At 35.5% G+C, this 72,089-nt stretch overlaps 2 protein-coding genes and 1 pseudogene across 2 annotated transcripts; 2 read left to right on the top strand and 1 right to left on the bottom strand.

Annotated features, from left to right (window-relative positions):
* The first annotated feature begins 34,969 nt into the window (after positions 1-34,969).
* Positions 34,970-37,105, top strand: LOC126709953 (uncharacterized protein At4g22758-like). Its single transcript, XM_050410332.1, has 2 exons — positions 34,970-35,520; positions 36,829-37,105. Exons 1-2 carry the CDS (start codon positions 35,112-35,114, stop codon positions 36,984-36,986), a joined length of 567 nt encoding a protein of 188 aa, XP_050266289.1. The 5' UTR covers positions 34,970-35,111; the 3' UTR covers positions 36,987-37,105.
* A 16,872-nt stretch (positions 37,106-53,977) lies between these two features.
* LOC126709204 (protein cornichon homolog 4) lies at positions 53,978-58,133 on the top strand. The gene is made up of 4 exons (XM_050409331.1): positions 53,978-54,404; positions 56,914-57,095; positions 57,479-57,601; positions 57,710-58,133. The coding sequence occupies exons 1-4, from the start codon at positions 54,333-54,335 to the stop codon at positions 57,741-57,743; spliced, it is 411 nt and encodes a 136-aa protein (XP_050265288.1). The 5' UTR covers positions 53,978-54,332; the 3' UTR covers positions 57,744-58,133.
* A 212-nt stretch (positions 58,134-58,345) lies between these two features.
* Positions 58,346-65,287, bottom strand: LOC126709206 (cellulose synthase-like protein E6; annotated as a pseudogene).
* Between the last annotated feature and the right edge of the window lie 6,802 nt (positions 65,288-72,089).

Here is a 72,089-nt window from a genome sequence, read left to right as displayed (position 1 = left end):
AGTTTTTATTTGTTCCAAATATAATCCTTTTCCAAAAACCCAATTGCAGACTAACATGAGTAAAAGATTCTCTCAGAAAGACAAGGGCAAGGCACCAGCGGTGCAACCCAGAGGTTTCCGAAAGCCCTCAGTCAAAATTTCGGATATGCATGAAGGCGTCTCGATAGAGACAATATCCCTTCAGGATACGTTGCTAGCAGAGGCAATGTATTCATGTGGTAATAAAAGTGTAATCTTGCAAAAAGTGCTCGACAACAATCTTATGTTTCAAGACGGAGAATTTACAGACCTTCCTCTTCATATTAAACTACTTCTTGATAATTTACAGGCAGCATTCACCCTCAGACAGAAACCCTTATTCCAAATGACCCTTCAGGCTTTGGAATTACATCTTGTTAGCACCGGGGCATTTACTGAAGCACTCGGTTGTCAACTCCCTGGCAAGGAGGATGGAGATTCAACCTCCACAAAGACAGAACTACAGTCTCTAAAAGTTATCTTATGGGAACAAGCTTTTCAAAGCTCCACCCTAAGATTCAGCAAAAAACGAGACTTGCTATTAGAACCTTACCCCCTGAAATCCAACAGAATATATTAACTCATAAAGCTATAACAAGTTCTTATGACAGATGGATGTATCTTTTTAAATTATTAGTCTCTACAGCATTTATCAGAACAGAAGACATGACAGGTGATATATGGTTATCTCATAAGGCTAAATGGTATGACAGTTTTGGAAATTCAGACAGAGTTTATGAAAGAACATGAGACAGATTTGATCCCTACCCGGGATTACTTATCAACACAGAGATAGAAGATCCAGTAATCAGTGATCCCTTATGGTTATCTGAAATGCTAGAAGCAGGGTTTATCAGAAAATTAACCATTACTTCTGCAAATTAGATTAGTTTATTTCCCAGAGTCATCCAAGAAGCAGCAACACAGATTGGAGGACTTAATTATATGAAGATAGAAATCTGGAGTACTCTTCCAGTTTGGGACACTAGCTATTATATGGAAGCTCAGCCAGCACACATTCTAGTCCTTATCCATGATTGGTGTGGTATCCTTGAATATAACTGGTATACAGGAGATACTTACTTATCACTTGAGGATCCAGGTGCTTTGGCTCAAGAATGGTCTAATTTCATGAGTAATAAGATTTATGAAGAACAGAAAGAATTAGATAGAGGTTTTCATTTATATGGCTACACCGACAGGATAGCTGTGTATGGCCCAAGACCTTCAGCAGGAAGGCTCATTGGGAAAAGAAGGATTGTTAAAGATCCCAAATTGATGACAGCCAAAGATCATGTTCCTGTTTTCGTTCCTATTTCTTACTGTGCCCTATGTAATGATTATGGAGTGCTCCACGAGCATGAGCAGTATGAGGATAACACTGATCCGCTAGATTATGATAACTACGCGGATACAGATTGATAGACAGATAGACAGAAGGCACAGATAGACAGGCACAGACAGACAGAATACTCTTCCGACAGATAGTGGCGACAGATCACTATTCACCGATGATAGATCACTATTCACTGGAGACAGATCACTATTCACCAGCATGCATGAATAGCTTCCAGACAGATCCATTACAGTCCAGACAGATACAGACAGATCCAGAAAGATATTTTGAAAGATATTTTGACAGAATATTATTCACATGCAGATAGACTATTACTGTTCAAGACAGACTTTTACTGTTCAAGATTCTACCGACAGATTAACTTGAGTTCACTTCATTTAACTCAGGTTACTTTTGACGACTTACCATGGTTCACTTTATCTATAAATAGACAGACTTCGAAGACAGAAGATAGGTCCAGAACAGAGGTCCAGAATTTAGGTCCAAATTTTAAGTTCAAGTTTCCATTCCAAGGTCCAATCCTCAGAAAGACTTTTAGCTTTCCTTTTCCCTCTTCGAAAGACTTTTGTACTTTACTTTATCTTTCTGTAATCTTGTAACATTTCCTTCAGACATATAATCTTGTAGCCTTACCTTTCCAGACAGACAATCTTGTAATCCTTTACAGATTTTACTTTGTAATCTTGTAACTCTTCAGACAGTGTTTATTTTCAAAGCTTGTAAGAAAGACAGAAGTTTTCAGTTTTAATCAAAGACAGAAGTATTTTCAAGTAAGATTTTATTTGTTTCAGTTTTCATATTCCATACTCTGTTTTAATCTATTTTGACTATATCTATTTTGCTATTTTCTTCTTTATCAACTATTTTATCATTGTTTATGCTTCTATATTACTGCGTAGCCGACGGACAGGCATTGTTTGGGTGGTCCCGCAATGGAGTTTCCCGAGGAGGTGGTCCTGATAGCAAGAAAACCAGTGGTTAGTAATAGTTCCACCAGTAATTATTAATTGTTTAGAGATAAAATGAATATGTTTATTCGCTCATTATCTGTTGCTAAGACACACTTAGGTCAGGCACACACTAATCTGAACATGGAAAGTGATAAGATAGTTAATTCTGAAGAATTTAGTATGACAGATATAGACAGAAATTTATTAGAATGGAATAAATGGAATATACCAACTGAAAGAACTGATAAAATCTACAGACGGACTACTTTTTCTAAATTATCTTTCTTAACAGATTATACCATAAAAACAGTTGAAAGAACTTACTCTTTATTTAATGAATATGAAACAATTCAGTTATTCTCAATAGATTCAATTGACAGACATAGACAGAAATATGCATTTTTACATGTTGGTTTGGTTCAAGTAGCTGTTAAACCATTAACAAGAGAAGCTTTAAATGCAAGTGTTTTACTTTGCTTAAGAGATGATAGACATTTAAGATTTGATGACTCACTCCTTGGAATGATGGAAACAAGCTTACATAAAGGACCAGTATATTTTATTGTTCTCCTGTGTATGAGTTTTATTTCTTTGCAATTAAGAAGTTACTAGGAACTTATATTACTACATAGCCACTACTTGTTCCTTGTTAGCGTTGGTTAGCCTAGAAACTCGTTGGCAAACCATAGTTTCGCGTTGGTCAGCCCCTTTGTTGTAGCCGACAGACAGGCGTTGTTTGGGTGGTCCCGCAATGGAGTTTCCCGAGGAGGTGGTCCCGATAGCAAGGAAACCAGTGGTTAGTAATAGTTCCGCCAATAATTATTAATTGTTTAGAGATAAAATGAATATGTTTAGTCACTCATTATCTGTTGCTAAGACACACTTAGGTCAGACACACACTAATCTGAACATGGAAAGTGATAAGATAGTTAATTCTGAAGAATTTAGTATGACAGATATAGACAGAAATTTATTAGAATGGAATAAATGGAATATACCAACTGAAAGAACTGATAAAATCTACAGACAGACTACTTTTTCTAAATTATCTTTCTTGACAGATTATACCATAAAAACTGTTGAAAGAACTTACTCTTTATTTAATGAATATGAAACAATTCAGTTATTCTCAATAGATTCAATTGACAGACATAGACAGAAATATGCATTTTTACATGTTGGTTTGGTTCAAGTAGCTGTTAAACCATTAACAAGAGAAGCTTTAAATGCAAGTGTTTTACTTTGCTTAAGAGATGATAGACATTTAAGATTTGATGACTCACTCCTTGGAATGATGGAAACAAGCTTACATAAAGGACCAGTATATTTTAATTGTTATCCTAATTTTGCTTTAAGCTTATCTGACAGAAATATTATGGATGCTTTAACTTTAAATGTAAAGACAAATGGTTATTACATGAAAGAAGGCTCAGAACCTTTAGCTATTATTTATAGGATTTATTATAAACTAATGAAAACCACTTTAGACCCTCAATCCATAGTTGATCCTTCCCCTAAAGGACATACTCTCCTTATGCAAGCCTCAACCCGGAATACTAGATTACGGGTACCACAACAAATACAGTGGAAAGATATAACCCTTCCTAAAAGATGGCAATTTGAAGCTATTGCCCCCACACCAAAAATAGAAAACACTGAACCAGACTTCATAGCCCAAAATACAGATGGTACAGTTATTATTTCTTTTAATAATAATGACAGACATACTGATAGTCTCATAAGACCTAGTAGTTCTACAGGCAAAAAGACCCCAATGATGTTTACCCCTAGAAGCTCCTTTTCCTCTAGGACACCTTTCTCTGATTCCAGACCTTTACCTCCCCAGAATCTTCCTCCAGTTATACACCTTCCCCCTATAAATACTAAGAAAACCCCTATTCAGACAGAGCTAGCTTATTATCCGACAGATACCACACAACCTACCCCTAATGTTCACCAACCTCTTTATCAGCCCCAACCTTAACCTGATTCTCCTACCCACACAGATATATTAGGATTTACAGATGATAGACAAATTAATGTTTTATCTAAAGAATTTGTTTTAGATAAAGAACTATTAAAATATGATTATTTAAAACCTGAAAATAATGACAGAAAGAACCAATTTTTTGAAGAATATAATGAACATGAAAGAAACAATTTAAGAACTAAGTATTTTGAAATGATGACAGACTTACAGACACACTTTAGTTTCTTTGACTTTTTGGACTATCATAACAAAAAGATAAGTGTAATAGAGAAAATATTATCATGGATGAAAGTTCAAAAACGTGTACAAAAACACTTTTGAACGTTTAGACCCCCAAAAACCAATTTAATCAACACACGCAATATGTTAAACAATAGTGTGCGGAAACTTAACATATGCTATAACATGGTATTGATTAAACAACTATCTAAGCCACAACAAAATAAACCACAGCAGATAATGTAAAGGCAGAGATAGAGAGGAAGGAAGATGCAAACACAGCGATAACACCAGATATGTTATCGAAGAGGAAACCGAAGACCTCGGCGAAAAACCTCTCCGCCGCCCTCCAAGCGGTAATCAATCCACTAGAAAATACAGTTGGGATACAAGGACAGCAATAGACCCTCCAAGCCTAATCTACCCAATGCACCTAAGCCCTCCAAGCTTCTTGCTCCAACGAGGTTGCGCCGAACCTTTTTCTTTTCTAGCTTTCCGGATTCCGCTACTACACCGTAGCATCAACCAATGAATATTGGCTCCTTCCTAACTGCTTCCCAGAACTCCAAACGTCTGTCTCACAGAGATGATAATGGTGAGAACCAGGTTTGGTATAAAGGCCTCTCAAGGATTTGACAATGGAGAGGAAGAGAGTGAGGGATTTTGATGAGACTCTAAGGTAGAGATTGTGGGTAAAACAATCTGGTTTTTCTTTAGGGTTTCTCTCTCAAAATTCTCTCTGGAAGCTCTCTTTCAATCGTGGGTTAAAAGGGTATTTATACTGAAGAGGAGTGGAATGCGAAACGTCAGGTTTTTCCAAAACAGGGGTGGCTCGCGGCTTGACCTCGCGGCTTGACTAAGTCGCGAGTTCCAGTCGCGAGTTAACCGTATGGCCAGTTGTCCTGTTTTGTCCTGTAGTGCTCCAGCTAGCATGACTGTTCATCTTCCAGCATGCTTGGCACGTGTGCAGATTCTGGCGGGTTGAAGCCGCGAGTCCAGTCGCGAGTCCCAGCCGCGACTCTCTGTTTTCTTGCACACTCTTGAGCAATCTTCACACTATCTCACTCACTACCCTTACAACAATCCCACCTAAATACAGGGTTACTAAATGCTGAATTACAAGCAAATTTGGCACGGAATAAAGCCAATTAGATGGTTGAATAAATTCAACCTTACAATCTCCCCCTTTGGCTATTCCGTGACAAAACCCTAAAACAGACTCTAGACTTAACATGTGAGTTGGGAACAGTTGATCAAAACTCACTCACACCTAATTCTAGAAGCTGTGAAGCACTTGAATCATATGAACATAAACTCCTGAAACACAACAATACACCATGATCATTGTAAGCAGAAAATTATTAATGCATATGAAACAGGCAAAAAGAGATCAAGCATAAGATGGAATTAATGAACAAACCATGGCTTGATCAACCAAGTGAACACCACAAAGTAGTGATCACAGTGTTCATTCACACTTGGAATGAACACAAAGACATACAAGTTAACAAGCACAAGGCAAGACACTTGTATGCTCAACACTCAACCAATGCATAGCTCACATGGCATATGCATCTAGGAACAATCCTACAAGGGCACAAGAGTGACAGTACATAAACCACAATGCAAAACATTTAGATTTAAAATACTGATTTCACATAGCATAAAGGCTGCACTTAAGCATGGTACATACCACAAGGCCTACAAACTATGCATAAAACATAAACCCTCAAAGCTTACAAAAGCATATGGGTACAAACTAACAAATACCTGAATAACATCATCAAACATATATAAAAGTTTATCCAAGAGTATATGAGGAAAGTTAGAAACAGTTATACACCAAAACACAGTGTATCAAAACCAAAATAACCATAAGTTTTGAAGATAAGACGAAAGACAAAAAAATGTGTGTGTGTGTACTCCCCCTATCACTATGCACACTTCCCTTTGAACTTTTTCTCCCCCTTACTGAATGCTCTCCCCCTTTTTGTCACGAATAGCTAAAGACTCTCATCCAACTTCCGTTGAATCTCATCTAGCTGAGTCTCCATAGTCTCGAGGCGCATTTGGACATGGTTGTTTGTGGAATAGAGAAGTGCCACAAGCTCATCAACCCGTTTCTGAATATGCTCAAGAACACTGCCAACTCTGTCAGTAGGAGAAGCAGTTGTGCTTGCGGAATACCAGCCGGTGAAGCTTCAGGAGCATCACGAGATGCAGATGTGGTATGTGCAGGTGTCTCTGAGTCAGGAGCAAATGAAGGACCCGGAGAGATGTGAGCATGTCTTAGTGATTTGGAGGAGTGACTTCTGCTCGCTTGAAGAGTTAACAAAGAAATGGGACGTTGACGAGTCAACATTTTACCATCTGCAGGAGGAGTAATGCCAGCACTAAGGATGAGTTTCATGACTAGACTGCAAAATGGAATGATTCCTCGAGCTGTAGATCGACAAGCGGTCTTCCTCAAGTTGTAGTAGATGTGAGCACATATATCAATGGGGGCTCCGGTAATGAGATCACACAGAAATATAGCTCTCCCAAGATTGATGAATGTAGTGTTGGACAGTGGGTAGAGATTGGTGAACATGATCAACTTCAGTGTGGTCAACTCAGGTGCAAACTTTGCGGTGCTGATGGAAGTTCCTGCACTAGACACCTCATGATCGTGTCCTAGGATTTGTAGAATTTCCCCAACCTCTGGATTTCGTTCATCATAGGGAGTTAAGTTCACATTCTGAGGTCTGGTGATGCCGAGAAGATCTGCGATGGAGTCTGGGGTAACACTAAACTCTGTTCCTCTGACCCAGAAAATGAGGATAGGTCCAAGATCAGATGCATTGGAGAAGCATTCCTTGACCAGCTCATCCATTGGATCATCAAAGTTTCCGAACAAGTTTGCCCAGTCTCGTTTCTCAAAGATTCGAGGGATGAAAGTAGTCCCTAAGGTGTTGAACTCTACTACCCGCTCCACTATAGTTGTTGACTTGTCAAACACATTTGAGTAGGCGTGTGAGTTCAGGGGAACTCTGAATCTATCCTCATTGGGATCTTGAGATGCTTGAGATGAAAGACGAGTCCTTTTAGCAACTGGGGTTGCTGGTTCGTCAGAAACAATGTCTTTACCCCTGGAAGATCGACGAGACATCTGCAAGAAAACAGGCCAACAGAAAAGAACCAAGCAGCAATACCCCACAAAAGATTGTCAACAAGAGTCAGTATAAACAATATGTCAAAAAAAAAAAAAAAAAAAAAAAAAAACTGAATATAGTGCAGACCCAAACAATCCTTCCTACCAAAGACGCACAAACTAATATGTGTATCAAACTTGGTGAAAGTGCACCAAGACAAAGAAAGGCATCACGACTGACAACGAGACACGTTAACATGACCAGGATATGCAATAAGAAACAGCATATGAACATTTAGAACAGATAACATGAATCACTCCATCAGAGACATGAACATGGGGAAAATATTGCAATCATGAAGAAACCAATCATTCACACATCAATATTCATGTAAGAGTAATGAGTAAGTCACATGGACACCAAACCCATTAGAAAAGATTCTCAGATTCAATAATCAGCAAAATTTCAGAACAATGAAAAAACACATTGACTGCTCAGCATGAAAACGGGTGAGAACAATATCAAAAACAGGATACTCCATACCCATTACACATAGAGAAAAGAATAAAGAAAACAATACCAGTCCAAACAGTAACAGAAATATGCAGGAAAAGAGAAACTGAGATTGAGAAAGCAAAAACCCATACCTTTTCTTGATGATTTGGAGAAGAGATGAAGCACCAAAAGGTTTTGAAAAAATGGATTCACGAAGAGTTTTGGGAGAAAACAGCAGTTTTAAGAAAGGATGAACAGTTACAAAAGTTCGAGGGAAAACTGAAAGAGGTTTAAAAACTGCTCCTGTTTCTGCAAAACACGCGATTTTCGCGACTGGTTCAAGTCGCCACACAGTCGCCAGTTCAAGCCGCCAAAGCACTCAAGAGGAAAATTTTGAAAAATTTTTCTAAGTGTTTTTCGCGACTGGAAGGTCTACCCGCGAGTGAGTCGCGAGCTGAGCCGCGAAAATCTCTGAGTGAATCTCGCGACTGGACCTTCTACTCGCGAACAAGTCGCCAAAACTGACCAGCGAAGATGCGACTGATACTCGCGACTTGACACACCCGCGACTGAGCCGCCAAAACAGGACAAAACTGTATTTTTGAAATTTTCAGATTTTTCAGCAAAACACTTTCCAAAAACACCTAAAACACTCAAAAATCTTTTTGTGCTTGAATTAACAAAGATTGAGTATGTGAAAACACATTTTATCAAGTACAATCACACAAATGAATATGGCATTTATCAAACATAAACTTGTGTGTTGTGTGTGGATATCAACAATGAAATGGTCCTTTGTCTAATGTGAAGCTTCAATGATCAATTCAACCAAGGCATACACAATTAGCACTAGATCATGTGACCAATCTCAATTATAGAAATATGAATATATGACTTCCCACACAACTTGATAACATAACTTGGAGCCTTTCATTTGACTCCACTTTCAGCCATAACATTTGATCTTTTGAGGCAAACATCTCTCATTGTGAGAGGGATATATAACATTTTTCTTTGAAGAATAGGCCTTTGGCCTTTTTGAAAGAAATTTCACTTTTAATATAAAGTCGCTTACCCTTTTTCCTAGTCAAATACTAGAATGTGCGACAGGCTTTTGCAGCTCAATATCTCTTTTCATTTGGAGATTTACATTTAGGGAGCTCTTTTTAGCAAAAAAATAAAAAATGGGAAGAGATATAGACACAAGTCTATGCAAGTTTCAAGATCAACATAACCATTCACTAATCATTCATGACAAGTTTGAAGATCTATTTACAACAATCACATAGATTTCAAGATTTTTCCCAAAGTGATATGAGTGCATGAAAACAAGTAATGTTCGAAAATGCACAAAGCCATTAGCACAAAGGTACACGGCAAAACGAGTTTTAAGACAAAAACTCAACAAAGTCAATCAAGCCCTTTTGATTTTCAAATGTTTATGTAATTTTTGGATTTTTGACTTAAGAAACAAAAAGATTGATAAAACACATTTAACACAATTAAGAGATATTCACAAGAAGACAGACACCCAAAATCAAAAACAACAAGCATACCAAACAAACATAGTCACAAAGCATAGGAAGTATTAATGCATGGACATGTTGTAATGCTTATGCATGAGTACCCCTTTTCACCCACACGACACTTGCGTTTGGGGTGATTTCCTTAGAGGATTGGGTACGGGAGTTAGGGCTTTCAAACCTTCGTGAGAAGCTTTCCAAGCAGTTGGTGAATGCACCAATCATCTTCATCACGTTCATCATTCCGGGATCTCCGTTTTGCTCTCTAGGTTGATCCCCTGCCCACGTTCTCCTATCAACTCTTGGTCCTCCTGACCTTTGAGGAGTAGCACTGTTCTTTGCTCTCAGCTTTTGGCAATTTGGTCGAGTGTGCCCTTGAAGTCCACAGTAATGGCACACATACATTCCTCTAGGACCTCTTTGTGGTCGAGGACGTGACTTGGCACGAGACTCAGACCTGCCCACATACTGATTATGATGATTCAGCATCCGTTGGTCCACCACATTCTTCTTCTCCTCCACCTCGAGGTTCACACTAGTAGAGTCAGCTACAACTGGATCTTTGGACTTCACAAACTTCACTTCTTTAGTGACATTTCCAGTTGAGCTACTTCCTCCGGTATATCCCAGTCCGGATTTGTCTGAGAAGCTCTTTTGAGATGATATAACATCATCAAGCTTCTTGGTGGTGACCCTCTCTATTTTTGCATTTGCTTGAACAACCTCATTCTCAAGGAATCTCACTTTAGTGTAGGCTTCGGACAGCTCACCATTAAGGGTTTCAATCTCGCATTTGGCCTCCCTATACCGGATTAGGAGACTTTTGTAGTCCTCCTCAGCCTTCTTCATCTTTCTCACTGCAGCCTTGGCCACCCTTGTGTATTCGCCAGATTTCTCCAACAGTGAATTGTAATTTTCTTGAAGAGTAGCTGTGCTTTCTTCTTCTTCAGCTTCTGATTCTTCAACAATTCCTAGTGAGTCATCCTCACTATGTTCTCCAAGGTCTTGAACAAGCAAATTCAATTCATCCGAAGACTCAACATGAGCAATAGTCATGAAAGCTGAGTAGTTCCCTTCTCCATCACAGCTCTCCTCAGATTCTGAGTCGGACGAATCTGAATCACTCAAAGTCGTGGCGTACACCTTGCCTTTTGATTTCAAATAGTTAGGACATTCCCTCTTGAAGTGTCCATGCCCGTTGCATTCAAAACAAGTAACACCTTGTGTGGATTGGGATTCTTTTCCATCTTTCCTCTTGAAATCCCTCTTCTCCCTTCCAGAATTTTGGAAATTTCTCTTATCATCAAATTTTCCATTGTTTTTGAATTTCAAAAACTTCTTGAAATTTTTAACAAGATAGGCTACATCCTTGTCAACCATATCTTCTCCCGAAGAGCCTTGATCTTCCACCTTCTCATTAACAGTCTTTAGAGCAATGGATTTACCCTTCCGTTGATTTGGCAGCGACATTTCATAGGTTTGTAGAGAACCAACCAGCTCCTGAACCTTGATGTCGTCAAGATCCTTGCTCTCTTCAATGGCTGTTACTTTGGCACGGAAGCTTTCCGGCAATGATCGAAGGATCTTCCTTACAATCTTAGAATCCTCCATCTTCTCCCCCAAGTTAAACTTGCTGACAACCACTTCATTTAACTTCCCATAGAATGAGTCGAAAGACTCATCCTCACTCATCTTGAGCTCCTCAAACCGAGTGGTCAGCATTTGTAACTTGGTATCTTTCACCTTCTTCGTGCCTTCATAAGTTGTTTCCAGAATCTCCCATGCATCTTTTGCAATAGTAATGTGAGAAATCCTGTGAAATTCATCTGGAGACACACCACAGAAAATAGCATTTAGTGCTTTACTGTTAGCATTAGATGCAGTAAGTGCTGCCTTATCCCATGTGGATTTGGCTGCTTCAGGTTTGGTCCAACCCATCTCAACAGCATCCCACACGGATTCATCAATAGAGCATAAAAAGGCTCTCATACGAACCTTCCAAAATGCATAATTACTTCCATCAAAATATGGAGGTGCATTAAGGGATTGAGACCTATCCATCTCAAAAAGAAAGGGGGTCAAGGATCACACAATGGTAATGAAACCAAACAGATGTGTACCCGCTCTGATACCAATTGAAAGTTCAAAAACGTGTACAAAAACACTTTTGAACGTTTAGACCCCCAAAAACCAATTTAATCAACACACGCAATATGTTAAACAATAGTGTGCGGAAACTTAACATATGCTATAACATGGTATTGATTAAACAACTATCTAAGCCACAACAAAATAAACCACAGCAGATAATGTAAAGGCAGAGATAGAGAGGAAGGAAGATGCAAACACAGCGATAACACCAGATATGTTATCGAAGAGGAAACCGAAGACCTCGGCGAAAAACCTCTCCGCCGCCCTCCAAGCGGTAATCAATCCACTAGAAAATACAGTTGGGATACAAGGACAGCAATAGACCCTCCAAGCCTAATCTACCCAATGCACCTAAGCCCTCCAAGCTTCTTGCTCCAACGAGGTTGCGCCGAACCTTTTTCTTTTCTAGCTTTCCGGATTCCGCTACTACACCGTAGCATCAACCAATGAATATTGGCTCCTTCCTAACTGCTTCCCAGAACTCCAAACGTCTGTCTCACAGAGATGATAATGGTGAGAACCAGGTTTGGTATAAAGGCCTCTCAAGGATTTGACAATGGAGAGGAAGAGAGTGAGGGATTTTGATGAGACTCTAAGGTAGAGATTGTGGGTAAAACAATCTGGTTTTTCTTTAGGGTTTCTCTCTCAAAATTCTCTCTGGAAGCTCTCTTTCAATCGTGGGTTAAAAGGGTATTTATACTGAAGAGGAGTGGAATGCGAAACGTCAGGTTTTTCCAAAACAGGGGTGGCTCGCGGCTTGACCTCGCGGCTTGACTAAGTCGCGAGTTCCAGTCGCGAGTTAACCGTATGGCCAGTTGTCCTGTTTTGTCCTGTAGTGCTCCAGCTAGCATGACTGTTCATCTTCCAGCATGCTTGGCACGTGTGCAGATTCTGGCGGGTTGAAGCCGCGAGTCCAGTCGCGAGTCCCAGCCGCGACTCTCTGTTTTCTTGCACACTCTTGAGCAATCTTCACACTATCTCACTCACTACCCTTACAACAATCCCACCTAAATACAGGGTTACTAAATGCTGAATTACAAGCAAATTTGGCACGGAATAAAGCCAATTAGATGGTTGAATAAATTCAACCTTACAATGGACAAAGATAGAAAATCATGAGAAAGTGTATCAGACTTATCCACCATTTGAATCAATTATATTGAGTCAAAATAGTGGAGTCCAAGTTTTGGCTACACCTATTAAAAGACCCAGTCTAAGTGATGATAATAAAAATCTAGACAGTATAATTCAACAGAACAATTACACCAATACTTATCTAAAAACTATTGGTCAAAAGTTACAAGATATAGAAGACAGACTAATACCCCCTTCTACTTCCATAAAAAAAGAAAATACGTCTAATACCCCTTTATTTATCCCTCATGAGATACCTCCTCACCTTAGAGCACCTTTAAAGAAACCCATGACAGAAAAAACTGATAATTTACTTAATGAAATAAATAAAAAATTAGACTTAATGAAATTAGAATCATCAAAGGATATGGAGCCATTAAAAAATAAGAATATTATAACATTAAATACAAAAGGAAGAACTGACTCTTCAAAGGATGAAGAATTAGAAGACAATCAATTGACAGATTTGACAGATATAAATAATTTAGAATCACAATTTACAGATAAATTATGGATTAATAAATTAATTTTAGCATCTTCATCACAAGATCGTAAAAAAGGAAGAATTGACGACTTATACCCCAGAAAGAATTGGTATCCTAAACCTACTCCCCCTGATTTACAATTTGAAGAAAGACATACTTATGTTAATTCGTCTTATTCACCAGATTTAATTTATGAATGGAATATTGATGGAATTTTAGAATATGAAATAATAAACCTTTTACATGAGATGACTTTGCTCATTAATGTTTATAAAAATCATGGAAAACAGGATCATCAGATAGCTCATTTAATAGTCACTGGTTTTACTGGCCAGTTGAAAGGCTGGTGGGATCATTATTTAAATAATGATGACAGAAATGGAATATTGACAGCTGTTAAAAGAGAAACAGATGGAAGTGTTATAATGACAGACAGACAGCCTTCACAAGATGCAGTTAATACTTTAATTTTTACTATAACTAAACATTTTGTTGGTGATCCCAATCAATATAAAGAAAGAGCTTCAGATGTTTTAATTAATTTAAGATGTCCACAACTTTCAAATTTTAGATGGTATAAAGATGTTTTTATTTCAAAAGTTTTAAGTAGGAATGATTGCCAACAGTCCTACTGGAAAGAAAAATTCATTGCTGGTTTACCCTATTTCTTTGCTCAGAAAGTTAGACTTGATATAGTTAATAATGAAGGAACTATAGACTATCCTAGCCTAACATATGGAGACATAATATCTTCAATTAATAAAATAGGTTTATGGCTATGTAATGACTTAAGGCTAAAAAACCAGATAGAAAAAGAAAAAAGATTTGCTAAAAAAGAGCTAGGAACTTTTTGTGAGCAATATGGTTTTGATCCATTAATTGCTTCCTCTAGAAAAAGAAGAAAAGAAAAGAAAGATGACAGAAGTGATAGATATAAGAACAATAATAGAAGATATTATAAAAGTAAGTCTGAAGACAAGAAAGAAGAGTCCAAAAGAAAGAAATATGATAGACGTAGGGAAAGTGACATTACTTGTTTCAAATGTGGGAAAAAGGGACACACTAGCAAATACTGTAATTTTCAAAGACAGATAAATAAACTTGATATATCAAAAAAATTAAAGGATAAATTAATGAGTATAACAGAACTGACAGATAGTGATGAAACAGATAATGAAATTCACCAGATAGATAATAGTAACAGTACTTCATCCTCCTCTATAGATGTTTCTTCACATAATGGAAATGTTCAATTATGTAACTGTAATAATCCTGATAATTGTTATTGTAAAAGAAAATTAAAAATATGTGTCTTAACAAAACAAGAAGACATAATAATGGATTTGATAGACAAACTTCCAGACCTACAATCTAAAAAAGATTATTTATCTAAATTAAAAGAATCTTTAACTGAAACTGATAGATTTGAAATAGATCTAAAAGATTATAAGTCAACTTATAATTTTACAGAAATTACTGATAGATTTAAACCCAATAAACCTATAACTGTGACAGACCTACAAATAGATATTAATAACCTAAAAAATGAATTGAAAAAATTAAAATCAGAAAATTTCATATTAAAAGGCATGGTTGAACAGATAACGGCACAAGTAATCAGCATAAAAGATAGAATTAAATATTGTAATGAACATCTGATAGACTCCTCTCCTCTTGACAGGCATAATTGTACTGGTGAAAGTTCTCATAAAGAAGATGATAAAGATGAATTTTTAAATATAATTGACAGAATGATATTTCAAAAGTGGTACACAGAGATAACTTTGGTAGTTCATAAAGAATTTTCATTAACTGTTATTGCCCTTGTTGATTCAGGTGCTGATATGAATTGCATACAAGAAGGATTAATACCCTCTAAGTATTATGAATCAACGACAGACAGATTAACTCAGGCTAATGGTGATAGACTTAAAATAAGTAATAAACTAACTAAGGCATATATATATATAATAATGGAATCAAGTTCAGAACACCTTTCTTTTTAACAGATAAGTTGTCCTCTAAAGTTATATTAGGAAATCCTTTTTTGGCTTTAATCTACCCTTTCTTCACGACAGATAATGGAATATGTACTAATATTTTAAAGACAGAAGTTTTCTTTAAGTTCCTCCTACCCCCATTTCCCAAAGATATACACTTATTGAAAGAAATTTCCATCTCAAAAGATAAAAGTGATGATGAGATTCCTACAATGGCAGACTTAGTGATAGATGATGATGAGATTCCTACAACGGTAGATAATACTATTCTACCCAGTAGTAGTAGTACTTAAGTATATATATACTTAAGTATGTATGTATATATATATATATATATATATATAAATTCCTACTTTTGTTGACTATTCTAGTCTTTCTTTTGTTCCTACTCATCTTTCCATCATTTCTCCTATCCCTTTACCAAGATTTTTGTCTTGTACTATAGGTTCATGACTTTTGGTTTATTCTTGTCCTTTCTCATCATTTTACCATTTCATAATAACCTTTAATTAGTTAATTTTAAAATTAACGGTCAATTGCCTGGCGAGCAAGATAGCCATTCTAAGGCTAACATCTCAGACCAAATTCTGCCAAAAATAGAAATCTTTAATACAGATTTCAGTTAAAGCATGAAGGCGTCTCAATAGAGATAATATCCCTTCAGAATACAAGGTCAAAAATGACAGTTTATTCAAGTGGTTAGACAAAATAACAGACAAGATAGACACTGCGCCCCTGCGCCAGATTAGTTTCCAACAGACACAGATAGATGGAATCCTCCTTTATCCTCCTCTTCAAACTACAGGACTCATGTGACAGAAGGAGACAAAAAGAAGACAAGAGACAGATAAGGAGACAAAAAGAAGACAAAAGATCAAAAGATAAAATAACAGAATACAGACAGACCCAAAAAGATATTTTAGCAGAATATTATTCGTACGCAGATTCTCACAGATAGAAAAGTTACTGTTCACCAGCATGCGTACCCAGACAGACTGCCAGATAGACTTTTTACTGTTCAAGATTCTATCGACAGATAGACTATTACTGTTCAAGATAGACTTTTACTGTTTAGACTTCCAGATAGACTTTTTACTGTTCAAGATTCTATAGACAGATAGACTATTACTGTTCAAGATAGACTTTTACTGTTCAAGATTCTACCGACAGATTAACTTGAGTTCACTTTACTTAACTCAGGTTACTTTTGAAGACTTACCATGGTTCACTTCATCTATAAAAGGACAGACTCCGAAGACAGAAGATAGGTCCAGAACAGAGGTCCAGAACAGAGGTCCAGATTTTATGTTCAAATTTTAAGTTTCCATTCCAAGGTCCAATCCTCAGAAAGACTTTTAGCTTTCCTTTTCCCTCTCCGAAAGACTTTTGTACTTTACTTTCTTTTTGTAATCTTGTAACCTTCCCTTCAGACAGATAATCTTGTAACCTTACCTTTCCAGACAGACAATCTTGTAACCCTTTACAAATTTTACTTTGTAATCTTGTAACTCTTCAGACAGTGTTTATTTTCAAAGCTTGTAAGAAAGACAGTTTGTTTTCAAGTATAATCAAAGACAGAAGTATTTTCAAGTAAGATTTTATTTGTTTCAGTTTTCATATTCCATACCCTGTTTTAATCTATTTTGACTATATCTATTTTGCTATTTTCTTCCTTATCAACTATTTTATCATTGTTTATGCTTCTATATTACTGCTATGCTCCTGAGTTGACTACCCAGGAGAGAGCACAACAGTAATATAGAAGTATAAACAATGATAAAATAGTTGATAAGGAAGAAAATAGCAAAATAGATATAGTCAAAATAGATTAAAACAGGGTATGAAATATGAAAACTGAAACAAATAAAATCTTACTTGAAAATACTTCTGTCTTTGATTATACTTGAAAACAAACTGTCTTTCTTACAAGCTTTGAAAATAAACACTGTCTGAAGAGTTACAAGATTACAAAGTAAAATCTGTAAAGGGTTACAAGATTGTCTGTCTGGAAAGGTAAGGTTACAAGATTATCTGTCTAAAGGGAAGGTTACAAGATTACAAAAAGAAAGTAAAGTACAAAAGTCTTTCGGAGAGGGAAAAGGAAAGCTAAAAGTCTTTCTGAGGATTGGACCTTGGAATGGAAACTTAAAATTTGAACCTAAAATCTGGACCTCTGTTCTGGACCTCTGTTCTGGACCTATCTTCTGTCTTCGGAGTCTGTCCTTTTATAGATGAAGTGAACCATGGTAAGTCTTCAAAAGTAACCTGAGTTAAGTAAAGTGAACTCAAGTTAATCTGTCGGTAGAATCTTGAACAGTAAAAGTCTGTCTTGAACAGTAATAGTCTATCTGCATGTGAATAATATTCTGTCAAAATATCTTTCTGGATCTGTCTGTATCTGTCTGGACTATAATGGATTTGTCTGGAAGCTATTCATGCATGCTGGTGAATAGTGATTTGTCTCCAGTGAATAGTGATCTGTCATCGGTGAATAGTGATCTGTCGTCGCTATCTGTCGGAAGAGTATTCTGTCTGTCTGTGCCTGTCTATCTGTGCCTTCTGTCTATCTGTCTATCAATCTGTATCTGCGTAGTTATCATAATCTAGCGGATCAGTGTTATCCTCATACTGCTCATGCTCGTGGAGCACTCCATAATCATTACATAGGGCACAGTATGAAATAGGAACGAAAACAGGAACATGATCTTTGGCTGTCATCAATCTGGGATCTTTAACAATCCTTCTTTTCCCAATGAGCCTTCCTGCTGAAGGTCTTGGGCCATACACAGCTATCCTGTCGGTGTAGCCATATAAATGAAAACCTCTATCTAATTCTTTCTGTTCTTCATAAATCTTATTACTCATGAAATTAGACCATTCTTGAGCCAAAGCACTTGGATCCTCAAGTGATAAGTAAGTATCTCCTGTATACCAGTTATATTCAAGGATACCACACCAATCATGGATAAGGACTAGAATGTGTGCTGGCTGAGCTTCCATATAATAGCTAGTGTCCCAAACTGGAAGAGTACTCCAGATTTCTATCTTCATATAATTAAGTCCTCCAATCTGTGTTGCTGCTTCTTGGATGACTCTGGGAAATAAACTAATCTGATTTGCAGAAGTAATGGTTAATTTTCTGATAAACCCTGCTTCTAGCATTTCAGATGACCATAAGGGATCACAGATTACTGGATCTTCTGTCTCTGTGTTGATAAGTAATCCCGGGTAGGGATCAAATCTATCTCCTGTTCTTTCATAAACTCTGTCTGAATTTCCAACACTGTCATACCATTTAGCCTTATGAGATAACCATATATCACCTGTCATGTCTTCTGTTCTGATAAATGCTGGAGAGACTAATAATTTAAAAAGATACATCCATCTGTCATAAGAACTTGTTATAGCTTTATGAGTTAATATATTCTGTTGGATTTCAGGGGGTAAGGTTCTAATAGCAAGTCTCGTTTTTTGCTGAATCTTAGGGTGGAGCTTTGAAAAGCTTGTTCCCATAAGATAGTTTTTTAGAGACTGTAGTTCTGTCTTTGTGGAGCTTGAATCTCCATCCTCCTTGCCAGGGAGTTGACAACCGAGTGCTTCAGTAAATGCCCCGGTGCTAACAAGATGTAATTCCAAAGCCTGAAGGGTCATTTGGAATAAGGGTTTCTGTCTGAGGGTGAATGCTGCCTGTAAATTATCAAGAAGTAGTTTAGTATGAAGAGGAAGGTCTGTAAATTCTCCGTCTTGAAACATAAGATTGCTGTCGAGCACTTTTTGCAAGATTACACTTTTATTACCACATGAATACATTGCCTCTGCTAGCAACGTATCCTGAAGGGATATTGTCTCTATCGAGACACCTTCATGCATATCCGAAATTTTGACTGAGGGCTTTCGTAAACCTCTGGGTTGCACCGCTGGTGCCTTGCCCTTGTCTTTCTGAGAGAATCTTTTACTCATGGTAGTCTGCAATTGGGTTTTTGGAAAAGGATTATATTTGGAACAAATAAAAACTTCTTTTGAAATTCTTCTGTCAATGTCTTTCTGTGAAATTCTTTTGAAATATTTTATAAGAAAAACAATAAAAACATTTATAAAAAAAACAAAATTTATAAAACAAACTTTTCTTTGTACACTTTTGTGCTCTTGCTGAGTAGCAATAATATTAGAGTAGTCATAATGGGATCTGTCAAGGTAAATGAGATTCAGAGTATTTCTTAAATCTAGTATGATTCTATCTTCGTGAAGTCTTTCATTAATAGGACAATCTGTCAAGGATTAATTCTACCTATTAGGAAATTAAATCTGTCATTATTCAAGAAATTACCATAATTAATGTTTTCTTTAATGATTAATAAAGGAGAGTCTGTCAATGCTTCTTTTATTAAAATATCTGTTATATGAATATTTAAAAATGCTATAAAGGGTGTACATTTGTCATTTAGTACTTCTATCAGTCTATCAGTATGTCTGTCATTATTATTAAAAGAAATAATAATTGTTCCATCTATATTTTGTGTGGGGGCAATAGTCTCAAATTGCCATCTGTTAGTCCATATACTATTAGTCCATGCATATTGATTACAAAAGATTGTATTCATATTTCCGTCTTCTATGAATTCTTCTGTAGATTGGACTTTATGTAAGAAAGGAGAACAAAAACAAGGAGAATAAAAACGAGGAGAATAAAAACATATCTCTGTCTTTCTGTCTTGTTTATATTCTTTTTTGTCATTTTCTGTTAATTGATTAACAAGTAGCATTTCTGTCTTTAAAGATGACAAACTTCTTCCAGTTCTATAGATTCCTCTATCGTTGATATCTGTTAAAATAGTAACCTTTTTGGAAGAGTGTATTTCTTTCAGGACAGGTGGTACAATGAATTTAAAGAATATATTTTTCCCTAACACATTAGTTTTAATTCTTTTATCTATCACTAAAAAGTGATAGATTAAAATCATGAAAGGAATAATTTTAGAAGGAAAGTCTTTAATTAAAGCAAAGGCTGTCTCAAAATATATTCTGTGATGGCATATATGAACATTAGGTATTTTATAATTGATTATCAGTTTTTCTCTATTGGCCTGAATTAATCTGTCAGATGATTTGTCATAACACTTTAAGGGTATTAATCTTTCTTGTATATAATCCATATCAGCACCTGAGTCTGTCAAAGCAATTTCTGTCAAAGAAAACTGTTTAGTAATATCTGTATGCCATTTTTGGAGAATTACTCTGTTAATTAAACTTAAGAAATTCTGTCTATCAAATTTATTATTATTGTTTGAAACATTAATATCTGTAACTTCTTTATCTGTAGGAGGATCAAGGGGGCCTATCATGGGATTAGAAAATTCTTTTATTATTTCTACAATATTATGATCATTTATGTCTGTCAGATTTTCTTCTTTAATTTCTTTAATTTCCTTTTTTACCATTTCTTCTTCTGTCAGTAGAGCTATTGGTTTTATCTCTACACCATCTTGTTTTAATTCCTTTTTTACCATTTCTTTCTTGTCTTTTTCTTTCTTGGCTTTTTCTTCCTTTCTACAATCCGTAACATGGTGACCATATTTCCTGCACCTAATGCAAGCAATAGGTATTTCTATAGTGTCTTTCAATTTTAATAAATATTCTTTCTTGTCTTTATAGTGATTTGGTAGATTTTCTATCAATTTTATTATTATGTCTTTTTGTTTTCTTTTTCTCTTATTAATTTTAAGTGGGTTGGTTGATTTTAACTCTTTCTTAACTTGATCTACTTCTTTTTGACTAACATTAAATATTTCCATTAATTTGTTTATTATATCTTTCTCAAATTCTAATTTACTAATTTGTTTAATAATTCTATTATGTCTGTCACATTGTTTTTTAGTATGTCCATATCCTTTACATTTATGACAAATAGTATTATTAACATGTCTGTCAGTTTTTTCATTATCTGATAACTCTGTAGTATTTAAAACTGTTATGTCTCTTTTTCTGTCTGTCTCCATTGGTAAACTTAAAATTTCTATCTTTTTAGCCAATTCTATTAAACTGTGGTTTTCAGTTCTGTCAATTGTTTTAAGTCTCTCATCAATTTCTTCTTTAAAACTATTACACTTTTTGTCTTTTACTTCTATTTTTACTTTTACTACACTATCACTATTACCATAATTATTTTTCCTACCATTGTTGACTACTTTTTTACTATCTCTTTCTATCTCTTTTGTATCTAACATTCTACTTACCATTTCACTGTTTTGTCTTTCATACAATTCTTTCAAGCTATCATCATTATATCTAGGACTATCATCTTTTCCTATTTCTTTTTCTAGCTTTCTACGTATAACACCTTCATCTTTATGTCTTTCAATTCTTCTTCTATCATTTGTCTCTATTAGGCTTCTTTGTCCTTTTATCACTTTCCCTACATCTTCACTATTCTGTCTTTCAAACATTTCTTTCATCTCTTTTACCATTCCTTTTTTTATTATTTCTTTCTCATTATCTATCAACTTCTCATGTAGAGATTCTTTCTTGTCTATCTTTAATAGGCTCTTTTGTTTATCTGTGTCTAGTACCGAACTAGAAATTTCTTTTAGTCTGTCATTTTCTATAGTACTTTTATCTTTTATACGTGTTACTCTTTCTTTAATAGGGCTAATTTTAGTTTCTTCATCAGCTAATCTGTCAGTTGCTTTCAATGTTTGTAAATTCTTATCTACAACTTCTGTCAAACTATTATTTATGCACCAATTATCTGTCATGGTTTTTGTAAAAGATGATCTTTGATGGGGTCCAAATTCTATATCTTTTTCAAAATGTGAATTTAAAGCTTTCATTCTTTCATAGAGGTCCAAAAAACTATCATTTTTCTTTTCAACTTTAGTATATATATTAGATCTGTCAATATTTTCCAAGGATTCCAATTTTCTATTAATTCTATCTAAAAAACTATTATTATGGTAATTAGTCTGTCGGTTGATTTTATCTTCTATTATATTACTCCAATTATTTGTGTTACCATTATAATTATAATCATCTATTTCACTGTCAGAATCAGAATCAATTTCATAATCCATATCACTATTAGACCAATTTTCATCTATATCTTTCATGCTATAACCTTCACCATAAACTATATCATCATAGTCCATGTTTCAATTAGTGTGTGCCTAGCCTAAGTGTGAACAAGCAAACAGATGATGAGCTGATAAATGTATTTATTCTCTTTCTAAGCAATTAATAATTACTGGCGGAACTATTACTAACCACTGGTATCCTTGCTATCGGGACCACCTCCTCGGGAAACTCCATTGCGGGACCACCCAAACAACGCCTGTCCGTCAGCTACAACAAAGGGGCTGACCAACGCGAAACTATGGTTTGCCAACGAGTCTCTAGGCTGACCAACGCTAACAAGGAGCAAGTAGTGGCTATGTAGTAATATAAGTTCCTAGTAACTTCTTAATTGCAAAGAAATAAAACTCATACACCTACCATCCATGGCTCTGATACCATTGACTACCCAGGAGAGAGCACAGCAGTAATATAGAAGCATAAACAATGATAAAATAGTTGATAAGGAAGAAAATAGCAAAATAGATATAGTCAAAAATAGATTAAAACAGGGTATGGAATATGAAAACTGAAACAAATAAAATCTTACTTGAAAATACTTCTGTCTTTGATTAAAACTGAAAACTTCTGTCTTTCTTACAAGCTTTGAAAATAAACATTGTCTGAAGAGTTACAAGATTACAAAGTAAAATCTGTAAAGGGTTACAAGATTGTCTGTCTGGAAAGGTAAGGCTACAAGATTATCTGTCTGAAGGAAAGGTTACAAGATTACAAAAAGATAATGTAAAGTACAAAAGTCTTTCGGAGAGGGAAAAGGAAAGCTAAAAGTCTTTCTAAGGATTGGACCTTGGAATGGAAACTTGGACTTAATATAGAACAAAATAATTCAATATAAACAAAATATAAAACAAAGAAAAAAAATTCAAAATAATTGTTCTTAATACATTTCAATTCAGTCATTTACGATTTATCAAAATGAAGTTTTACTTGTTTTAAATCTTAAACATCATTTTTGATTGATTATGTAATAATTAAATTTCAAAACAATTTCCATTTCAATGTATAAAATCAAAGATTCTGTTATAAAATCATCTTCCATTTTGATAATTTTGATTATATTTGTGACTAAAAATGCTCATTGTAGTTTTAAGTATAAACTATAGGATTAAGTATAACTATTCTATAAACAAATTGGTACACTATTAATTTTTTGGTTTTTAACAACCATCCGATTCATAAATATTATTTTTATTTATTTTAAATTTGAATGTTGATTTACATTATGCTCATAATTATTGAGTTTTATTTTTAATAGTAGTTTTATATGATATGTAAAATCTTGCTGATAAAACTTGTTTACCAATAAATAAATATTAAAATTTTCTATGTTGCATAGTTGCCGATAATGTATTTCATTCATCTTCTTTGATTTTTGTTGTTGTTGTTGGAATCTTCTTTGAATTTTTTAATAAGCACTTTAGTGGATGAAACAAGATGGATGACATCAAGTTTTACATGATTATCAGTAACTTTATGACGAAAGTTAGAATCATCTCCTTTATGATTCAGAAAAAGCATAATTTTTATTTTCCATATCTAACCTTTTATTTTCCATTTCTAGCTTTTTTTACCATTTTTTTTTTAGAATAATAAGTGTGGGGCCGGGGAATTTGTGATCCCGGCCCACTTTACATTAGGGCCCAAGACCCAAGCCGAGGAGACCTATTACTGAGGACGCATAATGAAAGCCCCAAAAAGGCCCAAGGATGTGGCCGAGGACGATTTCACGCTCAGCATCCCATAAGACACCTAAAGAAAAATGACAAGCTTAATGCAAGGACAGGACAAGTGAAAAAGCTGCCAAAACTGTAATAAAGAACTCTGCATTTGACAGGCCCATGCCCTTCACCATGCTATTCAACTTTTACGTCTACTCCCAACCACTTTAGGTATGGGCTGATAGGATAAGTCTCCATCCCAGAAAGTGAAACTTACACGTGGACATTGAAAGGAAAGTAACTACTAGTATAAAAGGGAAGAAGAACCAAGGGAAAAAAGGGGGGGATCCCTAGAGGGAGAAGTCCTAAAAAAGGGAGAATGAGAAGAACACTAAGCTCCTCGGACGTGGTCCGAGGACAAAAACCCCATAGGTCGCACTGAAGAAAGGTTTTGTCAGTCACGCCAGGTCCATCCTCATATGAGCTTCCATAAAAACACGACTAGACCGCTGTCCAGTGACCAAGGTTCAGTCTTTCAAGCCCACACTCTACAAATTATATTGTTCGGGCCCTTTACATACGAGCCCAATGTCATTCTTGAGTTGTGAATAATCGTGCCCCTACAATAAGTATTTTTAACACACATATGGGGAGAGGGGAGAAGCTTTCTTACAATTTGTCAATGCATTATACCTATGAATTCCAAATAACTTATTAAAGAGAAAGTTGGATAGATAAAAGGTTTTATCTTTATTAAGTGAAAAATCAATTCATGAATAACATAACATAACATGAAACATAAAGGTTGCCAAACATATTTATCTTCTTATTATATGTCCAACATAATTCTAATTAAAAAACTAATTAATGTTGCCAAATAAAATAAAAAAAATCAATAAACCCAAAAATAAAGACAAAAATAAAAATAAAAACACTAAACAATCATTTAGATGGAACAAATTAGTATGATAATACTCACATCCGAAAATGCTAAAATTTAACTTTGAGTCCTATTAAACAAATAATTCAAGTGCCATGCAATCGCAAATATGAGTTAGGTGGGCAAGTGATTATTTTATTTTATTTTGGTTAAATTAAATTTAGTGTGTTAATTTTTATTTTGGGGGGAGGGGGGGGGGGGAATATAAATTTTTAGATCCAACTTTCAACTTCATATATGTGGGCTACTTTTTCGTTGTCCTAGGAAAACTATTTGCGTACTCCCTGGGATACTTTTTGCAGTCCTCACATCGAAGACAACTCCCCCCACTTACTGCTTTATAAGCTGTGAAGTTGAAGGAGTAGTGTACTCTCAGTTAATTAATTAACTGATGGTACACTACTCCTTCAGCTTCACAGCTTATAAGGCAGCAAGTGGGAGGAGAATAAAAGTAGTGTACCATCAATTAATTAATTGTAAGGACTGAATTTGGATTGAACCCAGTATAGGATTGAGTTTTAACCCAACAAGTCCAAACAATGAATTTGTAGAGCGTGGATGAAAGAACTAGTACTATTCTAAAAGAAAGACAATAAAAGTTGTTGAATTAAGATTGTTAAACGTAAGTTAAATAAGAAAATCTGTCCTCGGCATGGCCTGAGGAGTTTATGTTATAATGTCTTGTTTATGAACAAAGTTACAAGAGTTCACCATATTATTACAAAGATTTCTTCAACTTTTCCGATCCTCCCCCCTTTTTTTAGGCCACCTTTTCATACTATATACTACAATCTTGGTATCATCCCTACCATACACATATAGGTTAGATTCTAGAAACTCCTTTTTGTCCCATCTAACACCTCTTAGAACCATCAACTAGTAGCTGTAAGACTGCTTGTCCACTGTTCAGGCATCACCTCCATATTAATGCGGCCAGAGAGTTAGTTGGGAGGTATTTAATGCGGAGGTAGCAGCTTTTGAAGATATTTGTTTCCTCCCTTTGCTCATCCCTTATCCAATGTTCGACTCTTAGTTGTGATGCAACTTTGAAGGATGTCCGAGATGATAAGACATTCTGACTAAACTCGGATCTCCATTTCCGAGATGATTTTTCTCCTCGAATGTATTTTGGATTATCACATACAATCTTCATTTCTTCTTCTTATACCATTCCCATTATAAATTTATTTGACCATCCTCAGATTGGTTAATATCCTCAAATTGGGCCTACGGCCCAATTCATACAGTTTTAATAGTACCTTCTAGATAATTGGCCCCCACAATATATATATATATATATATATATACTATATTTTAAAAAAATAAAATTCCATGGTCCTGGTCTAAGTATGTAGCCATGCAAGCATTTAGGGTATATTTGGTTGGAGGTGGAATAGAGAGGATTAAAAAAAAAAAAAAAGTGGAGAAATGATGTTTTTAGTGGGTGCTTGGTTGAAAGGAAGGGAGGAAAAAAAATTGTTAGGGCCTGAGTGTTTTCTCTCCAGACCCACCAAAATATGTTCTCCCCAAATTTGGGAGAAAATAAGAGAGAAAATGTTTGGACAAAAAACTCTCATTTGCTAATGTGCTGGGTATTGTTCATAGTTTCCACCTTTTTTTTTCCGGATATATATATATATATATATATATATATATATTCTGTTTTGTCATTTTTTTAAATAAATTTCCTTCTTTAATTTTTTTTGTCCTTTTCCTTCTTATTTAATCTTCTTTAGTTTTTTTTTTTTTTTTTAGTTTCCTTCTTTAGCTTCTTTTTTTTTTTTTTTTTTTTTGTCATTTTCTGTACTTTTGGTGCTTTTATTTTTTTTGTTCATCTGTATTTTTTTTTTCTTATTTGTTATTATTATTATTATTTTATCTATTAGGGGCATGAAAATAAATTTATACAAACTATATTTTCTACCCCTCAATTTTTATACTCTTAAACCAAACACCGCTAGGGAAAACTAAAAACTTTCTATCCCCCCACTTTTCGACCTCTCCAACCAAACGGATCCTTAGAGTTTATCTGTATGACTATATGTGTATATTTTCATGATATTGTTAAAAAATATCAGATGGTGATTTTGTCTTAAGCTAGAATTATTACAGTCTATCATTAGCATTAGCGTTACGGTGCTAGGATACTGGAAAATTTATGAATAATGCTAAAGACATAATCTCCAATTACTATACTAACTCATACATATATGTGCCCACTACAATCTCTAATTTAAAATTTTTAGAATGTTAATTTGAGAATATTATGAAATTGTTGTAGTTTTTTGTTGTTGTTTCATTGCATCACTCAAACAATATTTTATGCAATGATAATCGATTTGGATTAGGTAACTTGACCTAGCAAGGCATGCAAGTTCGGTTTCGATCTCAATGAGTTCCAATCAGTTGCGCGAAATTGGAAACTTATTATTTTTCAATGTCGTGCAGCATGTGTTTCTTTTTCTCCAATCAATATTATTCACATAGCTGCACTTGTGACCATCAATTTGCACTTTCTGTCGCTAAGGTTTGAAGCTAAAAATCATTCCCAATTTTAGTCCGTCTTATATCACCTAAAACATATGGCTTTATTTGATAGAAATGATATTAAAAAAAAAAAAAAAAGTCAAGGACAGAAAATGTAGGAGGATGAAAAAAGAAAGGAGTGAAAAAGATAGCAATCTTAACACGAGGCAGAAAAAGATGGAGATTAAATAAATTACCAGTTATTAAATTTTTATTAGGGGCAACTAGGTGATTTGAAAATTGGCACTTTATCAGGTCATCTTCGTTAGGGGTTTCGTAATCCACCTCTCTTAAAAATAGAGGTAAATATGCGTGTTTGTTCCCCTTTTATGTTTCTCTTCTCCTAAACAAAAATATTAGAAAATAAAAACATTAAAAAAAAGGAGAAAATAAGATCTAAAAATTAGGGTTTTGTAAATATTAAGAACAAATATAATCTATATCTCATTTCCATCTTCTCATCCATAACCCATTTCAGCTTTGTATATCCAAACATTTCAATCAACCTTGTTAACTTCATTTTCTTCTTATCATAAGCGCAATAATAATTATCCAACCAAAACAAGCTGCTAGCCCTTAATATCAAACCCAATTCTTATCCCTCTACCTCTCCCAAAGCTAAAACATCATCAACAAGAAAATTATTTTTGCTTCTAACCTTAATAAACCTCTAATTCTCTTGTTACTCAAACACTCAAAATTCTTACATCCAAGTCCACTCTAAGGCTCCGTTTGGGAGTTCATAAGGAAATGGAATGGAATGAAATGATCACAAGGGAATAGAAAGGAATGGAATGTATTTAAGTAAGGGAAATGAATGGAAAAGAATGGAATGGAAAAGAATGGAATGGAATCAAGTAACCTTGATTGGATGTTTTAATATAAAGGAATTAAAATGAATGGAATGTAAGTAATCTTGTTTGGGAGCAACATGGAGGGAATGGAATGAAATCATTTTATGACAATATTACTATTAGATCCCTATTTTAAAATAAAGAGTTGAATATATAGGGGTATTTTGAGAGTTTTAGTAAAAAAATCATTAAATAATTTAATTCCATTCCCTCCCATTCCTCCCAATTTCGGGGAGAATGAAAATTTGAGGTTTTAAGGGAATAGAGAGGTTTTAAGGGAATACAGAGGAATGAGTATTCCTTCCTACCCATTTCATTCCCTCCCACTTAAACTCTCAAATAAGGGAATGAACTTTCCATTACCTCCATTAAAACTCCCAAACAAGATAATGGAAGAATATTCTAAAATTATTCTTTTCATTCATTTTCATTCCATTCCATTCCCTCCTCCCAAACGAGGCCTAAGTAACAATTTTATCACTAATAGGTTTCCAAAGAGACATGGAAAGAGAGTAAAGATCCACATTGGAAATAGACTTGGCAAAGCATCTCCTTCTGGAAAAATGCTCACATCCATGCAAAATTAGCTTTTGGGCAACAAATCAATCATCAAGGCAAGCTCATAACCCACCACCAAACCAAGTCATTTAAACCTAGAACCTCACACCCAAAAAGGCAAAAACCAAGTCCACCAACCGCACTCAAAACCCAGAAGCCTCAAATCAAGTCATCCAAATGAAGATCCACCTCCATCGGTTCTCAAATGACTTTGCTATTTGATCATCATTGCCTCGGTCATAGATCTCGACTGCTAGGGCTTCAACACTTTGCTCGTTACTACCTCCCTCTCGCCTTTGCCCTCTACCTCTTGCCTCTCTTGTCGCCTCTCCCTTATCTACCCTCTCTAGCTCTCGCTAACCCTGACCATACAAATCTTTCTCTTTCCATATCTTTTTGTGTCCACAAAATTAAAAATTGTTGTGTAAATTTGTATGTTTATGGTTGATATAGCAAGTATAAACACAAGTTTAAAGTGCAAAGACATTGCATAATTTTTTTTTTTACCAATACCACTTTTTGATTTTTTTTCTGTGAGAAAAAAGACATAAAAGGGAGCAAACATATATACTTACTCTGTTTTTAACAAAAGTGGATTACATAACTCCTAACAAAAGTGACCTTAGGTGTGCAAAATGTCAACTTTCAAACCATTAGTAAGCATGGGCGGCCTAAAATTTAAGGCTAGGGGGTTCAAATGAACCCCCTGACCTGGCCCAAACAAAATTTTTATATGTTAAAATTTTTAAATTTTGTCATCTTGACCCCTTAGAATAAAAATTTGAACACCCTAATCCTAAATTTTGTTTAAACCCAGTTGAAATAAGCTTGAAGCTTGAATATGATCATCTTAATTTTAATTTCACAATATTTTTACAATAATATGAGGCAAGTTGTAACTGCTTTATCTGAACCCACAACTAACAATATTTTTTTTTTTTATCTACCTTTAACAATTGATCACCTAGATTTTGTTGTAGAATTTTTTAAAAAGTATTGTGTCAATTCCAAAAATTTTGCTTATTCATTTAAAAAAAAAATCTAAATATTCATTCCAGGATTCTGGCTTACTTTGCATTTGACAATGAAATGAAGTTGTTTTTCCTTACACTTTTCTTCTTCATTAACAAAAAATTTACATCACTGTTACAACCAACAAATCTGTACAAATATGTATCTATATCTGTAATTTTTCCTTATTCTCACTATCTCACTTTCTCCCTTCTATTTTTTTCCTTAGTTTTATTTTATTTTTATCTCCAATTATCTCCAATTCCAAGAGAGTGACTCTGTCTATGTGCATGGTTAAGAAGTCATCCACTTCAAAAGCAAAAACTTATATTAGTTACTATTTTTTTTCTTAGTTTCATATTTACTCCTAGTCCTACTCCTAAGTGTGTTACTAGTATTCTCCTTCTTTATCATATATTTTTATATAATTGATATTACATATAAATATAATAAGTTATTATTAATTTGACAAAAATGTATGATTAGTAACTTAATTATATCAGTTTATACATTCAATAGTTGTTGTCTTACCTATTTTATAACAGTTTTAGACTATTGTATAATATAGTTGTATTGTATACTAAATTGTATTTAGAATATTATTTTAGATTATTGTATATAACATGGAAGTTGTATCTATAGAAAAAAAAGATTAATCATTTAATTTTTTACTCACCCCTCATGACAAATGACAAATTCCTAATTCCGTCATTGCTGATCTCCTAGAAAAAAAAATCCTGGATCTGCCACTGTGAGTAACTGAGTAAGTAAGGTAAAAACGGATCTAATCACAAATAAGGATTATGGTATAATTACCCTTTTCTATTATGTTATTGTATTTCCAAGTTTCACTGTCATGGATTAACAACGCAGACCACAAAATTAAAATCCGATTAGCCCTATGGCTATAAAATGGAGAGTATAATTTCCCTTATGGAGTACAGTTGTCTTTACTGTTGATAGAGAATACAGTAATACACAGGGGCGTAGCCAGGAATTTTTGTTTAGGGGGGCCAAGTTGCAACACTAAAATATTTATCAAGACAACCTCATACACACACATAAATACACATGCTTTTTTTATTATATACACACTTTTTTATTTGATAAGTTATATATATACACACAACCAACAAAAAAAGAGCTTAATATTTTCAATCAAAATTATGTTTGATTACTATCTTTCATAAAATTAATAAAATTCATTTTCACAATTTTCATAGTGAAATTCTTAAAAAGTTTCATTTTCTATAAAAATTATCAAATTTTATACTAATGTAAGTAAAATTATTCAATTCAACTAATGTAATTTTCAAAAACAAGAATGATCCAAAACTTGGAGGAACAAATTAGGCTCCAAACATATTTGAAGCTATTTTGCTTTGACCCATTATGTGGCAACTAAAGAGACATTTTATGTGTAGTTTTAGTGACAAAATTTTTTTTAATGAGTCAATGACTTGTTAATCGCCACATAACGGGTTGAAAAAAGATAAATTCAAACATTTTTTGTGTCAAACTTTTTCAAATATTTAACAAATATAAAAACACATTTTACAATAAAAAATAGAATTGCGAAAAATAAAGTTATGTCCCTATAAAGACCAATTTTTTTTTTTAAAGCATCAATAGACTAATTCAAATATTTAGAGGGGGCAACTCTTATTTTTGTAGACTAAATTTTGAAAACATTAAAATAATTATATATATTTAAAAAAATTTCAAAATTTTGGCCCCCCACCCTTCAACATGGCTCCGCCCATGGTAATACATGATCTCTTCAAAGTGCGGCATGTATAGACACTTGGCCTAAAAGTGACAGAATCTCTTCAATCTCCTTTGCCATGCGACAATATAGCATTGAGTGTGGCATACCACACTGTGCGTCTGTGCCACACTCTGAAATCCCTATCCCTGCACCTATTTTTGGTGAAGGATTGGCCGGTGGGGGTGACTTTATTTGTTTTTGCTTACGTGCATCCCTTGTGTGTGTATATATATATATATATATATATATATATGGGTCTAGTTAATGTGTGCTAATTAGCACACATTAAACCATCTATCTTTAGAAACATTTTTTCGGGAATTGAAAAAACATCTATTTTTGAAAATATTTTTTTGATAATTGAAAAAACTGTTAATACTTTTTCAATTCCTAAAATAATATTTTCAAAAATAATTAATTATTGTGTGTCCTAAGGGCACACATTAGCTGAGAGAACTGTATATCTAATTATAAGTTTCTGCATAAACTTTATTCTTTTATAGCTGGACAATAGGTTTCACTGACTCCGAATTCCAGCCTTCCCTGGTTATGATCGGACTTGGAAAATGTAATAGCTAGTTATAGCCTAAATGGTTGGCATCATCACTTGACCCGTCCCATTCAGTATATATCGTACATTTGTATATGGTACGAACTGATTAGCTAGCTCTCTCTTTGCTAATTATATATATGAATTTACAATCTTTATTATTTCTTTGATTTGAAGTAATAACTTGTACGTAAGTATGTACTCTAGTTAGTAAATTCCTAGGTATGTTTTGATGCAAAGATAAAGTACAATTATATATCCTAGATATTAATTTGGAACATAACTCAATTTTTTAACCTCAATCATTTACAATGACAACTACTATAATACTAAGTGGACTTTATTAATTTTAAACTGATAACATATGTACCGAAAGAGATATGAGATACATGAATTAACGCCATAATTGCTTATATTATACGAGATTGATGAATAAACCAAGTAAAATTATATATTTCTCGTTAGAGATGACAAAATGTCATATCCTATTTTGTCTTGACCTAACATTTCTCATTATTATTTTCAAAATTCTCAGTTTTTCTCTATCAGTGATCTTATCGTCTTTCTCAATTTTTTCATATTTATTTTACTCTCATATGTGGGACAAAATTTGCTAAATAGCATGTTTTTAGAAAAAATTTAGGAAAGTAACACACAAATGAAGTTAATTAGTAGTACAGTAATTGTTTTTGGAACTAGACTATTTTTAGAACTCGAGTTTGGGTTGGAATTCGAGTTTGACAAATTTAAGTTCCAAAAACAATCTGCTTAACTAATTAACTTTGTTTGTATGCTATTCACCAATATTTTTTTTTTTCCTAAAATGGTACTATTCAGCAAATCTTGCCCTTATATGTGTCAGTATTTTCTTATTTTCCCACACAAATCTTCTACACCAAATGAGGCTAAACAACTATAATTTGATTATCCCATCTTTAGAGCATTCACATGTGGTTATTAAAAAATTTAGCATTTAACACACCAAAAAGTTAGTTTATCTATTTTACCATCTCACTTAATAATACACTTTACTTGTCATCTAATATTTTAAGATATAACCCATTAAAATAATATAAACAATCTAATAGAAATTCATTTCACTATAACAACCATCGGAACCATGACACTAGATCACCCACCAGTTCACATCACCCACAGCACTATCTGAACCCAGAATCACCATGATCCACCACCACCACTGACACCTAATAAAAAATCCACTGTGATCAACCCAATTGAAAACCCAAAACAAACTCAACCAATTGCCAATGGTCCATCTTAACCAACCCAACCAAAAATCTAGACCAAACTTAATCAACCACCACAATGACCAAAAACCTAGATCAACACCACAATCCATGAACCCAAAGATCAGATCAACCATAACCCACGAATCTGCGAACCTACCATATCATAGTTGCGAGAGCCATTATTGACACAACCCATCCACAAGAGTCGTTGCCATTATCAACGCAACCAATCCATGAGAGAGAGAGAGAGAGAGAGAGAGAGAGAGAGAGAGAGAGAGAGAGAGAGAGAGAGAGAGGGTAAAAAGAAGCAGCAACTTTCTAGTAGCAGCTTACTATATCAAGTTGATAAAATTTCAGATTTGTTAACTTTGGCAACTTAAATATAAGATGTTTTTGGTATTTGGGGGGCTCAAATAGTTTTTTTTTTTTTTTTTTTTTGGGAGTTTTAGCACCTTAGATGTCAATGATAATAATTCTCATATAAAGTGGCAACCTAAGAGCTTTACTTTTTGCTCAGGAAATCAACATTTCTTCCATCATCCTCGAGGGTGATTAGGAAGTAGTCATCAAATCTTTGATAAGTGATGCTGATTCTTTTGCTTCATATCAACATTTCTTCCATCATCCTCGAGGGTGATTATGAAGTAGTCATCAAATCTTTGATAAGTGATGCTGATTCTTTTGCTACATATGATCATCTGATTAACAAGGTAAAAATTCCAACACGTTCCTTTATTGATGTAAGTTTTTTTCATATTAGGGGACATGGTAATCTTATTGCACATAATATTGATAGATTTTGGCTTAATTTTCTTTATAAAAGTTACAACATTCTTCTGGAAAGAGGATAAAAAAAAAGTCCAAGCACCTGAAAAATACACTCAATTATTGCATCTCATTTTACTTCAAAGGTCCAATAATTTCACTAAAAATATATAATATCTCATTGTGACAACTAAAAAAATGTTTATTTGACAAATAAAGCTGTCTAGTATTTCTGATACAAATTTCCAATAAAAATATCCAAATGACCGTTGCTTCAACAATTGATTTACCCCATCAAAAAAAAAAAATTTGTGTCCTATTGTAAATTGTAGTACTATTTATGACGCTCTCTTATTTTGTTTCAGGAATTAAATTATAGTTATTATCAATCAAATCTAGTCACGTGATTTGATATTTATGTAAATAAGCAAAGTATTGAAGGGCAGTCTGAAGCATGTCAGTTTCTAGGAAACTTCGCGCCTTCTCTTTAAAACTAAAACCTTTCACTTCACTTCACATTTCTCGAACGGTGTCTCTGTCTTTTCAACTCTTCCTTAATAAACAAACAAACACTGCACCAAACACACACACAACACAACACACATTCTTCAAATTCAAACCTCTATTCGATTCGAATCACTATATTTATCTCCATGAATCCACGTTCTCTAACGTTTAACCGGCGATCCTGCGACGGCGCCGTCAGGGTTCCTTCGTCGTCGAACTCCTCCTCCTACTACAGGTCCATGCAGACCTTCCCGCCGGAGAGGCACACCGACCTCGTTCGCCGCAGAGGAGGCCTCATCACCGTCCCCAGAAGAATTTCACCGGCACCGGAGACTGGTGGTGGGTCACAATCTCCTAGGCTGACGAAGTTGCTGCTAAACGTGACGATCGAGAGGAGCTTGGGGCCGATACATGTGGTGATATCGCCGGAGAACAAGGTCCGGGATTTGACGAAGACGGCGCTTGAGATTTACGCGAGGGAGAAGAGGAGGCCTTTGCTGCCGGAGACTGATCCACACTGTTTCGAGCTTCACTATTCCCAGTTCAGCTTGGAGAGTGAGTTTTTCAACTTTTCACTTTATAGTTTATACCTCGTGCGAGTTTGTAACAAAAATGTGCTGTTAACGTTGTTATAATAACATTGTTTGTATGTTTTAAAGATATGTGTAAGTAAAAAAAGTATAAAAATATATGTAATATTGTTTATAAAGAAAAAATTATGGTTTAAAATACACAATTAAACACCCCTAGTTTCTTTGTTCTGATTCTGAATTCAACTTTATAACACGTATAATATAGTTTCAATCTGCACCATCCACGCAGCTCAACAATAATAATTGCAAAAACAAAAAAACAATAATAATTGCAATCAACTTTTACTTCGAGACTCGTAGTGGCCAGTGGGCCATTTTTTGGAGAGTTATCTCGAATTTGCATGAAACCCCCTCTGTTGTTTTTGGATTTACTGTGTTGTGTGTCGGTTTTCTTTTGTCTATCAAACGATATGGCATCTCAGAAATTAAACAAAATCTTATCCGCGAAATGAAGTTTTTACACCTAAAATGAGAAAGAGATGATTGCCTTGCTTCACAGCAATACAAAAGAAGCAGAACCTTTCTCTAATCAATAAGTTATGGCCGTTAAGATAATAGAGATTTTTAGTATCATTTTTAGAAATATATGTAAATTAAAAAATGCTATAAAAATGTGTTTTTCTGTATAATCACTGAAAACTTTTATTTAAATCCAATATACCATTTTAATGTTATATCTATATATTAATCTACTGTCCTTTTTTTTTTTTTGGTTGCCTTTTGGGCTTCTAGAATGGAGCTTTCTTAACTGGGAACTGTAGATTTATATTTTGGTGGGGTTGGAGTGTAGAAAGAATTTTTCGGGTTTTTTTTTTTTTTTTCGTCTTTTTCCTTTTACTTTAGTCTTTTGTTCGCAATTTTCTACACGCAGAGTTTTTTTATTCTTTCTTTTCTTTATGAACTTTTTTCATATTGGATCTGGACTTGCAAATGGTAATTTTAGAGTGGCGTTGATGCCTAATTTGTGATGATTTTAAATATATACTGTTTTGAGTTATATATATTAATTATATTAACATCAGTGAATGCACTATTGACACAGTGAGTAACGCAAAACCAGGGGTTGTCCCTTTGTGTGAAACTATTGACACAGTGATTAACGTCATTTTAGAGTGGCATTATTGTTCCTTTTATTCACTTGAGTGTTCGAAAATTTTGGAAAAGTGCCTATATATTAACAGAGCTTGTCTTCTTATCTTAATTATGCCACTACACATGTTCATTTTTTATCAATAAATTAACAAGGACCGGCTTTGTGTGGATGGTGCAGGTTTGAAGCCGGAGGAGAAGTTGATAAACTTGGGTTCTAGGAATTTCTTTTTGTGCTATAGGCCTTCTACCTCTACGGGTTCATCTTGCTCCAAGGAAGCAAAGAAGGCAATTAACACTGCATTTCCACTAACAAAGCTAATGGATTTCTTGTTGTAGATCTAAGATTTTTGAGTTAATTAATGATAGCATGTGTATATAGATCTATGCTTCTTAATTTGTATCGTAATTAGCTTTAATTTTTGTATTACCTATCCTATAATATTAGTTTTTAACCAGTTCCAAGTTTTCAACCAAGAAAAGAAAAACCTTTCCGTTGCTTTGTCTAACATTTTTCCTGCACGTGAAATTTAATTAAGTTCGATCAGATTCGTAAACCCAATTGTGGGGGGCACATGTTGAATACTCGATCAGTTCCATCTCGTTTTGAATTTAGTAGCATAACGTACTGCTTAAATTCACACTATTCATTTCAGGGTTGGCAAACTTTGTTAGCCGAAAGTCGGTAGCCACTAGAACTTGCAATTGTGAACTGAATTCACTTTTTAAGTGTAGTGGGCCTAATGATGCCGAAAATACTACTAGTAAGCCACACGGTCCTCGCGCGCTACAAATAGCACTTGCACAACAAAAAGAAAGGACCTAGCAAAAAGTACCGGTGTGGTATCGGCCAAATACCCTCCGAAAGTTAAGTCAGAACTATTCTCACTGCTCTAGAGTGCTAGAGAGGGTAAATTATGTGTACCTTGGTTTGTGAGGGTGCTTGAGCTTTTATAGTAGCAAGGGTTGCCCCTCTTTTTCTTGGAGTAAAAGTCTTTTTCTTATATGAGTCTTCTTTGGCGTATTTTACGGGATCTTTTCTTTATAGGGATCCCTTGAATATTATCTAGCGTGGGAAGCAAGACAATTCCTTATATGTAACGTGGATAGCAAGTAAACTTACGTTCGGACCGTCAGCTTGATTTACTTCTTTCAGCTTTTTGGGCGTTGGTCTAATAGTGCCGTTAGCCTTAAAGCATATTCAACACTTTTTCTAGAGCCAGCTGACCGATAACTGTCAGCCATAACAACATCGTCTGCTTATGTCCGAAGGATTGTACTAAAAAACCGTCAGCTTTATGTTCCGTGTGACTAGGCTTATCTTTTATCCTCATCAGCGCCGATTCTGCATGGGTTGGTGACATATCAAGCTGACACGCAAAATGTGTATAGCATATATGACCTAATTTAGCACTCAACTTCAGTCATGGATGGCAACGTATGGTTTACATGAGTAGGGTTAGGACAGATAGCATGACCCAATTTAGCACTCAACTTCAGTCATGGATAGCAACATATGGTTTACATGAGTAGGGTTAGGTCAAATTTACGGATTTCCTATCCAGCTCAACTCACATATGGGTCAAGAATTTACGGATTTCCAATCCAGCTCAACTAACACATGGGTGAGTTTGGTTGAATCGGTGGATTGTGTTTATATGTTTTATGAGTTTGGTTGAATTGGTGAATTATATTTATATGTTTCATGTCTTATAAAAAAATTGGGTTTCATTAATCATTTAAGCACTTTCTTAAATAATAAATTATTTTAATTTATATAATATGCTTAAATTGTATTCTAAATTTTCAAATAATCATATATGGCATATAATTAATATTAAATATGTAAATTTGATAAATCGTATCCTATTTTCTATTATTTCATTTGAATTCTCTCATATTTTGTGTAAAAAGAAGGCATATAAACCTATTCTAGCTAGATGACATGTACGTTAATGATGTAACATGTGCAAAGAAAGCATTTTATTTTTGGTTATTTATTTATTTTTAATTTTATGTGATGCAAAATCAAACAAATATGCTGGAATTTTATGAAGTAACGCATGAATTGAATAAGTAATTTTTTTTTTGAAAGCGAATAAGCAAAATTTTTTTTTTCAACTTCAAGATTTCAATGAAAAAGACATATCTTGTCAATCATTTAAATTCAAAAGCCTCATGAAATTAGACAAACCTTAATATACATATGAAAATATGATGCATGAAACATATGAATCGTGTGATGATGAACATGTTATCATGGCACGGATCTAAATCAAGTTCATAAAAGAATTCTAGCCCATTCAAATCTAATCCTGAAAGCATATGCTACCTAAATGTTACGTACACTCATCTTGATAAGCTTTAGTGGCGAATCCTCAAACCTTGAACGTGCCGGATTTCATGAACATATATGAACTTTGATCATCATGCTGCTTCCTTCCTCCAATTGGATTTCCTTAGTCACCAAACTCCTTTCTCTTTCTAAATTCATGAACTCTCTTCCTATGAATTTTAATGGAGTAGATGTGTGGTTTGGTTGGATGCTTCCATCTGTTGACAAAGATTATCGGTTGATCTACCAAGAAAAGGACTTGAAACTCGTGTTAATGATGTGATCTATGGATTCTTAAGGGAATTAAGTGGTGTCCATGGTGTTTCTTATCGATGGATGTACAAACATGGTGATGAGAATTCGTGGGTTTTGGTAGTAGTAAGGTTCTTAAGTACGAGAACTCTAAACTATGCTTAGGTAGATTAATTATGAACCTCCTTCGCTTAAGTTGCCTCCCCCTCTTTACAGAGAAGTGTTTTTAGGGCTTAGGGTTGTGCTTTTAGAGATCAAATCTTGCTTTTTTTCTCCCATGTACAAAATTGGAAAAATTTAGAAACAAAATAGAGCTAAAATTAAAAACCTTGGAACTAGAATGTTGTTGATACCCATTTTTGCAAATTTGCATCCAAAAGCCTGTAAGGAGAAAAGCTCAAAAAAGCCCCCCAAGAGATGAGATAGAGTATGAGCAAAGAGATAGTAATTGGGCTATATTCTAAAAGCCTAAAGTGAAAAGAATGCACAAATAAAGTCTAAGTGATGGCCTAAAAAGAAGAGTAATTTGAGAATGAAAAATAAAGCCCAAAGGTGGGCCCATGGACCCCTTTTGGGAGAAGAGTAATAGGAGGCCCTTCTTGAAGAGTAATGTTGAGAATAAAGATGAGTATTAAGAGGCCCTTCTTGAGGAGTAAAATGAGTATTAGAAAAACCCAAAAGTAGAGAAACAAAATAGAGCCCAATAAGTGAGGCCCAACAAAATAAATGAAGAGAAAAGAAAGTAAGAGGGTTAGCAAGACCAACCTGATGCAGTGAATAAATGAAGATAAAAGAAAGCAAATGGGTTCGGCAAGCCTAACCCCATATATGGTAGAAAGCCCATAACGCCCTTGTGTAAGGGGATAATGATGAATTCCAATTCTGCAAAAGTAAAGCAAGGTGAAACTATGCAAAACCACCGTGGTAGGAAACACACAAAGAAACAAGACAAAGCCATAGTGGCATGAAGTGCATGAAGAAACAAGACAAAATCAAAAGTGGTAGAAAACGCGTGAAGAGGAAACAACACAAAATCAAAAGCCACATAAAATGCATGAAGAGGAAGAAGCCAAAGAATGGGAAGTGGAGTAGCTGGAGCCCCATCGACCTACAACCCAACCAATGCAAGTGAGGCATGACCTATGACTAAAGAGGAATAAAGGGTGTGGTTTGGTGGAGGGGGGGAAAAGACCTAGTTTTGGTATCCTACCAAAACCCCTTTTAAGAGATGCTTTTTTTGGTATGCCCACTTACCAAAATGGGTAGGAAATTGGTGGGAACTATCTAATGCATATTAGGAAGTGAGGACAAGAGAGATTTATGAGGGTTTGTCGTTAAGAGAAAGAGAGAAATAGTGGTATTGTGGCTGGATTGGCTTTTGCCCAAAAGTGGAAAGAAGTTTGTCACTAAGTAAGTAGTGGAACCACTTCTAGCGGCCAGAAGGTAATGGAGTGAATCCACCTATACACGACCAGAACGATACGTTGTGGGTATTGGTTGAACGCTTACAGCAGATAAAATGGTTGATGAAAGTAAGGGAAGAAAAGGGAAATCACCTAAGATTGATCTTGGGTACAGAAGGAACAATATCCATGAATATGGGAACAACACAACAACAATCATTAGACAACGGAGAACAAGAAGAACACAGTAACCAAGAGAATCAAAATAATGAGTTGAAAGTGAAAGAAGAGAGAAAGAGGACAAGAAAGGGGGATGTAAAAGAGAATAGAGAGTGAAGAAAGTAGAGTATACACGATAGACCTAACATGCATCACTAGACAAATTTTTCTCTCCTTCATACAAAACCACACTCTCTATTATCTCAATCAAGAGGATAGCTATTCTAACCCATTCTCCAAACTACATAACTTTATGGTCTTGTAAAATAAGGTTAAAGTAAGTTGGAGTTTGGACTCTTTTTAGTATATATCCTGCGGAAAACATTTTTACTTTTGTTATTCTGTTTGCTGTTATTATTATTTATTTCTGCTGCCAACATTCTCAATCTAAGAGTTATTTTGATAATACTATATACATATACATACATACATACATACATACATATATATATATATATATATATACTTCTCCTTGTTTGGAGTGTTTGGTCTTGTGTGCAGATTAATTCCAAGGGAATCCTGCGAAGAGAGCCAGGCCCAACTTCCTTACCCTATATAGAAAGCCTTAGCCGGATAACGCAAAAAGGCACTCACAAATGTTAATCTACACTCTAATAATTACTAAAGTTTTGATTAGGTCTACAATTGATAGGTAGAAATTTTTGAAGTAAAGCTAACGAACTTGTGATGGCTGACGACTTTGCTTACATGCCAGTAAATGACTCTAAGAAATTGACGATCCATCTCAAAGACTGACGAGCACACCTGACAGTCGTTAATGTATGGAATAGAAACGATCATAAGGCATTGACAGACAGCGAGGCTGACGGGTTCAGCATAACTTGGTCTACACGTATAAGTATATAAGGAAATATCTTGCGCCCCACACATAACCCTAATTAAGAAGACTCCTACAAGAAAATGATTCCGCAAGATACACGAAATAAAGAGTTTCTTTCCTACAAGAAAACATCTTCTTAATCAAGGCACGGATGTCAACCCTACACTACTATAAAAATCCCAAGACCCTCATAAACCAAGATATGTATAATTCACTCCAGCTCTAGCACTTTAGAGTTGTGAGAAGTTTTCTAACTTGACCTTCGGAGGGTCTTTGGCCGGCATCACACCGGTGCTCTCTGTTAGGTCTTCTCTTTTTGTTGTACAGGTACTGTTGCGAGCGCGTAAGGGCTGTGTGGCTCACTGGTGATTTTTCGGCATCATCAATTGGCGCCATCTGTGGGAATGGCGATCAGGAGATAAGCCATATTCACCGCTTCTCGGACAAAAAGTTGCATGGTACTTACTCGTTTAATGGCAACAACCACCAACAATCAGAGCGATGAACCGCGACCCACTACCCTGGAAAGGCAAATCCAAACCCTCACAGCGATGGATACTCAAGCAGGCCAGAAGAACAATTGCGCCAAATCATGACCTAGAGGAACAATTGCGCCAAAAGAACGCAGCGATGGATACTCAAGAGGAAGACCAAGAAGGCACCAGCGCTTAGAGAAGGAACCAAGAAGGACCGGAAGGTATCAACGCCCCAAGCAGGCCAGAACGATAGGACACGAGTTGCCCATTCGTCACAGATACAGTTCCACCTCATGTAGTTGTCGAGATGCAAATGATGAAGGAATGGATGGACTTTATGATGAATGCCCTTAGAGGACAGGTGTCTAGCAACCTCAACGACTTGGTCCATCGAACTGATTCGCCATTCACAGCGCTCGTCACTTCATTCCTCTTCCGCTAAAGTTTCGTATGCCATAAGTGGAAACTTATGATGAATCCAAGGATCCCTTGGATCACTTGGAGTCTTTTAAGACCTTGATGCACCTTCAAAGGGTGCCAGAAGAGATCATGTGCAGAGCCTTCCCCACCACACTAAAAGGACCCGTAAGGATCTGGTTCAACAAGCTAACACCCAACTCCATTGGTATCTTCAAGGAGTTAAACACCCAATTCGCCTCGCACTTCATTAGGGGGCACAGGTATAAGAAGTCCACTGCATGCTTGATGAATATTAAGCAATGGAAGAACGAGACGCTGAGATCTTACATAACCTATTTTAACAAGGATCCCTCTCGATCGACGAAGCGGACGACAAGATACTTATGATGGCATTCACTAATGGACTGCGAAAGGGTAAGTTCCTATTTTCACTGTATAAGAACGACCCGAAAACTATGTCAGATGTGCTTTACAGGGTAACCAAGTACATGAATGCAGAAGATGCACTACTAGCCCAGGAAGAGAAGCCTAAGAAAAGGGAAAAACAGGAAGATGTGCGGCCGGACAAGGGGCGGAAGATGGTACGAACCGGAGAACGGCGAGAGGACAGACGCTCCAAGCCCCGTGCATGGAAGTTCACAAGTTTCACCCCACTAACTACCCCAATCGACTAGGTTTTAATGCAAATTAAGGACGAAGGAGTCTTGAACTTTCCCGACAAGCTAAAGGGGGATCCTAATAAGAGGTCTATAGACAAGTACTATTGCTTCCATTGTGATCACAACCATGACACAACTGACTGCTACGACTTGAAGCAACAAATTGAAGCCCTCATCAGGCAAGGAAAGCTACAGAAGTTCGTCAACAAGGAGAGGACGGATCCATCCTAAGAGCAGGCTCTTCAATGAGAAAACGAGTGTCTTAGGCCGCTCATAAGAGACATAAGAATGATTGTGGGGGGCACAAGGGCTGCCTGGTCATCCAAAAAGGCCCGTAAGACTTACTTGAGGATGGTCTATAATGTTTAGTTGATAGGTTTCGTGCCGAAGATTCCATGGATTGACAACTTCGTCATCGAATTCTAGGAAGAAGATGCCCGACGTCTTCACCACCCACACGACGATACACTTGTCGTTAGCATACAAGTAGGAGATTACAACATGCACCGGGCTCTGGTTGACAATGGTAGTTCAACTGACATCCTTTACTATCCAGCATTCCAACAAATGAGGACTGATAGAGAGTGACTAGTTCCGACGAATGCTCTGCTCGTTGGTTTTGGAGGAATAAGGGTATACCCCCTTGCCGCAGTCACATTATTTGTAACGGTGGGCTACTACCCCCAGTAGATCACTAGAGACGTAACATTCCTTGTGGTCGACTACTCATCTGCCTACAATGCCATCTTGGGATAGCCTACCCTCAATTCATGGAAGGCCGTAACCTCAACCTACCACTTAATGATCAAATTCCCCACCGATTATGGAGTAGGGGAGCTGTACGAGGATTAGGTAGTCACACGCGAATGCTACATAGCTGTGATGGAGATGGATGACCACGTCTAGGCCATGAACATAGAGGAGCATCGAACAATGACAGAGCCTGTTGAAAAGCTTGAAAAGATACTCCTCGACAACTCCAAGCCTGATCGAAAGACCAGGATTGGTACTCTAGCCAACCCGATGATCCACCAAGTACTTACAACTTTTCTCAAAGGTAATCAAAATGTATTCGTTTGGAGCCATAAAGACATGCTAGGAATCGACCCTTCGGTCATGGTACACAAGCTGAATGTATTGCCCTCTTTTCCACCCGTCCGTCAGAAGTAGCAAGTATTCGCTTCAGAATGGGACCAAGCTATAACAAAAGAAGTTCACAAGCTACAAGAGGTGAACTTCATCAGAGATGTTTATTACCCCAACTGGTTGGCAAATGTGGTAATGGTCAAGAAAGCCAGCGGGAAATGGAGGATGTGCACAGACTTCACCGACCTAAATAAGGCATGCCCCAAAGATAACTATCCCCTCCTGCGGGTCGACGTCCAAGTTGACTTTACGGCCCAGCACTAGTTACTAAGCTTCATGGATGCCTTTTCCGGTTATAACCAGATCTGAATGGATGAGTTGGATCAAGAGAAGACTTCAATTTTTACCAGCCAAGGCCTCTTCTGTTACAAAGTGATGTCGTTCGGCCTAAAGAACGCAGACGCGACATATTAGAGGCTCATGAACAAGATGTTCGTGAACCAGATTGGGAGGAATGTTGAAGTCTACGTTGACAACATGTTGGTAAAGAGTCAAAGGGAGGAGGACCATTTGAAGAATCTTAGGGAAACATTCGACACCTTTCACTCTTACAACATGAAGCTCAATCCGAGTAAGCATGCAATTGGGGTGACGGCGGGAAAGTTCTTAGGGTTTATGGTGTCTCAAAAAGGTATCGAGGCCAACCCGAACAAGATTAGGGTCATAGTAGAGATGGCCCCCCCAAAGAATATAAAAGAAGTACAAAGTTGTCACCCTGAACAGGTTCGTGTCAAAGGCAACAGATAAGTGTCTACCCTTCTTCTGCACGCTGAAAAAGTCTTTTAAGTAGACGGCCAAGTGTCAACAAGCATTTGAGGATCTAAAGGCCTACCTCCCTTCCCCACCGCTACTGAGTCCTTCACAACTAGGGGAAAAGCTCTTCCTCTATTTGGCTATCTCCCTCGCAACCATTAGCACGACCTTAGTCAGGGAAGAAGACAAAGTTCAGAAGCCCATGTACTACACTAGCTGATCACTTCGTGGTGCAGAAGAAAGGTACCCGCCAATGGAAAAGCTCGCCTTCGCTTTGGTTACGGCAGCCCGCAAGCTCAAACCATACTTCCAAGCCCACACTATGATCATCCTAATCGACAAGCCCTTATGGCGGGCGATGAGCAACCTAAAGTTGCTGGGCGATTAGCACTATGGGCGATAGAGTTAAGTGAGTTTGATATTTAGTACCACCCACGTACTGCGATCAAGGGACAGGTCGTTACTGATTTCATAGCGGAGTTCACCAACGAGGAAGGCAAGGGGGTAAGAGAGTATCATTAGTGGAGTATACACACGGACAGATCGTCCAACAGACGGGCTGGCGGAGCAGGCATTGAACTTCGTTCTCCAGAAGGGGACGAGATCGAATGCATGGTTTGCCTTGACTTCCTTACGACCAACAATGAAGCAAAGTATGAAACTCTAGTTGTGTGACTAGATCTCGCCAAAGCAACAGGAGCCGCAAGTGTGATTATTCATTGCGACTCCCAGGTCATCACAAACCAAGTAAATGGTGAATACGAGTGTAAGGGAGAGAGGATGAAGAAATACTTGGCGCAAGCAAAGAGAAGGGTGGACGACCTACAGGCCAAGATTGTTCAAATCCCCAAAGGGGAGAACGAATAAGTTGACCATCTTGCCAAGGCTGCATTAGTAGAACACATGGTCATTCCCGACAAGGTACTCTCCTATATTCAGCTTTCGCCATTGATAGATGTCATCGATGTGCAGGAAATAGGTTCCAAGAGCAATTTGACCACCCCTTTAATCTCCTACTTGAAAGATGGCACATTACCTGAAGGTAAGAAGGACGCCAAAAAGCTGAAGGTTCAAGCGGCACGGTTTGTCTTGATAAGGGACATATTGTACAAGAAGGGCTTCTCCTGCCCATACCTAAGGTGCTTGAGCCCTGAGGAAGCAGACTATGTCATGAGAGAAGTCCACGAAGGGATCTATGGGAACCATTCAGGGACACGATCGTTGGTACACAAACTGATTCGAGCCGAATACTACTGGCCCACTATATAGAAGGATACCCAGACTTATGTTAAAACTTGCGACAAGTGCTAAAGGTTTAACAACGTCATTAGACAGCCGTCAGAAGAATTGACTTCGATGACAGCCCCCTGGCCATTCTCTTAATGGTGGTTAGACATCATGGGCCCATTCCCAACAACGGTACGATAGCTGAAATTCCTTATAGTAGGCATAGACTACTTCACGAAGTGGGTAGAAGCTAAAGCCTTGGCCACCATCATAGAGAAGAACGTGCGGAGCTTCGTCTGGAGGAACATTATCTGCAGATATGGGATCCCCAGAATCCTGGCCTCAAATAACGAGAAACAATTCAACAATGATTCATTTAGGGATTTTTGCTTATAGTTGGGGATCAAAAACCACTACTCTTCCCCCGCCCACCCTCAAGTCAACGAACAGGTTGAAGTCACAAACCGATCCTTGCTTAAAATTATCAAGACTCAACTCGAGGGGGCAAAGGATATATAGCCTGAAGAGCTTTCCAAGTGTACTATGGGCATACAAGACAACGGCTAGAACACCTACAGGAGAAACACCGTTTTGGCTAGCATATGAGAGCGAGGAGATTATTCCAACGGAAGTGGGGCTTACAAGCTACAGGGTGGACAATCACAATGAAAGAAAGAATGACAAGGCAATGCGTCTATAGCTTGACCTATTAGACGAAGTCAGGGCAACAGCTGAGCAGAGACTCACACGATACCAGGATCTCATGGCTAAGTACTACAACTCCCGGGTCAAACACATAGACTTCAAGGTTGGAGACCTCGTCCTAAGGAAGGTAATAGGCACTGTCAGAGACCCCACCCAAGGAAATCTTAGCCCTAACTGGGAGGGACCCTACAGAATCACGTCTTGACAGAGGAAAGGCACCTATCACCTAAAGACGCTAGACGGATAGAAGTTCCACCATCCATGGAACACCGAGCACCTCCAAAAATACTACTAGTAGAGAGGATAGCATGAAGAATGACACCTCATTTTCCAGTTCATTTTAGTTAATTTTTGCTACAAATACTATTTAAGCCCAAAGGGCAGGTTTTTTCTTCTTCAAGGAACAATTTTTCTACACGTATTTATCATAATAAGAGGAGTTTATTAAGATATATTTTGTTTACTATATGCATTTATCAAGTCCACAAGTGGACGAGTTCATGATTTAGTCCACAAATGGACGGATTTATGATTAAGTCCATAGAGTGGATGAGTTCATCCCGTAAGGATGAATTAATATTATCAAGTCCACAAGTGGACGAGTTCATGATTTAGTCCACAAATGGACGAATTTATGATCAAGTCCATAGAGTGGATGAGTTCATCTCATAAGGATGAATTCATATCCACAAGTGGACGGATCCATAATTAAGTGGACGGGTCCGCAATTAAGTCCATAAAAAGGATGAGTTCATCCCACAAGGATGACTTAATATTATCAAGTCCCCATGTGGACAGGTTCGTGATTTAGTCCACAAGTGGACAGATCCATAATTAAGGTAAACGGATTTATAAAGTCCATAAAGAGGACGAGTTCATCCCACAAGGATGACTTAATATGGCTTGATATGATCCATAATTAGGGTAGACGGATCCAGTAGAGGATGGATTCATAACTTAGTCGATAAAGTTGACGAGTTCATCCCATAAGTTCACTAGTGGCGGATTCACGATTTAGTCCACAAGTGGACGGATCCATAATTAAGCCCATAAGTGGACGAGTTTGTATCATGAGGGTAAAAGTCCACAAATGGACAAATTCATCACATGAAGAGATTAAAATCCATAAAGGAACAAGTCTCTTAGCCCACAAAGTGGACGAGTTCATTATAAAGTTCATTAGCCCACAAATGGACGAGTTCGAAATGGACGGACCAAAATTATTAAGTCAAAAAGTAGACGGATTCATAAGGGCAAAGAATGAACATACACATACCAATAAGCAACACACATATTAAGAGCAACGAATACGAAATACCATAAATAAAGTGAAGTTTTTACAAAAAAAAAGCCCAAAAAACAAAGGGGCATTAAATGTTGTCTGGAAATTAGATCAAATTTACAATGAAAAGAACAGAAAAAGGCTAAGTTCAAGAGGTTGGGGGGTCTTGTTGGTTTCCATCACCCTTAGGAGGAAGGTCCTGGACGTCTTGAGCATGAGGATCTTCAGCATTAGGAGGGTTGGTTGACGGGGTCAGAGGGATGATGGGTTGGTCCACGGTAGGTTTGGCGAGGATGACATTGTCATCTTTTGGAACCTCCTCTAACTCAGTGGAGTCATCAGTCTCTTCAAAAATAGTGTCGCCTACAGGTGTCGACGACAGGGGATCATCCATAATAACCTTGGATAAATCCAAGTCAGGGAAGAAGGACTTAACCTGCTTTAGGCAATCCTCAAATCCGTCACCATAATAATTGGCACAAGAGTCTTTAAAAGACTGTGAAGCCTTAAACTCCACTACGGCGTCAGCCTTGGTCATCTCCACTTGACCTAGGAGCCTTGTCAACTCTTTTCCACTGTCGCCTTAGCTTCTTGTTCTTTCTTTTTCTGACGACCCTCCTCCTCCAATTTCCCCCTCAAATCCTTCACCTCCCGATTAAAGGTATGGACGGCACCCTTATATTGTTCTTGCTCGTCGGTCAAGATCTTTACACGCTTATGCAGATGGGTAATCACCACTTCTTTGGCGACGCCTCTATCCTGCAAAGCTTTCATACAAACCTGCGCCTACAAAACAGAATAACCGTCAGCTATTAAGCATAAAAATGAATAAATAGAGAAAGAAAGGAAGAAACATACCCGAGCAAGGTCAAAGAGGCTTGACGCCCCCAACTCCTTCGTCCCTTGCTTAGCACAAGGGTCCACGTCCTTGTCCCTAATGATGGAGTCCATCATCTCCAAGGCATAGCCCTTGTGAGTGAGAAGATGGCGGTCAGGATCCTAAGTGACGGGGCCTAACGTCGTCATTAGCCCTTTGCCGGCCCCATGCTTCGGCTTAAGAGGTGACGGCTTCTTGGGAAGCTTCTATCTAGGAGTGACGGAAACCTTTTTGGACGGGTGGTTGTCCTTTCCGTCACCCTTCCTCTTAGTCGCCCCCTTACCAATAGCCTTGGGGGCTGATGAGGACGCCCCCTCCTTTCCCTTGGCCTTCTCCTCCTCTTTCTTGCCCGCAGCAGCAGCCCTTACTTGCGCCCTCAACCTAGCCGCCTCCATTTCTGCAAAAGGGCAAATGACGGCCTTAGACAAGCTGATGGAAAAGAAAAAAGAAGGGTTAAGGTGGATAAACTTACGACGACGGGAGTAAGCGTTAAGACGACGGGCTGCTGGTGTTGGCTCAGGACCCCCATAATAAGCGTGTAAAGTGTCGAGTGTAATGAGATCTTGACACTTCCGTTCGTCTAACGGGATTTCTGTTACCCGATGAATTAAAAGCTTCTTGCTCATCTGTGATATGTGGACGAACACTAGTTGAAAGAAAACAAGAAAAGTAGACGATGTTAGAAATTTGAAACAAATAATCTGAAAGAAGCAAACGGGATTAACCTGAATCCTTGACATAAGCCCAAGTGTTGTCAAAACCATGAGGCATCATCTCCCACTCTTCCTAACGACATACCCAATTCATCCCTTTGACAAAGAAATACCTGCCCTTCCAATTCTTATTGGAATCGGGCATATCAGATACCAGCCTTAACCCTTTTTTCCTTGCAGCAAAGTGGTATATTTCTTGGGACGAGACGATATGTTGAGGACAATAGCACCAAAAGAACTCGTCAAGAGTTAGTTGACGGTTTTCTTTACTTAGACGATCCCACAAAATCTTAGCCCCAATGAATATTCTCCAAGTGTTGGGGGTAATTTGGCCAACGGACAACCCCAAAAAATTAGCCAATTGACAGTGAAGTGCCGTTAGAGGCAGTCTCAATCTTGTCGTGAACATGGCATCATACATGTCGACATCTGCGGTTTTTAAGACCTCCTCATCACCGTCATTTTCATCCCCGTCACTCTCTCTCCCCCTTTCATCCTCATCATTCTCGTCTTTGCCCTTACTTACTACCTCATCTTCTCCTCCACAACTTTCCATTTCCTTTTCAAAAGATTGGGCTGACATTTCCCTCTCTGACGACCAGGAGAAGCCCTCCTCGGGCTTATGACCTGATGAGAAGACCTCGTCATAGCCCACTCCCTTGTGGATTGACGATTGTTCACTCATCGCCTCTCTAGACATCTGACTACCTACAAGCGACGGAGATATTCTAAGAACCTAAGTTGACGGCCTTTCTAAAATAGTTTTCACAATCAACTAGGATAAAAGTAAAAGATAAGAGGCAGTGAGAGCAAAGGTGACTTACCAAGTAAAGCAGACGGTTTCGTGAAAGGTGATGGTCTTAAGCAAAAGCACGATGATGTGGGCGAAGTCCTTGAAGTGACGAGTTCTCTCTGATGATCAACAGCAATGGAATATAAGAAAATAAGGAAGGAAGGGAGGTATATATAGGATAAAAAAACGTATAGAAGACGAATCGACACCCTTGTCTAGAAACAAGGCCAATTGGCTTGAGCCACATGTTCTGACATTTATGGCTACTCGAGGAACCAATCAATAAATGCCCCATTTACTAATATATATATATATATATATATATATATATATATAAATTAACTCCACAACTCGACAGCTGGAATTAACGGGATTATGGAGTAGGGGGCAACTGATAGGTAGAAATTCTTGAAGTAAAGCTGACGAACCTGTGGTGGCTAATGACTTTGCTTACATGCCCGTAAATGACTCTACGAAACTGACGATCCATCTTAAAGACTGATGAGCACACCTAACGGTCATCAATGTATGGAATAGAAACGATCAGAAGGCATTGACGGACAATAAGGCTGACGGGATGAGGCTGACGGGTTCAGCATAACTTGGTTTACAAGCATAAGTATATAAGGAAATATCTTGCACCCCACGCCTAACCCTAATCAAGAAGACTCCTACAAGGAAAGGATTCTGTAAGATACGTGAAATAAAGAGTTTCTTTCCTACAAGGAAACGTTTTCTTAATCAAGGCATGGATGTCAACCCTACACTACTATAAAAACCCCAAGACCACACTGGTGCTCTCTGTTAGGTCTTCTCTTTTTGTTGTGCAGGTACTGTTGCGAGCGCGTAAGGACTGTGTGGCTCATTGGTGATTTTTCGGCATCATCAGCTATTCAAAGTTTTCCACTTATTATGGACTTTTTCTTGATTATGTCTCCCAAATGAATTTTTTTTTCTTTAAATTATTAAGGTAAGTACATTATTAAACAAGATAAAATAATTATTTGAGATAACTCAAGAAATTACATATTGGATTTTCTTGTACTTTCATGTTATCATTGATCATGATTTAAACCAATAGTAATATTTTGAAGGGCCAACTGAAATTAATCATAATGTTCCTACACATGCATAGTACCTGTAGGGACACATTTTATAGCCCAAGCCCAAGACGTATGGGATCTTGGCCTAGTGAGCCCAGTACAATAAATTTGTAGAGAGTAAGTCAAAGAACTAGGTTCTAATGAATTGGACAACGACTAATATGGATTTAAATGATGATCAAACAAGAACAAGAAGCACTGATCTGAATCAATTCACTGTCCAAGGAGGTAAGTCTTTATATAAATCAACTAGACTGAATACAAGTATAATTTTGATGGCTATAGTGTTCTCTTTCTGTTTTTCCAATCCCTTCCTCATGGAGGGTCTCTTACATTATATAGCTCCTTTTGGACCATCTTGATCCTACACTTATTGATCATCTGAGTCTTTATTTGAGTACCTGTCCATCAGACACCCTCTTTGGCTTTCTATGAGTTGTGGTAGCGAAGACAACATTATTTAGAAGTCTTCTCCACATAAATGCGGTCAAAAAAGTAGCTGCAGTGCATTCAATACAGTGGTAGCAGTTTTCCCTTAGATATTTTTGGGTTCCCCTTCTTCTCGTATGTTCATGATGCACGTCTCTATTAATGGAGTTTCATGGAAAATCACTCTAATCATTGGAATACATATTTGAGCTGTACTTATCGTATCTAAAGAGATATTCCTCCTCGGACAATCTTCCTATTTGCATCTTACTCATTAAATCCTGAGCCTGAATCGTTCATTAGCATTCGTTCGTCCTCAGACTACTCATGCTTTCAGCCAAGGCCGAAGGCCCAATATGTGATTTGGGCCCTTAACCCTATAGTACCTATGGTAAGACCTTAACTAATAAAAATCGACCTTTCATATTACCTAGGTCAAAATATGGATTTTCACTCAGAAAAAACCAATTTATCCTTAATTCAACAATGACCTTACTATTTTGTTGATTTAAATGTTGAATGTTGAGTGTTGAATGGTGAAAAACCAGTTTATACACTATGAATTTGAATGTTGAATGTTGAATATTGAATGGGGAAAAACCAGTTTATACACTATGAATTTGAATGTTGAGGTCAATTATAGAATTTTCTACCTAAGTGAAATTACTATTTTGTCCTAGAAAAGTGAATTTTAATGACTGCAAAATAGAGTATTTATTTACACATCTATTTTTAACCTAGGATTTATGTTTATATATTTGTTTGAATAATGATAGATAGTGTTATGAATTATGTGACGCTAATAAATAATACACTTATCCTATTAAATTTACAGAAGATGAAACTATATACTAAGTGTGAATTATCGGTAGGCTTATTACTTTGTGATATATTATGGGTTTAAATTTATTTGTTGAGAGTTATCAAAGAGAATAACTATATCTTCTCATAAAAAATAGTATAAATATATCTAAAAGGACAAAGTTTAGTTATAAAATTGGTTATAGATTAAGGCTACTACCTTACTCAATAAAATAAATATTATTAAATAGTTTAAAAATCTAACCGTTAAATTGCTTGTCTTTTACACTCTTAATACACATGTCAAACTTTATGTCAATCGGATATTATTTACCATATGATCTGTAAGTTTATATTTTATGCATAAGAAGTAAATGTAATCCAATAGTGAATTTGTCAAAATTTATTTCCAGTAAAAAGATATTGAATAATGTTATAGTTAATTTTGTAGCTAAAATTTATCCTATCTAAAAATATAGTAATTTTTAAAAACTACATATAAGTGAATTAATTAAGAAGCTAATACAAACTCACACGGATTCATAGCATCTTATTTTAGTTTTTTGATAGTGGTTTAGAATCTGTACATTAGCAAATGAATATATTAACAAAATCCTTTACCATGTATATTAGTATATTACATATTATGTTCATTAAAAAAAAAAAAGAGTATATTACATATTATTGTTTTTGTTTTAGGTAGTCATATTCCTTTTTTGTTTGTTATTATAATTTTTGTTTTCATCCTTTTAGATGTTTTATGTTTATTAAGAATTGACCCAAGAGGACTGTTGATTATCGACTCTGAAGTCTAAAGTCTAAAAGGGAAAAAAAAAGGAAAAAAGAAAAAGAAAATGTATATCAATCAATCATACTAAAAAGTAAAAACAAACAATTAAAAAACAAAAAATAAATCTCTCAATTTACTCACCCTCGGAGCTCCGCGTAGAGATTCCCAAAATCTGGACCGTCCAATCCCTCCTCCTTCGTGGCTCCTGCACCTTCCTCCTGCGATCCTTTTCTTGTAGTCTCAGTCTCTCTCAGCCGCCCAACCCCAACACACACGCACACACGGAGCAAATCCGTGCGCATTTCGCACACGGTGCAATCTATTAAGAACGACGCGTTGAGCTAAGGAAGCCAAATCTTCTTCTTCTTCTTTTTAATATATTGTAATACAGAGATTTGATATAACAGAGCAGAGCAAAGCAGAGGTGAAGAAGAAGAAGGAGGAGGTGGAGGTAGAGTAGCATGGCTGAACTCTATTCGTGGCTTGTCTCCTTCTTTGTCCTCATAGCACTTCTCATCGTCATCGTTTACCAGGTCAATTTCTCTAATCCTAATTTCCTCTTTTATAAATATGTTTTATTTTTTGGTTTCCCTGATTGTTTAAAGTTTGAGTTTTTATTTCAAATTTGCAATAAAAGGGTGTTAAAGTTTTGCTATTTTGGGAGTGTTTGTAACTGGGTTTGTTTCATAAATTGTTATTCACCGAGAGAAATGGGTTTAAAGTGCTTTTTGGCAATGAAAATGGTATCAATGAAGCTCTCTGTGCTATACCCATTTTTTGTTTTTTGGGATGCAAGAGTTTTAGGTACTCTACTGGCAATGCCCAGATGGAATATACTGTTTAGAAATATATATTCTCATATAATAATCACTCTGTTTTTTTTTGGCAGTCTTCGTCAATGCCCAAGTATAGTTCTTCATATTTAAACTGGTTCAGCTGTTTATACATTCTTCTCTTTTCTGTTTGTGAGATGTAGCTCATAGGTTTCAATTCATAATGATTTTAATACTCAACTATGCAGTAGTGTAGTTTACATAAGGAGTAGTATCATTTCCTCCCCTTGCTCTGTGATCTTTTAAGGATGGGGGGTTTTAGATGGATTGCTACTTAAGCACACACATCTTGGAATGAGTACTGGCTTTTGACATCTTACCTTTGACCTTAAACTACTGAACTTAGAGCTTCAAGTTGTTTTATGAGAAACAGCCAAGAACCTTGTGGCTTAGTGGCATTGCTTGTTCTCTTTTATGAGGAGAAGTGGAGAACTAGGGTTTGTTTGTATTCCCTCGCTCCCACTTGTAACAATTGAATTATAAAAAAGAAAAAAAAGTTCCTTTAAGAAAAACATTTTTGTTCTGAAAGTTAGTGTAGTAAAACTTCTAACTGCAAAAGAATCCCCTCCCCCCCCCCACCCCCCCTCCCTCCCTTCCCCCGGTGGATGGGGTGCGGACAAAGAAGAAGGAAAAAAGACTACTATAAGCAAGTAAGAATTATGCTGTGCTTAGCATGCATTGGTTCTATTGTATTTGAACAGGATTCATTGGCCTGTTTTGGTGACCAGTGAGTTACTTTCATTAGTAATAAGTTAACTTATTATAGCATATAGGCCTCAAACTCAACCTTGAGGGGTTGGCTCAGTGGTTCTTAAGGCCTCACGACATTCATGAGATCTTGGGTTCAAAATATCTTGGGGCCACCCCCAAGAGATTCCTCTTTGTAATAACCTAGTGTGTGTAGGCTGGGGGGATTGCACGTCCGATAGAATTGTTAGATACTCGAAAAGGTTTGGATACCCTCATTTCTAAAAAAATATATATATATACTCATCATTGACTTGTCATTTAGTGTGGGCTAATGATAATGCTGATAATACTAATAGGAAGCAATTCAAGTTTCATGTTAGCTATTTGGCCTCTTTGCCTAGTAGTATTGTATAAGTACTAAGGGATCTGAATTGGAGTTGAGGTTAGGGTTTTGAATCTTCTTCTTAATTCTTATCCAAAAAAAAAAAAAAAAAAAGAGTTTGAATCTTCTTGACTGGTTACTTTCGTTGACATAGGACAAATTAGGGAATTTGTCCATGTGGTTGTGGTGGGTTTAGGGTTAGGAGAATTTGTGGATCTAAGTAGTATGTGGGGACTGGAGATTTAGTGTTATGATAGGTAAAAGAAAGGGCTTGATTTAGGGTTGTAAGGAAGAGGAAAAAGAGAGAATATTATGGTTTATAGGGGCTGTGTGAACAGTATCACAAGAAAGGGAAGTAGAAGAAAGGAGAGAAGAGAAAGGGTGAAAAGAACCCCCAATGGCAAATGTGCTTCTATGCTCAAAACACTCAATTTTATTAACCAACTCCAATTTCTTTTGAATACATTGAGAGCATGTATATATATATATAAAGACTCTTTCTTGTACTAGTAGTATTAGGACTCCTAGATTGACTAGTAAACTAAAACCTAAGATCCTTAAGATCTACTAGAAAATTCTGGACTCAATTAAACTACCAAAATACCCTTAGTTCGTGGAAATTGCAGATTTTCCCTTGACCACAAAACTGACCGAAACTAATAAAATAAAAACCTGAATGAAATTTTTTTTTAACCCTAAAAGACTCATACCTATACCTTTAAAACTACATGAATTTTACTTCAATTGGACTTTACACGTGGACATTATAAAATAATTTTTAAATAGGCGAATTTGCAAAGTAATAGCAGATAAGTTTTTCTGGGCTACTTCACTAGTCATCTAGCTCTCACCAGCATGGATTATGTGGTGTTTGGCTCTTCAATTGCCTGTTAAACCATTGAAAAAGATGTTCCAAGTTGCTAGAATCATGCTTGTGTAAGTGTGTTGGAACACGCTGGCTCCATATAATTAAAGCTCAGGAAATGTTGTTTGGGTTTTTCATGTAGTCACTCTATTGGCATTCTGTCATTGTTTGTCTAGTGTTATTTTAGGTGTCTGAAATATGGATTTTTTTTGGTTTAGTTTTGTTTTGAGAATCCTGAAATTTGAAATTTAACAATGAAAATTTTGTTGCAGCTTATGTGCCTGGCGGATCTAGAGTTTGATTATATCAACCCTTATGACTCTTCATCTCGAATAAATAGAGTGATTTTGCCAGAGTTCATCACACAGGGAGTGTTATGCTTATTCTATCTTGTAACAGGGCATTGGTTTATGTCACTGTTATCTGTTCCATACCTCTACTACAATGTGAGACAGTAAGTTTATGTCTTCAAACTTCACCAAATATGAGATTTTGTGTCTAGTGGAAAATGTTTATATCAGGATTTTGCTTCTCTTATTAGTGATGTGTCATAATTTTTTGGATAAATTCTGGAGAACTCCTTTGATGTTTGTGACAATGTAAATTACCTGTCCTAACATAATGTGGAAATAGCATTGGAGTAATGGGGATATTTACAATCAAGATGTGGATAACATTTATATTGCTGCCATGATGTCACTAGTTACTACTTGTCCAAAAAAAAAAAAAAAAGATGTGTGCACTTGTAGTGGTCATGTCTTGTTGTCCTGACTCCTAGAGAAGCTAGAATGTGCTAAGTTTCATGATCTTGCTAATTTCTCCCCTAAATGTGACTAGGTACTTGCAAAGAAAGCATCTGGTAGATGTCACTGAGATATTCAACTTGCTTCATTGGGAAAAGAAGCAGCGGCTATTCAAACTCTTCTATCTTATTTTTCTGCTCTTTCTCACCATATTTTGGTACTGTCACCAGATACAAATTACTTTTTGTTTCTCAGAAATTTAGTTTTTTAATTTTGATTCTACATAAAAAGATTGTTTTGACTCTTGTTTGTACTTCTGTTGTAGGATGATTCTAACTGCATTGGATGAGCATGATTAATTGGGGGCTATTGCTTATGGAGTATTACTGGAGGGTCTTAAATCTCAATCCTGTGACTGTTGCCCGAGTGTAAGAGATAAATTGCTGCCTTCTAGCAACACCCATTGTACCTGAAATAAGTTCAGGGTTTGTATTTGAATTAAATTTCAGGGTGTTGCTGTCTCCTAGCAACACCATTTGTAACCGAATTATTCAATTATCCAACACCTGTTGGATAACACGTCAATCTCTTCAGGTTCAGTATTCGGGCATTTCCGCCCGTTCATCCTCCCACTTAATCATTTTATTTTTCTCCTTCTCTCCTCTACTTGCTTTTGGATTTTTGCCAATTTGTGTGCATGAAGAGGGGATATTTATATTAGTAACCACAAAAAAAGTGTTGATTTTGAATGTAGGCCACAGTATGTACTATGTAGACGTCTATGCCAAATATAAATTAACCTGTGGGGTTTTTATTTTTTTTTATTTTTTTATGGTGATGAAAAAAAAAAAAAAAAAAGGAAAAAAGATGCAAAGTCAATTGAAATTTTTTGAGATATCTGAAATTCTGAATGATGTAAAAAAAAGAAAAAGAAAAAAGATACAAGTCAATTTCACTCTAATCATGTTGACCAGATACGGTTTCATCAAAGTATTTCTTAGCCAGCATAAGTCTTGTATGGTAGCTAGATTAGTTAGAACTTAATACAGGGCTATTGTACAAACCGATAGAGCACACATAATTGACAAATATGTCACTGAAATGGGCATTCTACCATTGTCTTTCCTGAGGAAGAGACCTTGGTAAACAGGGATGTTGATTAAAATCAATAGACCACATAGAAGAATTTGCAATATAAATGGTTCTGAAACCAAAGTTTGCACATCCACAATCACCCTCTTCATTCCTCCAGCAAAACAGAATGCGTTCAGCAATGCAAGTGTGGCTAAAATGGTGAACATTGGAGAAGATGTACCGAACTCCATCACCTCTTGCTCGTATCTCTGCGACACATCGTTGTCAGCCACTTTTGTTGTGATGGTAAATGTTAACTGTGAAAACCCCAGTAGTTTTAGGATGACGTTAAAGAAGGCAAAGAAGTAGGAAGTCGTTCTTTTAAACAGCCACATCCTTTGATCATTCCACCAACCTAGTAGTGTGCCACCACACCATACAAATTCTCCTAGGCCATATGCACGGTGGACAAAGATGACAGATATGAATGGCAGGGCCCATGGGTTTGAAATCTGCTGATGCAAATTGATGAAGTTCTTAAGATATGGTTTAGCAACAATCGTAGAAATGTATGGTTTAAGAAAGAATAATGCTATTCATTACTATAATTGGGGTAACATCGCTTTTACTTGGATTCACCTCAAGCACTACTTTAATTACGCACAAATCACAGTAAATAATGTTTACAGTTGTGAAAAAAAATTATGTATCAAGACTTATTGGTTAAGAAATTAAAGTTTCATACCTCTGGAAACAAGCAGATGCCTTTAAGCAGAAATATTGATGGCACAGTAACATAGTACAAGGTAGGCAAGCAGTTTGCAGCCCAAAGCATATAGGGACAATATGAAAGTAGAAGTTTTAGAGGAATGTTTTTATGCCCATTCACCAAGGGGCAATAGCTTGAGGCAAAGATCTGAAAACCACCTTCACACCAGCCTTTCTGCTGTATAAGTGACTCCAGTAATGTAGTGGGAGCAACTCCTAGGAAGACATTTCTTTTCGTATTGAAGTATATTGATCTCCAGCCTCGATATTGTATAGCTAATCCTGTAATGATATCGTCAAGTCGACACCCATACTTTAAACCCATCTGCAAGTCAACATATAAATGAGGTTCATATATATGAAGTGCACTAATTATTGTTGCATATATTTAGGTAATACACTGCCGTACATACTACATACTTCAGCTAAAATCGTGTTTTCATGAAAACACAATTTCAATTATAATTGTGAAATGGAGTGTCTAATTATTACCACTCATATGGAGAGAGAGAGAGAGAGACCTCCTTTCCCCATTGAGTGTTTTCTTCATAGGTACAACTTGCAAGGACTTTGCATGTTTCTTCTAATACACTTGCACTCTCTCGTACCTCTAATTTATCCTCTAATTTATTGATCCATTTCTTCCAATCTGCCTTATGTTCCTTGTTATATCTCTGCCCACAGAGAGTCTCTCTCCTGTGAAAGCACCCACTACCAACATAACTAGACCCTCCATTCCCATCAAACCCTGGAAGCTCCACCTTTATTGCAAGGCATACCATGGGCAAAAATTTGGTTAAAAGCATTTGTAGTCAGGGACACAGGTTCAATAAAATAGTTTAAAATCATTTTAAGTTGTTTGTTGATGCTCACCATCTTCATTACATGGAATGAATTACTATATATATCATTCTTTGTAAGATTTTCCATTGCTTGTGGAAATTGTACGAAGCCAAATTCATGACCCTTTTCTTCATCCATAAAAAAACATAGAGCATCTCTTACCGATTGTGAATTGTTCGAGTACATGTCGCAATCCACGTTAAGAATTATGGGTCCATTGCTTATCCTGGATGACACTCTTATCTTTTTAATTTTTTGATTATGAAGGACGGTTGATTAGGATCATAAAATAAATTTATAAAAAAAAAAAAAAAAAAAAAAAAAAAAAAAAAAAAAACAATTAACACATGAATTCTTTGGAATTGGAGATTGCAAAATATAAAACAAAACAATATAGCTTGCATTTCGCATGCCGCTTTTAGACTATACTTGCGTGGTATTCCAAACCACTAAAAAGAGGTCACCCAATATAAAAATTAGGTTAGCTGACAAGGTACTTTAAACCAATAAAATTAAGACATATAGGGTCCGTTTGGATGCAACTTATTTTGTTGAAAACTAAAAACACTGTAGCAAAATAATTTTTAAATGTGTAAAAAATTACTATTCACTCTTTTTTTACTGTTCATATACCTTGGTGCACTGTTCATGGGAGGCACCAGGCGCTAGTCTTAAAAAAAAAAAAAAAAAAAAAAAACGCAAACACTAAGAGTAAAACGCGGATCCAAACCCAACCATAATATAAAAATTAATGTTTTCATATGACTTTTTGAGTTAATTTTATGTTAGATGGCTTGTTTTTATTGGTTTGAAATACCACACCGACTATATTCCCCAATTACCAATAGTTTTTCATGATATAGGGTTTACCAATGCATTCATGGCTCCTGCTTTAAAACTTTGGTGATATTGGGGTCTCTTTTCACGTGCCAAGTAAACCAGAGTGGGTAAAGTTTGTCCTTCAATGTCCACAGCTTTGGGGTTTCTCCCGTCAATAAGTATCTACAAATTATAAGTTACAACTCTATGAACTTTGCATTTAGGGGGAAAAAATCTATTAACTAAGCCAAGAAATTGAAAAAAATTTGGATCTGTAAATAATCATTCCATGAGACAGGGACATTGTAGGAAGTACCTGAAGAATCGTTTGATGATCATATTGGCTTGCAACGAATGTCCACTCGATCACTAAATCCCTTGTGTTCTTGGCATATTTCTTCTGAAATTTGACCTTGCTTTGTACTAGTTTCAACTCGTTTCTTCATGTCTTCATATAATTTCTACAATTTGAAATAGGATTTTATCTTATATCAAATGTGAATTAAAAAAAAAAAAAAAAAAAAAAACTACTAGATGTTTGCTAGCTAATTTAAAATTTGGAGATTATATGTAATTATAATTTGACAGGAATAATAATTTATTTTTTGCTAAAAATAATTAAATATTTTTATCTTATATACTTTTGAATTTATAAATTTCTATCTATTTTTTTTTTTAGAAAGTATAAATTTCTATCTTCATTTCACACCCAAAAATAAAATAAAATTGACAGGAGTAATACTACTAACTAAGAAGCACATGTGTAGGTTCTAGTTAGCTCAACTAGTAAAATCTCTAATGGTTGTATAAAAGATCTGATAGTAGAAACTCTTAAAAAAAGAAACTAAGAAGCACATGTGAGCGTTGGTCGCCAACACATACTTTCCAATATCATTATTCTCATCTGTAAAATAGCATGACATTTTTTAGACAGCTGTGCAACAAATCGTTAGTGAGGAAAAAGGAAAACTACAAGTTGTTTGAATTTTTGGGTCATGTTAATGGATGCTAGGGACTTTTTTAATGGACTATTTTAAGAAAGTTTTGACATCTCCTTCATGGAAAATATACAAAGTTGTGATTTTTTTTTTTTTTAATAAAAAGTTTCTAAAAATATTTCATAAACTAATTCCTTTAGGGTATTCGGTATTCGTTAACTTAACTCTTAATTTTTAAGTGCTCAAATGATTTTTGATAAATGAAAATTCCTTATTTATTAGATATTCCACTTTATATTCCATTATAATATAATGTTATGTGTCTTGTTTTTTTTTCTTTTCCAATTTTATTATTTTTTAATTAGAAAAGAAAAAGACACGTGAGGTGAGATGCTGCCGTTGATAGAATATAAGTAGAGCACCTATGTTAGGAAAAATTATTTTTATTCCCTAAGGTTGAAACAAACCGACAATGAATTTTTATTTTTTGTTTTTTTATGTGACAAACCAACAATTATTAATTGGCGATTAGTATTGTACTTTCACTGCTTTGTCCAAAAAACAAAAATAAAAATAAAAAATCCACCACCCAATCTATTTACTCCATCGAGTCATCGACCACAACCAACTTGTCATGATTGGTGAGGATTTTTAATTTCTTTCTCCGTTCAATAATTAAAATATTAAATCATGCTTCTATATTAAAAAAAAATTCTTTCAAACTCCCTTACATCCACTATTTTATACATATTCATAATTGATATAGAAATGTCCATATTTAACACATAAAAATGGATATAAAAAAAGATATTATAGAAATAATATGTGTGTGATAATCAAAACCCCTCTAACAATTAGAAAGAAAAGATGACTCTAAAAAAAGAATTAGATATCTGTTACAAACACAACTAAATCCACATCTATTTTAACAACATGTTAGGGTTGATAAGTAATTGGACACTAGCATTTGGTATAGTAATTTAACAATATGCTTTTAGTTTTTAAACGATATTACATATATTTTCACATACTTTTTTACTTATATGTATTTCAAAAAAAATACAAACAATATTATTAGAAAAACATTACCATACGCCTCCCATTTACACAAAATACTGATATATGTGAATGTTAGTAGTAGAGACTTTTTGCCAACTCCTGTTTACATGAACTGACCCCTTTTGGCTGATTACTTACCGACGCACACATTAGCCAATTGTGAGTTGTGAAACTTAAGACTGAGAATTTTGATTTGAAATTTCATTTCATTTTGATTTGATATTGTGTTTGCAATTTTGCGTGCAAGTATTAGTTTGTCAGTAGTACTCAGTAACTTTAGTCAACTTCAACCTCAAGTCTTATCACCTTACCTTTAGGCTATAGGCTGTATCTTATCAGTTATCACTTCACCTAGAGAGTAGAAACTGATGAGGATTGAAAATATAATATTCTTTTTTCTAAAAGACCTTTAACCTTCGGTCAGGGCGGGTATATGGGTTTTCTATCCTTTAACCCATGACCCGAACCGAATCTTTGGTTTTAAAAACTAGTAACAAAAAATCTAAATCCGACCAACCATGCTCTTTGGGTCCGCCCATTGGGCTTTGGGTTGGGTGGATCCGGTCGGTTTGGTTGGGTCACTTAGCCCGCTGGACAGCCCTAAAAATGGGTGTGTCAGTACTATTTGGGCGTGTCTTAGAGCTTTACATAGTGTATAGAAGTACGAGGTACCTTCATGGTCGACCACTCCTTAGCCTTGAACAGGCCGGTCCAACATAATTTAGAGCTAAAGCGAAAAATTTATGCAAATTTTTAATATGTAAATACTAATTAAATAAAATTATTTAGTATTAATTAAATTAAAGTTAATTTGATATATTAAATACATAAATAATACCAACTAGACTAATGTTAATTTTATATAAAAAAATTAAATATCATAGTTGAATTATAAATATTAATAAAAAAGAAATAAAAATATATTGCGATTGAAAATGATACTTTATTTTGGATATAAGACTATACATAGTTAAATAAAATTATAATCTAATTTTTAATTTTATATTTTGATTTTAAGAGAGGGAGAGAGAGAGATTATTTGGTGTATGGTTTTGTAGGATATTAGTATACAAAAATCAAAGTCTCAAACTATTAAGGGAGATTAATCTATAATTGACGATTTAACACATTTGCAATATCTTTTTGAAATATTTTAGGATTTCAATTTAGTTAAGATTGTCTCGTACTTTGAGAGTCTTAATAGAAATAAAAAAGAAAAATGCGCTAATTAAAAATACTATAAAATGTTCAAAATATAATGTGATATTGTTTCTCATTGATGAACTTCATCAATTTAACTAATGAATGTTTATATCACATTTTTTATGATTAATAACATGACAATTTATAAACTAATAACAAAATTTGTACATCACTAATAAAAAAAATGTACAACCTTAAAAAAATATATATAATTTTTTAAAAATTTGGACCTTTAATTATAAAAAATGGTCCTCTTTTCTCAAGAAAAATTTTATTTTTTAGTGGGTTCTTAGGCCTAGGCCTAACTTGCCTAGGCCTTGAGCCGGCCCTGGCCTTGAAAGGCTCTCCAAATAGGTGAACAGCAGTGCGGAAATAAGCCTCTGGGGATCTTGGTTCTACTTTGAACTTCTTGCAAAACGGAAGCCAAAACTTTGAGAAACGTGCCGCCTCTACCATAGCATAAAACGTTAATTCTGAACCACCATCATCTGATAGATAAACACTTAGCTTCTCAGGTGGATAGTCATAAGCCATGACTGATAGAACTGTGTTAATCACCATAGCTGGTGGTTCTATAAGGGGGTTTGCGGTGCACACGAATATGTCTATGCCTGGCAAAACCTTCTCGTATCTGTTTATTTGTCCAACCACACTTAGCAACAACAGCGAAAAAAGCATGCACTACATTTGGAAAATACTGTTACACACATTAATTTATAGATTCTATACACTCTTACACACGCGCCAAAAATGAACTGAAATCATGACTTGAAATCACGATATATGCTTACATATAAAAATGTGAAAGAGAGAGAGATACCTGTGAGAGAGGTGGTCCTTGAAAGTGCAACGATAGATGGGATTCCATCGAACAATCATAGTGAGAAACCAATAAAAACAAAACCAAAGCTCTGAAAGAAACAATCCTACCCAAGCCCATCTTCCAGCTTCTTGTTTTGCAGGTATGTGGCTCAGCCTATATACAAAGATCAAGCATGCACATACCAAAATTATAAGAGCATAGAATAGGACAAGGGTACGTCCCTTCGCTGATTTTGTTACAAAAAGTGGTGGATGATCATCATTTCCCATCTCTCTCTCTCTATCTCCTATTATTCCTAAAACGAGTTGTAATAAAGTTTGTATTGTACTAGTGCTCCCAAAAGGATTTTTATGTTTTTGAAGCATGAATAGTAGGAGCTGAGCCTAAGGTCTTTTCAAGAGTAGGATGAAATGTTTCTCAAAAAAAAAAAAAAAAAAGTAGGATGAAATGTAGACTGGTTAGAGCAAATTGTCCAAACTTGCTGATAACTCGAAAATAGTACACAAATTGCATTATACACCCTCGAAAAATAACTTAAATTGTGACTCGACTTCAATGAGTCTTTTGGGTTAATATTGCAAAATCTGAACTTAATTTGCGTTATAGGTACTATTGAAAGTTATTTGGGATTTTGAGGAAAGAGACTGAATTTCGGTATCACCATTGCCGAAATTCAGCCAAAAGTATGAGAGAGAAGATGCAAAAAGAGGAAAGAGAAAATGTTGAATTTCGGCAACGTGGATACCGAAATTCCTCTGCCCAATTCTCTTGCCCGAGTCCTGTCTCCTGTGTGCCCGAGTGTGGAGTGCTCCCAAAAAAAAAAAAAAAAAGGCAATTGCGGTAATGCCATTGCCGAAATAGGGGGAGAAAAAGAATTTTTTTTTTTTGGTAATTGTGGCAATGGTATTGCTGAAAATGGGGGAAAAAAAAAGTGGTTCCGAAATCTCTGGAAAAGTAAAAAAAAACGTAATGTCCACAATATTTTTACAACATTTTCACAATAAATCACATGTAATTAGTTATTATTAGTTAAAAAAAATTGTGGCAATGCTATTGCCGAAATAGGGAAAAAAAATTTGTGACAAATTAATTGCGGCAACGCCATTGCCGAAATAGGGAGAGAAAAAAAAAATCGGTGACAACCTAATTGTGGCAATGCCATTGCCGAAATAGGGGACAAAAAAAAATTTAGCAATTGTGGCAATGGGATTGCCGAAAATGAAAAAAAAAAAAAAAAAAAAAAGAATTGTGGCAATGGGATTGCTGAAAATGTGAGGAAAAAAAAAAATTGGTGGCAATGGGATTGCCGAAAATGTGAGGAAAAGAAAAGAAAAAAAAAATTGTGGCAATGGGATTGCCGAAAATGTGAGGAAAAAAAATGAGAATTGTGGCAATGGGATTGCCGAAAATGTGAGGAAAAGAAAAAAAGAAAAAAAAAAAAGAATTGTGGCAATGGGATTGTCGAAAATGTGAGGAAAAAAAAAAGGAAAAAAAAAAAAAAGAATTGTGACAATGGGATTGCCGAAAATGTGAGGAAAAGAAAAAAAAAATTGTGGTAGTGGGATTGCCGAAAATGTGAGAAAAAAAAAAAAAAAAAAAAAAAAAAAAAAAAAGAAAAAAAAAAGAGAATTGTGGCAATGGGATTGCCGAAAATGTGAGGAAAAGAAAAGAAAAAAAAAAGTGGTTCCGAAATCTCTGGAAGAGTAAAAAAAAGTGTAATGTCCACAATATTTTTACAACATTTTCACAATAAATCACATGTAATTAGTTATTATTAGTTAAAAAAAATTTGTGGCAAAGTAATTGTGGCAATGCCATCGCCGAAATAGGAAACGGCAAACTAATTGCGGCAATGCCATTGCCGAAATAGGGAGGAAAAAAAAAATTCGGTGACAACCTAATTGTGGCAATGCCATTGTCGAAATAGGGGACAAAAAAAATTTAGCAATTGTGGCAATGGGATTGCCGAAAATGGAAAAAAAAAAAAAAATTTGTGGCAATGGGATTGCCGAAAATGTGAAAAAAAAAAAAAAAAAGAAAAAAAAAAAAAAGAAAAAGAATTGTGGCAATGGGATTGCCGAAAATGTGAGGGGAAAAAAAATGAGAATTGTGGCAATAGGATTGCTGAAAATGTGAGGAAAAGAAAAAAAGAAAAAAAAAAAAAAGAATTGTGGCAATGGGATTGCCGAAAATGTGAGGAAAAAAAAAAAAAAAAAGAATTGTGGCAATGGGATTGTCGAAAATGTGAGGAAAAGAAAAGAAAAAAAAAAGTGGTTCCGAAATCTCTGGAAGAGTAAAAAAAAGTGTAATGTCCACAATATTTTTATAACATTTTCACAATAAATCACATGTAATTAGTTATTATTAGTTAAAAAAAATTTGTGGCAAAGTAATTGTGGCAATGCCATCGCCGAAATAGGAAAAAAAAAAAATTTTGGCAAACTAATTGCGGCAATGCCATTGCCGAAATAGGGAGAAAAAAAAAATCGGTGACAACCTAATTGTGGCAATGCCATTGCCGAAATAGGGGACAAAAAAAATTTAGCAATTGCGGCAATGGGATTGCCAAAAATGAAAAAAAAAAAAAAAAAAAAAAATTGTGGCAATGAGATTGCCGAAAATGTGAGGAAAAAAAAAAAAAAAAAATTGTGGCAATAGGATTGTCGAAAATGTGAGGAAAAGAAAAAAAAAAAAAAAAAGAAGAGAATTGTGGCAATGGGATTGCCGAAAATATGAGGAAAAAAAAAATTGTGGCAATGGTATTGCTGAAATAGGCGAATTTTTTTTTTTTGTAATTGTGGCAATGGTATTGCCGAAATAGATAAAATTTTTTTTGGGATAATTGTGGCAATGTCATTGCCGAAAATGGGGAGGGGAATAATGGAATGGAATTGTGGCAATGTTATTGCCGAAATAGGTGAATTTTTTTTTTTTTTTTTAAATGTAGTTGCCGAAATCTGGGGAGGAATTTAAAAAAAAAAAAGTGTTACGCTCACAATATTTTTATAATATTTTCACAATAAATCACAGGTAATTAATTATTATTAGTTTAAATTTGAATTTATCACTATATTACCTATAACGCAAATTAGGTTCAGATTTTGCAATATTAACCCAAAAGACTCCGACTTCAATGCTAAGGGAATTTACAAATATAAAATTTTAGTACATAAGTGTTACAAACTAAATGTCACCGACCGATTACAAAAAATAAATTCAAACATTCATTTATTATTAAATTTTTTGATAGATTTATTTATTATTATATTTAAGTGATATCAATCATATACTTGTCACATTAATTAGTAAGATTTTTTGTAATATAATTTGACAATTTGAAATAACGTATTAAAAAAAAATAAAAATAAAATAAAAAAAACCAACTTCTAGAATTGCTGGTAATGATAACGCTTGTTTAATAATGACAAAGATGGCAAGGAAAGTTTGGATGTGCACTGACAACAATTTGACAGCTTGTATGTGTATATCTCGCACTGTTGCTCCACAATTATGGCAAAATGGCGAGAAAGATTAGAGATAAGGAAGTGATATAGTCACAACATTTTCATAATATTTTTCGTAATAAATTATAAGTGATAAATTATTATTGGTTGTTACTGAATGGGTAAAAAAATAATTTTAGTAGCGGGTTCAAATTATAACTAATAACAATTAATTATCATCTATGATTTGGTATAAAAGTGTTGTGAAAATGTTATAAATGTAATATTTTTCTTATATAGAGATACATGGAATGCATATTATGACCAAAAAAAAAAAAAAAAGTAATAGTTGCAAAGTAATCAACAATAATCTTCTTATAGTTGTTTCAGTTTCGATTCTATAAATTTCAGTATGTTAGGTATATGATTTTTTTTTTCTAATTTTAATTGTTATATTTTGGTTATCTCATAAAAAAGGGAAAAGCGACCTGTGATAGGTTATAAATTTAATTTTTGGTTGAATAGTGATATATTATTATTGGTTGGACAAGAGGGAAAACACTAATGGTGGGAAAGATTATTTTTATTCATTGAATTATGATACACGTACATGTAGATATGAAAAATTAGGAATTAGGATGCTTTAGAGTTTTGAGGAATAGAGATGGCAAAACATGGACAGAGATAGAGATAACTTGTCCGCACCTCATGATAGACAAAACATGCAAGTAATGTTTCAATAAAAAGTTCAACCAGACCAAGTTGCACAATTTTCATCTTGAGATTTACAATAATCCCTTATTAACAAATTAAAGAACCACACATAATCTATATATATAATAATAGGTGAAGCAGAGAGAAAATCCAATTAGATTTCAATTGGATTCTCAATTTTGCGCCACTTGTCCTAACCAAAACTCAAAAAAAAAATTAATTAGATTATAAATTTGACTTTAATTTTGTGTCATGTATCTTATCTAAATTTTCTAATTTTTGTGCCCAAATAAATGATGCATTAACATTTAACACGGAAGCCAATAAAACCACAATAATAATGCTCATTGGCCTAAGCAAAAACATCTTACCTGCACACTTTCATGGAGATTATAAATTGGACTCCAATTTTGTGTCATGTATCTTATCTAAATTTTCTAATTTTTGTGCCCAAATCAATGATGCATTAACATTTAACACGGAAGCCAAGAAAACCACAATAATAATACTCATTGGCCTAAGCAAGAACATCTCACCTGCACACTTTTATGGGTGATCTCAATAGAGTCTGGAGCTCTTCTAATCCCACAACTAGAACCAAGGAGTCCAACGAGAAAGACTATAAAAGTAAAACATCATCTCCTCCTAATTCCATATCTTCATCCCATGTCTCCTCCTCTCTCAACCTCTACCAACTAGATCCACACACTGCCCTCTCCTCCTCCTTACGGATTTTTTAGAGCAAGGTCGGGTTCAAACACAATGTTCAATCCCACTCTTCCTTGCTTCACACTCTCATACATTAGAGCTTCATTGGCACCTCCAAGAAGATTCCAAGCTCAATGATTAGTTCTTATTTTTTAATAGTTTTTAGTGTGTCTGGATTAAGATTTTGTTAATTTGTTAAAAGTGACAAAAATATAATCATATATATTATATTAAGTTGAAGTTCAATTTTAGAATTCAAATTGAATCAAATTAATTTCTAATTGTAGTTTAATTTTGTGCTATGTGTCCAATTTGATTTTTAAATGTTGGTGTTAAGTTACTTCCATTCATAATGCTCAATGTGGAAATTGAATCTACTAAGATAAACATCTTATCATCACAATTGTTAATATTTCTGTGCGTAAGCACGGACTACATGCTAGTATTACTAATTAGAGACTAAATTTTTTTTATCCCCTCGTATTGAAGTTCTCACAATATTCAATTTTCATTCTTGAAAATTTAAAATGTCACACACTTCGTCATTTTTTTCCACTTTCCTTAAATTTTTATCTACGTGTTTATAGAATACATATTTTAACCTACACTCTATCTTAGGGACAAAAAATGATATGCTTTAGGTTTTCTTTTTTCTCTTCCTTGACATATCATTTGGGTTTTATTTTAGTCCATGAAACTTAATGAAGGACAAAATGTAAAAGATTTAAAATTTTTAGGAAATTTTTTTAAAGAATATAACAGAGAGTAGACTATATTTTAAGGATAAAAATAATATTTTAGTCTTAATTTTTTTCATTAAAAAAAATATGACTAAATGTTGCACCATTTTCTAAATTTATATTAATGATTAGTTACTTATTATGGTTTAGAATATATTATTCAAGATTTATGAGTAAAAAAATTAGAAATTAATAATTTATGGTGGGAAGGAAAAAAAAATCAAGATTTGCGTCAAAAGTTTTTAAATACGGTAGTTTTGTGTTTGCCACTTGCGTAGAACCTTTTGACTCAATGGCATTACATGATTCTCCCATGGATGAGAACCTATATTCAAATCTCCTCTCCCCCCCCCCCCCCCCCCCCCCCCGGCAAATTCTTGGTTAGAACGTAAATATCATAATCATAACTTTGTGTTTGGTTATCTGTTATAATTTTTTTCATCAAAAAATGATTTCTTCAAACATACCTATAATTACTGTATTTTGTTTATGCATGTATATTATAATTTTTTTAATAAAAGGAAAGAGATTTTCTTGATATATGTTTTAATATGCAGATACATCAGTTAAAGCAATAGAGAAACAACTTGTAGGGAACTCTTCTAGCCAAACAATAGAGTCAGAACACTCTTTTGCATAGTTGGCTAACAATAGCATATATAAACTGCTAACTACGAGACCCTATCAACAAGTGTTGAATTTCCCCTACCAAATAGCCAAATGGTGCAGTTGAAGGACATCCTTGCGAGTGAGTCTTGCATTATTTTGGTTGATATTTTGCATTATCTATCTGTGGGGGGAATGAATGAGAGCTCGGCTCGAGGACCAAAGTCCAAGAAACTAACTTGAGGAATGGGCTCAGCCCAGAGTATGGTGATAAGTAAATTAGCCTGCTAAGTACAGAGAAGCCATTTGGGCCTACCGTCATGGAGATCCGTAATGACTTCCTTTTTCGAGGCTCATCGAGGTAATAGATAGAGCCTTCTCCCCGAGATGGTGAAGGGATCTCGGATAACACCTCCCTTCTCCGACCGAGATTCTCCACTTTCCAAGCTCATCCTGAGGGACACAACATAGAAAATGTAGAACCCAATGAAGCAATCACCTCAACATTAATGAAACCCCTCACCTAATGTCAGCTATATTAAATGCTAAATAACTAGCCTGAACAGTGGAAGTACTTCCAAAAGTCCCTTCTCATGATCAAAAGATGGTAATGCAGAAGGTTGATGAGACAAGTATCCCCCAAATCTAGTTGGGGCAATCCAACTAGAGCAGGAGAGAAGGGGAGAAGAGAGCTATAAAAGGAGAAGAGGGACAACAGAGAAACGGGTTTAGAAAATTAGAAAGAGAAAGTTTAGGCGAGAGAGAGAGAGAGAGATAGAGAGGGGAAGCTAAACCAGTGAGATTGTCTTCTTAAGTTTTTAACCTTTGAATCCTTCCCATATACCTCAAGAACCTTGTTCCAACATATATGAAAGCTTGGGATATGTTTGGTAACTATTTTTCTCCTTATTTCGGTTTTCAAAAACAATTTTCTATTTTTGAAACTAAAAAACTTGTTTGGCAATCC

The sequence above is a fragment of the Quercus robur genome, chromosome 12 (assembly GCF_932294415.1).
Source record: "Quercus robur chromosome 12, dhQueRobu3.1, whole genome shotgun sequence".
In the NCBI taxonomy this organism is placed as follows: domain Eukaryota; kingdom Viridiplantae; phylum Streptophyta; class Magnoliopsida; order Fagales; family Fagaceae; genus Quercus; species Quercus robur.
The sequence above is the reverse complement of the archived record's forward strand: the minus strand, read 5'-3'. Positions and strand labels throughout refer to the sequence as shown.

Coding starts and splice junctions, on each gene's coding strand:
- LOC126709953 (XM_050410332.1), top strand. CDS start 35,112: ATGAATCCACGTTCTCTAACGTTTAACCGGCGATCCTGCGACGGCGCC. Junction 35,521..36,828: donor TTCCCAGTTCAGCTTGGAGA/GTGAGTTTTTCA, acceptor TGGATGGTGCAG/GTTTGAAGCCGGAGGAGAAG.
- LOC126709204 (XM_050409331.1), top strand. CDS start 54,333: ATGGCTGAACTCTATTCGTGGCTTGTCTCCTTCTTTGTCCTCATAGCA. Junction 57,096..57,478: donor CTCTACTACAATGTGAGACA/GTAAGTTTATGT, acceptor AAATGTGACTAG/GTACTTGCAAAGAAAGCATC. Junction 57,602..57,709: donor CTCTTTCTCACCATATTTTG/GTACTGTCACCA, acceptor CTTCTGTTGTAG/GATGATTCTAACTGCATTGG.